General features: G+C 39.1%; 1 protein-coding gene across 1 annotated transcript; it reads right to left on the minus strand.

Moving 5' to 3' along the window:
- Window positions 1–33,136: 33,136 nt before the first annotated feature.
- On the minus strand, window positions 33,137–34,908 carry LOC140819155 (uncharacterized). Its single transcript, XM_073179165.1, has 3 exons — window positions 34,186–34,908; window positions 33,640–33,837; window positions 33,137–33,460 (listed from the first exon to the last, which is right to left on the minus strand). The coding sequence occupies exons 1-3, from the start codon at window positions 34,906–34,908 to the stop codon at window positions 33,137–33,139; spliced, it is 1,245 nt and encodes a 414-aa protein (XP_073035266.1).
- Between the last annotated feature and the right edge of the window lie 37,181 nt (window positions 34,909–72,089).

Consider the following 72,089-nt stretch of genomic DNA (forward strand, 5'->3'; position numbering starts at 1 on the left):
TGAGTTACCAAACCTAAAAAGCAATAATCGTGAAACGTATTTTCCTCTCCAAAACCACTCTAAAGCATAAATAAATGGTTTTAACAAATCTTTTAACGTGAAAACGTAATCATAATCATGAGTGCGGAAATAGTAGAAGCGCTGGTCCTCAGGTTGTGTGCACCTTCAGTCCAGTCATCTCATACGTCAAGTCCTCCCTCAAACTCACCTGCATCCATCACACCTAGTGAGTCTAAAGACTCAACACACCAAATCTTTGTAACGAGTAACAGGTATAAAATCACATGCAGCAGAGAAATTACTTGTACTTAAAATAACATTTTCGTGATATGCATGACGTGACCTGAACCTTTACCTTTTCCTTGATCATAACGTGACATGATAACATGATATAATAACATGACGTGATAACATGACGTGATTCCTTTCATGATCGTAATATTATATTTTCTTGATTGAATTCAGATCGCTAATTGTGACTTTCCTGACGTGACATGACATGACATGACGATGGTACCATCTACTTGAAACCCCAGTACTGGGCGGCGGGGACATCAGCGACAAAAGATCGTCAACTGAGCCTTGGCCTAATCTTGATCATAACCTCAAATCCTGAATTCCTCATAGTCACAATTACTTCACTTTCATCAATATTTTCATGTTTTCATCACCTTATAAAATTATGCATGAATATATTTTCTTTTGAAACCAAGCATGCACCATGTATTTTAAATGTCTATTTTAAATCATAAAATTTCATGGGCATTAAAATAAATTATAAATCAATCATGAACATTCCATAAGCATTTAACAAAGAACATAATATCATAAAGACAGCATTTAGGGCACTGCCATGACCGTTACAAATTTCTAGGTGTAAAATGACCGTTTTACCCCTGGACGTAACATTTTACGTTTCTGACTTTTTTTCTTGATTTCTTGACTCTAACATGTCCCAAATAAATATTTAAGCTTACATGAATTTTTTCGTAATTTTACTTAGCTTAAATAATAGACATTTTCAATTATCTTTTCTTGATTATTTTAACGGTGTTTTAATCTCGAAAAATACCAAACTTTAATATAAAATCCTAAATTCAAAATTTAGTCTTTTTATATTATTTTAGCCCTTATGGATCATGACCCGACCCCCGTGAGCCGTTTTCCAACTTTTCTTCATTTTAAAACTCATTTTGACACCTAAACTTCGACCCCGAGCCATCTCTTAATTTTACCGAGTTACCCCCGAACCATATTGGCCCATAACTTGCCCAACATGCCATAGTACCCTACTGGACCCTAACTTTATCAAGAAACCCCACAAAAAGGCAAAAACGAGAGCCCCTAAAGTGATAGTATGCTGGCCGAGAGTTTTCAAGTGCATGGACTATATGTTTTGATGGCTAGACCCTTACCCAACGCCCCAGCCCTTGAACCCACATGTTGCGCGCCTCCTAAGGACCCTAGTGAACCTTCCTAGCCCAGCCCGTGCCCCAAGAAACGAGCCCACTTCGCCTGAATGTGGCGCGAACCCTGCACAAATCTGTGCAGGGCTCTCGGGTGGAGTCCTAGCTGCGCTAGGACTCTTTCCCGAGCCCTTGGTTCGAGTCCTAGCGTGGCTAGGACTCACCCCCTGACTCATGACGACCCTTGACTGTGCCCTGGCCAAAGTCCAGTCCAAGTCTCATCCAAAAACGTGAAACCCGAACTGAAGTTCCATGACAGCAGCCGGTGCACTTGCGTTTCCTTGATTATGATGTATCCTGCCGTGAAAGGGTGTGTGTATGTGGCTTTATTTTCCTTGAAAACTTTCCCTAGACATCGAGTAACATCATGGCAGCCCCCTAAACCATGCAAGACATGAATCGACATAAGAAAACGTTAGTTCGTAGCATGAATACGTAAAAACAGAATTTTTCCGAAATAAGGCTTCATGTTCTTCGCACATGCATAAATTAAATCAATACTATGATGTAATGGACGACAAAAGGAAGATATTGGCGTGCCTTTGCGTCGTAAACGCACGAAATATCCATGACGACGAAGAACGGAGAGAACCGAGGCTAGCTTCCCTTAAAACTCTTGAAGGAAAAAGCTATATCCCACGGCCGAAGGTTGCTGCTGCGCCGAGGGAGAGCTTTTGTGTTTGATAAATTGTGAGCGGCGTGAGTTTTAGTGCAAGACTAGGTTTTAGTGTGTTTTTTATATGCTAATTAGTTTATTAAATAAGTTTAAGGCCTATTAAACTCTAATTAAGCCCACTAGTGCAAGTTAGGCTTTAAATAAACTCATAAAATGGTTTTCATAAAAAAATAGTTAGTGAATTAAATAGCCGGACTGCTCAAAACGTCGCATTTTAGTTGAAAATCCAACACCAATAAAAATTAGTCCCGACGCATAAAATCACCTCAAAATTCCTTGTTTTCAAAAAATATGAGAAAACCATCACCCTTATATTAAATAATTAAAAAATTAATTATTTAATAAAACATTTTTCAGCCCCCGGTCTCCGTTCCTCGATCGTCACTTGAATATCCTTTTAAAAATACAGTTTAATGCAACCATGCAGAAATTATATTTTAAACATGTCAAAATGCACCACATAAATAATTCATTCAATTAAAACATTTAATTAAAAATACAAAAGAATTTAATAATTGCATGCCCATGGTTTGCGTGGACCTTAAAATTTTCGGGGCGTTACCATATTCAGTCTGTTTATCATGAGCTATTTTCATTTTCTTCTGAATTAGCTTCATTCTTTCCAGTCATATCTCTGATCATTTCAGATCCAATCTCAAGAACTTCAGATATATCATTCAAATAAAGAGGGGATCAACACCTCTTTCCGTACAACACTTCTAAAGGAGCCATCTCAATACTCGTTTGATAGCTGTTGTTGTACGAAAATTTACAAAATGACAATGAATCCTGCCATTTAGTGTTAAAATCAAGCATTACTGCTTTCAGCATATTCTCCGAAATCTGGATAATCCACTCTGACTGTCCATCAGATAGTGAATACTATTCAGTATTCAGATATAAATCTAGTACAATACCATCTAATCACGGTCTAATATACTCAACTCTCAGTACTCCGTGTAATCTAATCATTTTCCTGACGGAATACTAATAGTATATCATATTTGTACATCTTCATGTACGGTTTAACACTCGCAGACTGGGTCCGTCTGTCATTCCTAACTCAATCAATACTCAATTCCGAGAGGAATGTAGTAACTCCATCACGATATCCCTGGAAATGTAATCTTATTTCCATTCAGGAACCGACAAGTTATATAACCCATCTCTTGGTTTCTCTCTTTATATCTTTATCTGTCTGTAGTTCAGACATTTCAGTCCAAACTCTGCCATATCTAATCTCATCTGTTTCTATCAAAACAGTTTCTGCTATCAAGATGCTTACTAAATCAAGTATTGCACCTTTCTGACAATCTCTGGCATTTCAAATTCGAAATATCATGTACCAACAAGTCAGTTATTAACATACAATACAGTATTGCTTACCTGCTTCAAAAACGGATTCAGCACAACAACAAGATTTCATCAGATTCAAAACATGCTAAAATCATTGATACTGATCTGCTAAACTCATAACCCTCAATGTCTGACACCGATGTCAACCTCGGCGGACTAATCACGGTTTAACTCTGCTAAAATCAACAAATATATCATCTTCAGATATAATACATCCTGACTGCAATCTGTCTCAATCAAGATTCAAAATTTCAACAATTTCTAATATCAGTTCAAGACTAAAATCAATTTCTCTGATTGGAATCAGATCTGAAGTCTCATCAGATAAAACATCAAGAACTTTCTTATCATTGGTAAATCAGCCAATGATAGACTCAACTTCAGTAAATCAACTGAATACATAAGGAGTCATTCTGCTCCTTTCTGTAATAATTAAGTCATAGCTAGTACGAATATCAAAGGAATTCTCAATCTAGAATCCTTATCGTACAATAATCATCCCTTGGCTATCTCTGGTCTGATTCTCACCATCTTCTGGAATTAATCTAGGGTAGCTCTGTACTTGGTCAGCATATCAATATCAGTAATGCAGTCCCCAAAATCAGAGACATTAGTACAATACCATCTACCACACGATTTAACTCGATCTCATTCTCATCCTACTGTAGTATACAAGATCTAACAGAAATCGCTGATACAAGATCTTTTCCCAAAGGAACAGAACAAATACCACAGTAAATAGGGATTCAACAGATAATGCATGCATCAATGCAAATCTTTCAGAAATAAAAGTATGTGAAGCACCGGTACTCCTCAATACATATGCAGGATAATCAAACAAATCAGTTACCTGCAACATCATCATCTGGTGCTTCCTGAGCCTGCTCCTCGGTCAAAGCAAATACTCTGGCCTGCTGTCTAGGAGGCTGGCCAACTGTTTGGCTTCCTCCTGGCCTCTGCTGTGACTGAGATGGTGCTGGCTGAAATGAAGGAACGGCAGCTGATCGTCTACTCCACTGTGCCGCTGATCCCGCGGATTCGGCTCCCTGGGATCTTTGGGAATCCCTCTGTGGACATACTCTGGCAAAATGTCCCTGTTGTTTGCAGAAGTGGCAACTACCAAGTACCCCTTGGCATTGCTCAGTGGAATGTCTCCCTCCACAATTTCCGCAGTACACACCAGTATAACTCTGCTGAGAACCACTGGAGCTAGAAGAACTGCCGCCAGACTTCTTAAACTGCTTTCCTCTAGCCTTCAGAAAATCTTTCCTTCCACCACTGCTACTACCACTCTCGAATCGGGAAGGTGGTTGTGGTGGTCTCAATACTGAAGGAACAAATTAAGCTCCTCTCTGCCTTATCAGGCCTGCTTCAGCGCCCTTTGCTCTATTCATGGCATCAGCAAAGTTATTCGGTCGCCCTGTGTTCACCAATGTAAATATATCGGGATTCAAGCCATTGATGAACTGATCGGCAACGGCTTCGTCATTTCCAGCCACATGTGGAGCAAACTTCAACAAGGTAGAGAACTTGGTCACATATTCTTCAATGTTCAGCTGACCCTGTCTCAAATTGGAAAACTCCGCCCCCTTGTCTTTTCTGTACGATATTGGGAAAAATCTCTGATAAAACTCAGTTTTAAATACATCCCAAGTAATAATCGTACCTCGCTGCTCCAAGGCCCTCTTCATTGTAACCCACCAGCTTTGTGCAACATCAAGCAACTGGTGCCCAATCAATTTAATCCGACGCTCATCACTGTACTCCAGCGAATTAAACAGCATCTCAATGCTACCTAACCAACTCTCACACTCGACTGATGTGGGGACCCGGATGCTAATCATGTTCTTAATCATCATTAGGACTAATTAATCAATTATAAAATAGGGTCTAAATTTTTTTTTTAAAATACAAAGCGGAAACGTAATGTAATTTACTCAAATTACATATTAAACATGAATATACAAATCTTGTGTTATCTACAAGAATTCAACTAGGTTCAACACATATCAGTGCTGAATCCTATGTTGCTTCGAAGCCCGGATCTCCACGCTATCTAATCTTCTCTCATCCTCTTCTTGACCCTGATCCAGCCCCACCTGTTGTCATGCACACATACAAAACAAGACAACAGCCGGATAACTTCGGTGAGATATAAATATCCCAGTATAAACAATGTAAACATGCAGTCATATAAAAACATATACGAAAGCATATAAGGATTATTCATAACATGTCTCAAATCGGAAACATAAATCCATATCAAACATTCAATAATCATGAATGGCATAAACAATGTAAATCAACATGTCATATCAGACTCAACTCAACCGACGCGTCGTCTCAGAATCAACTCAACTGACGCGTCGTCTCAGACTCGACTCAACTCTATCCTAGGGATCCCGATATCTGGATATAGGTAATTATACTGAATCTCAGTCGATAGGAATGAATCAATCCCTAAACGGCATCGATATAATTCATATATCAGTGTCTGGGCGAATCAGCCGCAGAATTGACGACTCAGTCAATAACCTGATGAATCAGCCGGTAATTAGGCGAATCATCCAATAATCAGACAACTCAGCCTGTAATTAAGCAAATCAGCTTAAGTTTAGACGAATCAGTCCATAACCAGACGAATCAGCCGGTGACTAGGCGAACCAGCCCATGACTCAACGACTCAGTAATCAATACATGCAACGGCTATGAATCAATAGCCTACAAACATCAATCTCATCGTACATTTGCTATAAATCAATAGACTACAGTCATAAGTCTCATCAATTGCAAATATCAATGCAATAAATGAAAGTATGTGATTTAGCGAGACTCGAGTCAAACCTCACTCGAGTTGTGCAATCCCAACTCAACATTAATTTATACCTTTCTTTCTGATACTCTGGCTCTGTCGAAGTCTCGAACCCCAAGCCTGTCAATACTCAGTCTGAAAATAACAATATTGAGGAGTATAATATCAATACACCACTCGAATCAAATCTGTTCTGCTCAATACTTAACTTACTTCAATATCAATGGCATAACGGTATAATATCAATATACCCGACCATACCATATCAATCAGATATTAATTCTAATATCTCCTACTCAATAACAACTCAATTCTGATATCAACTCGACTCCAAAACTACTCCGAAAATCATAAATATTTCATATTCAGTCCGTTTCTTAATCTGACTTCGATTCTATGATGTCTAATATGTCAAGAACAACATCTATGAGTTCCATTCAATTCTGACAATATCATAATTTCAAAGCATGTCAAAACGTAGCAAAAATTACGTCCAGTTGTAGCCTACGTTGCTAGGAACTCGGTACTGAAGTCAGATTCAAATTCAGACGGACGGATTTCTCGCAAAAGGCGTAAGGATTTTCCAATTCTTTTCTCCGTACCTTTCTCGATTCTCCCCTTTCTGATTCTGAAGAATTCGTGCATATATATACTCGTGCATGCAAGCTAAGAGGTGTCATCATTTTCCGCACAACACGTCGCACCGCAGGTGCGCTCCATCTTGCACCGCGGGTGCGCTCATGCTTCGGCATTCTTATCCATCTTGAAATGGCACGACCGCGGGTGCGGTACATGTCGAGACCGCGGGTGCGGTCCTGCACCGCGGGTGCGGTAACGCTTGCACCGCGGGTGCGGTCACCCTTCGACAAAACTGACCAAGTTTCTGTCCATGCACCGCGGGTGCGGTACATGCAAGGGCGCGGGTGCGGTGTTGCTTCGGCAACACACTCTGAATTCACATTAATGGCCGCAAATTATCTTAAATTGTCTCTCCGTTTACCCTTTCATAATCACGTTAAATTATACGTCAATAATCCTTGATTAACAGTGATTAATTCTCGGGCATTACATTTCTCCCCCTCTAAGATTTGAGTTCGTCCTCGAACTCGCAAGTAATCAATTTAGATATATCAGAAGAGATGTATGCAGAGTTTAAATCAAAACTCAACTCCATGAATCTGTTCTGAAATTTCAATTCTCATATCAAGTTCTATTTCTGGAAATAGCTCTGATAAAGTCAATCTCGGAATACTGGTTATACAACCTCTGTATATACCTAACCACAGCTCATAACAACTCAACATCATCAGCTATTATCGAATCTGTTTATCCCAATCAAGGATATATTCGATCTTCGGTCTCAATTACCAACAGTCATCGTCCGACGTTGGCATATTCAGTTTATCTATTCTGAGCTGTTTTTCATATTCTTCTGAATTAGCTTCATCTTTTCAGTCATATCTCTGATCATGTGAGTTCCAATCTCAGGAATCTCAGAGATATCATCTCTATAAAGAGGGAATCTGTACTTCTTAACGTACAACGTGTCTAATAGTGTCATTCCCATACTCATTTAATATCTGTTGTGGTATAAAAACTCACAACATGGCAATAAATCCTGTCAATTAGTGTTAAAATCAAGCATTACAGCTTTCAACTTATCCTCCGAAATCTGGATAATTCACTCTGACTGTCTGTCAGGTAAGGAATACTATTCAGTATTCAGATATATCTAGTATCCAACTCTTACTGTACATTCGGTCAAATGTGCAGACTCAACCAAAATCACGGTATCATATAATCCACCCTCAACACTCTGTGTAATCTCATTACTTTTCTGACAGAATTTCCATAATATATCATATTTGCACATCCTCATGTACGAGTTAGCACTCGCAGGCTAGATCAGTCTGTCATTCCTAACTCAATCCATACTCAATTTCGAGAGGAAGGCAGTAACTTTATCACGATATCCTTGGAAATCTAATCTCATTTCCATTCAGGAACCGCCAAGTTATATAATCAATCTCTTGGTTTCTTTCTCTCTATCTTTATCGGGCTGTAATTCAGACATTTCAGTCCAAATTATGCCATATCTAATCTCATCTGTTTCTATCAAAACATTTTCTGCTATCAGGATGCCTACTAAATCAAGTATTGCACCCTTCTGACAATTCTGTCATTTCACATTCAAAATATCAGGCACAAACAAATCAGTTATTAACATACAATACAGTATTACTTACCTGATATTCTGATCGACACTCAGTTCTGACTATCGATATTGAGTTCTAAACATTCTGTTAACATTTCACAATCAGCCCTGGTTCGGACGATACAATCTAATCTCCATTGTCTATAATCTGTCTCAAGCACGTATTCAGAATAACATCAATATTCATCAGATTCAAAACATCACTCATCGATACTGATCTGTTGCACTCATAAACCGCAAATGTCTGACACCGATGTCAACCTCAGCTGACTAATCACGGTTTAACTCTGCTAAAATCAACAGATACATCATTTTCAGATATAACAATCCCTGAACACCATCTGTCTCAATCAGGATTCAAAATTTCAACAATTTCTAAGATCAGTTCAAGACTAGAATCAATCTCTCTGACTGAAATTAGGTGTGAAGTCTTATCTGGGGAAAACATTAACAACTTTCTTATCATTGGTAAATCAGCCAATGATAGACTCAACTTCAGTAAATCAACTGAATACATAAGGAGTCATTCAGCTCATTTCTGTAAAAATCGAGTAATAGCTAGTACGAATATCAAAGAAATTCTCAGTCTAGAATTCTTATCGTACAATAGTCATCTTTTGGTCATCTCAGGTCTGATTCTCACCATCTTCTGAAACTAATCTAGGGTAGCTCTGTACTTAATCAGCATATCAATATCAGTAATGCAGTTCCAAAATCATGGAATACCAGTACAATACAAGCTACCACACGATCTAACTCGATCTCATTCTCCTCTTACTGTAGTATACAAAATCTAACAGAAATCACTCATACAAGATCTTTTCCCAAATGAAAAGAAACAAATACTATAGTAAATAGGGACTCAACAGATAATGCATGCATCAATGCAAATCTTTCAGAATAAAAGTATGTGAAGCACCGGTATCACTCAATACATATGCAGGATAATCAAACAAATCAGTTACTTGCAACATTATCATCTGGTGCTTCCTGAGCCTGCTCCTCGGTCAAAGCAAATACTCTGGCCTGCTGTCTAGGAGGCTGGCCAACTATCTGGCTTCCTCCTGGCCTCTGCTGTGACTGAAATGGTGCTGGCTGAAATGAAGGAACGGCAGCTGATCGTCTACCCCACTGTGCCGCTGGTCCAGATGGTTCAGCTCCCTGGGATCTTTGGGAACCCCTCTGTGGACATACTCTGGCAAAATGCCCCTGTTGCTTGAAGAAGTGGCAGCTACCAAGTACTCCTTGGCATTGCTCAGTGGAATGTCTCCCACCACAATTTCCGCAGTAAACGCCAGTATAACTCTTCTGAGAACCACTAGAGCTAGAAGAACTGCCACCAGGCTTCTTAAACTGCTTTCCTCTAGCCTTCAGAAAATCTTTACTTCCACCACTGCTACTGCCACTCTCAAATCGGGGAAGTGGTTGCGGTGGTTTCAACACTGGAGGAACAAATTCAGCTCTTCTCTGTCTTATCATGCCCGCCTCAGCGCCCTTTGCTCTATTCATGGCATCAGCAAAGTTATTGGGTCGCCCTGTGTTCACCAAGGTAAATATATCGGGATTCAAGCCATTGATGAACTGATCGGCAACGGCTTCGTCATTTTCAGACACATGAGGAGCAAACTTCAACAAGGTAGAGAACTTGGTCACATATTCTTCAATGTTCAGCTGACCCTGTCTCAAATTGGCAAACTCCGCCCCCTTGTCCTTTCTGTACGATATTGGGAAAAATCTCTGATAAAACTCAGTATTAAATACATCCCAAGTAATAATCGTACCTCGTTGCTCCAAGGCTCTCTTCATTGTAACCCACCAGCTTTGTGCAACATCAAGCAACTGGTGCCCAATCAATTTAATCTGGCGCTCATCACTGTACTCCAGTGAATTAAACAGCAACTCAATGCTACCTAACCAACTTTCACACTCGACTGATGTCTCAGTACCTTTCAGAGTGGGTGGTTTGAATGACTGAAACCTCTCCAGCAAGGTTTCCATTGGAGTCGGTGTTACATCCATTGGAGGATTCGATGTACTACCCTGTTCTGGAATTCGTCTAGGAGGCATATCTGAAACTCAAAAGGATTAGTAATCCAATCCAACACACCTGTTTCAATTCAGTCTCTCCTCCGATCATCTTACTGCTGATCGAGAATCAATTCAGATTCGTTCCCAATAATACATATTACAAAATCAAATCAGATAAATCAAGCAACATGTATTATATAAAGCAGTAAGCATGCTAGCATTCACAAGCAGGAAAGAATACCTCAATCTACCCCGCTCACTAGTCTCTTCTATCTCAATCTCAAGAATCTACAGTTCTAGTACCTACAGCTCTGATACCACCTGTTGTGGGGACCCGTACGCTAATCATGTTCTTAATCATCATTGGGACTAATTAATCAATTATAAAACAGGGTCTAAATTTTTTTTTTTAAAATACAAAGCGGAAACGTAATGTAATTTACTCAAATTACATATTAAACATGAATATACAAATCTTGTGTTATCTACAAGAATTCAACTAGGTTCAACTACATATCAGTGCTGAATCCTATGTTGCTTCGAAGCCCGGATCTCCACGCTATCTAATCTTCTCTCATCCTCTTCTTGACCCTGATCCAGCCCCACCTGTTGTCATGCACACATACAAAACAAGACAACAGCCGGATAACTCCGGTGAGATATAAATATCCCAGTATAAACAATGTAAACATGCAGTCATATAAAAACATATACGAAAGCATATAAGGATTATTCATAACATGTCTCAAATCGGAAACATAAATCCATATCAAACATTCAATAATCATGAATGGCATAAACAATGTAAATCAACATGTCATATCAGACTCAACTCAACCGACGCGTCGTCTCAGAATCAACTCAACTGACGCGTCGTCTCAGACTCGACTCAACTCTATCTTAGGGATCCCGATATCTGGATATAGGTAATTATATCGAATCTCAGTCGATAGGAATGAATCCATCCCTAAACGGCATCGATATAATTCATATATCAGTGTCTGGGCGAATCAGCCGCAGAATTGACGACTCAGTCAATAACCTGACGAATCAGTCGGTAATTAGGCGAATCAGCCAATAATCAGACAACTCAGCCTGTAATTAAGCAAATCAGCTTAAGTTTAGACGAATCAGTCCATAACCAGACGAATCAGCCGGTGACTAGGCGAATCAGCCCATGACTCAACGACTCAGTAATCAATACATGCAACGGCTATGAATCAATAGCCTACAAACATCAATCTCATCGTACATTTGCTATAAATCAATAGACTATAGTCATAAGTCTCATCAATTGCAAATATCAATGCAATAAATGAAAGTATGTGATTTAGGGAGACTCGAGTCAAACCTCACTCGAGTTGTGCAATCCCAACTCAACATTAATTTATACCTTTCTTTCTGATACTCTGGCTCTGTCGAAGTCTCGAACCCCAAGCCTGTCAATACTCAGTCTGAAAATAACAATATTGAGGAGTATAATATCAATACACCACTCGAATCAAATCTGTTCTGCTCAATACTTAACTTACTTCAATATCGATGGCATAAAGGTATAATATCAATATACCCGACCATACCATATCAATCAGATATTAATTCTAATATCTCCTACTCAATAACAACTCAATTCTGATATCAACTCGACTCCAAAACTACTCCAAAAATCATAACAATTTCATATTCAGTCCGTTTCTTAATCTGACTTCGATTCTATGATGTCTAATATGTCAAGAACAACATCTATGAGTTCCATTCAATTCTGACAATATCATAATTTCAAAGCATGTCAAAACGTAGCAAAACTTACGTCCAGTTGTAGCCTACGTTGCTAGGAACTCGGTACTGAAGTCAGATTCAAATTCAGACGGACGGATTTCTCGCAAAAGGCGTAAGGATTTTCCAATTCTTTTCTCCGTACCTTTCTCGATTCTCCCCTTTCTGATTCTGAAGAATTCGTGCATATATATACTCGTGCATGCAAGCTAAGAGGTGTCATCATTTTCCGCACAACACGTCGCACCGCGGGTGCGCTCATGCTTCGGCATTCTTATCCATCTTGAAATGGCACGACCGCGGGTGCGGTACATGTCGAGACCGCGGGTGCGGTCCTGCACCGCGGGTGCGGTAACGCTTGCACCGCGGGTGCGGTCACCCTTCGACAAAACTGACCAAGTTTCTGTCCATGCACCGCGGGTGCGGTACATGCAAGGGCGCGGGTGCGGTGTTGCTTCGGCAACACACTCTGAAATTCACATTAAATGGCCGCAAATTATCTTAAATTGTGTCTCCGTTTACTCTTTCGTAATCACGTTAAATTATACGTCAATAATCCTTGATTAACAGTGATTAATTCTCGGGCATTACAACTGATGTCTCAGTACCTTTCAGAGTGGGTGGTTTGAATGACTGAAACCTCTTCAGTAAGGTTTCCATTGGATTCGGTGTTACATCCATTGGAGGATTTGATGTACTACCCTGTTCTGGTATTCTTCTGGGAGGCATATCTGAATATCACAAGGATTAGTAACCCAATCCAACAGACCTGTTTCAATTCAGTCTCTCCTCCGATCATCTTACTGCTGATCGAGAATCGGTTCAGATTTGTTCTCAATAATACATATTACCAAATCAAATCAGATGAGTCAAGTAACACGTATTATATAAAGCAGTAAGTCATGCTAGCAATCACAAGCAAGGAAAGAAAACTCAATCTACCCCGCTCACTAGCCTCTTCTATTTCAATCTAAAGGATTAATCAGCTCTGATACCACATGTTGTGGGGACCCGGACGCTAATCATGTTCTTAATCATCATTGGGGACTAATTAATCAATTATAAAACAGGGTCTAAATTTTTTTTTTAAAATACAAAGCAGAAACGTAATGTAATTTACTCAATTACATATTAAACATGAATATACAAATCTTGTGTTATCTACAAGAATTCAACTAGGTTCAACTACATATCAGTACTGAATCCTATGTTTCTTCGAAGCCCGGATCTCCACGCTATCTAATCTTCTCTCATCCTCTTCTTGACCCTGATCCAGCCCCACCTGTTGTCATGCACACATACAAAACAAGACAACAGCCGGATAACTCCGGTGAGATATAAATATCCCAGTATAAACAATGTAAACATGCAATCATATAAAAACGTATACGAAAGCATATCATAAATATTCAGTACATGTATCAAATCAGAAACATAAATCAATATCAAGAATTCAATAATCATGAATGATATAAACACTGTAAATCAACATGTCATATCAGACTCAACTCAACCGACGCGTCGTCTCAGACTCGACTCAACTGACGCGTTGTCTCAGACTCGACTCAACTCTAACCTAGGGATCCCGGTGTCTGAATAATAATAATTATACCGAATCTCAGTCGATAGGAATGACTCAATCCCTAAACGGCATCGATATAATTCATATATCCAGTGTCTTGGCGAATCAGCCACAGAATTGACGAATCAGTCAAGAATTAGGCGAATCAGCCAATAACCAGACGAATCAGCCTGTAATTAAGCGAATCAGCTTAAGTTTAGACGAATCAGTCAATAACCAGACGAATCAGCCGGTGACTAGGCGAATCAACTTAAGTATAGACGAATCAGTCCATAACCCGACGAATCAGCCGGTGACTCAACGACTCAGTAATCAATACATGCATTCAGTATCTAAGCAAATCAATCGATGACTAGCGAATCAGCAGTCATTACATGCAGTGGCTATAAATCAATAGAATACAATCATAAGTCTCATCAATTGCAAATATCAATGCAATAAATGACAGTATGTGATTTAGGGAGACTCGAGTCAAACCTCACTCGAGTTGTGCAATCCCAACTCAACATTAATTTATACCTTTCTTTCTGATATTCTGACTCGGTCGCAGTCTCAAACCCCGAGCCTGTCAATACTCAGTCTGACAATAACGATATCAAGGGTATAATATCAATACACCATTCAATCAATACTGGATATAATCAGAATTCAATCAAATTCTGTTTCAACAACATAACGTCATAGTCTCAATATACCCAGCATTATCCTCTCAGTCAGATATCAATTCTACATCTCATAATCAATAATAACTCAATTCTGATATCAAATCAACTCCGAAATTCATAACAATTTCATATGGTATTTGTTTCTCAATCCGATTTTGATTATACGATGTCTAACATACCAAGAACATCATATATGAATCATATCAGATTCTGACAATACCATATTTTCAAGACATAATAAAACGTAGCAAAACTTACGTCCAGTCGTAGCCTACGTCGATAGGAATACCGTACTGAAGTCAGATTCAAAATCAGACGGACGGATTTCTCACAAAAGGCGTAAGGATTTTCAACCCTTTTCCAGAAACCTTTTCTCGATTGTTCTTCTCGTTTCTTTACTTCTGAAGACTATATTCGTGTGTATATATATATATATATATATATATATATATATACATCCACTTGCATGGCTAGAGAAACGTGTTTCTTTTTCATGAACTTCAGTCGGCGCTCGGGCGGTTAATCTTTACCGCTCGGGCGCCGAACACTATGCTCGGTTATTTGGCTAGTTATCCATTGGCGCTCGGGCGGTAATGTTCTACCGCTCGGGCGCCATACTTTCTGTCCGAGCATTTATCTTATCACACATTGGCGCTCGGGCGGTAATATTCTACCGCTCGGGCGCCACAGGTTCTGCCCGAAAATCACATAACTCATGTGTTTTAACCAATTGGGTCTCGGAGCGGTCCAACTATACTTACATTCATTCATAATCCATAAATCATCTCAGATTACGGTAATCAAATTCTTGGGCATTACATCATGAGTAACCTGTATCATTATGTTGGCTCGGTTAAGTATTGAATTTAATAAATTCGTGAGGAAACATATCAATTACTAAAGTACCTCCCACGATGGATCTAGTCTCGCATCCACAAATGCTTTCCAATCCGCTACTGGGATTTGATACTGACTTGGTGGAAAATCAACTTTTCAGGATTATCTTTGTTCGGCCAAATAAATCTACTAGTCAATTTGTTTTTGAAATCTCGCCACTTCTGAGATGCTGAATTCATCACAGCATACTGAATTTCTGGCGCTAGTTCAAAGACATTCTGCAACAAAAACAGATTATTTAGAGGTGCAAGTATGATTGTAAATTCAAATTGAAGCTTGTACTTACCGAAATCTTTTACCACAGTTTTTGTTTTATGGTCTGGAATTTCAGGCCATTAATTTATATTGATTGACACCATGGCTCTAGCAATAGAACCAATGTATGGTTGTAAAGCCTTCCATTTGCATTGTATGCTGGCCGCCCCATGTCATCATAATCAATCTTTGCTTTTTTCCCCCATCTGGCAGTAGCAATTAGTTTACCCATCAACGTAGGGCCTCGCTTGTTCCTCTGCACATCTAAAGGATGTTCTTCTCCATCAGTAAGTATAGGGTGCTCTGCATTAGTAACTTCATTTAGCTTATATCATCAAGTACTCTTTGTATCATCTCAACTGTAGAATTTGTGTCCTTTTTTTTACGACCCATTGAGCCTTTTTCTACATATTTACATGAATGAAACCAATGTTAAAACCTACACAATAACATTAACCATTAAAATAACATAAACAATAATTCTAATAAGACATGTATAAACATGACATAAATAATAACATAAACAATAATAACATAAATAATAAACATGACTTGTAGAAACCTGACATAAATAATAAACATGACATAAATAACAGCAATGAGGTTATGTTTATAGCATAACTAAAAACATGACATAAAAGTGAAACACATCATTTTTTCTTGTTCGTTTCCCAGCCACCCTCAATTTCTGATCTAAAGTAACTTTCATGAGCCGGAATACAATGAATATCAACATCATCAATTGGTCGAGAATCATGAATTGTGACACCTCTGACCAGTTTTAATAAAATAACAGTGGAATTTAAAATTTTCTTTAAAATGGAGGAAGGATTCAAAGTACATTTCAATGTATAAACAAAAGTATATACATGATCAATAAAATGACACACCAAAATAAAAAATATCATTTTTGTGATCATGTCCCATTGCTAGCAAAAATAGCCTTGTTCCTTCCTCTCATGCATATGACCCCGACTTCAATCAACGTCCCGGCTCGTCGCTCTTATCTGCATCACATGAAATATATGAAATGAGTATAAAACTCAGCAAGTGGAACTCTTACATAGCAATGGATACATATCATACTATGAAAATCATAACTTTGAAAACATTAAATACCATCAACTCTGAAATATAAATATCATAACATGAATAACAATAACGATAGTATTTCTCTTTTCTCTGTTGGATTGATATCTATACAGTACCTCTGTCTCTGTACCTATATCTCATCGATATAAATCGATAACTCTGAGGGATATAAGCCTATGGTCGTTGATCAACTAATTGCATGCAATCTCTGACTATGTATCTATCAATCCAATAAATCATTTAAACTCTCTCTTTGGCATTAAATCAAATACTTTGAAGACTCTTTTCTCTTGTATTCCCTTTTTCACAATTGAGACATAAAATGCCTCCATAATATACAATAAAGTGTATCAATACATAATATGAATCAAATGAAGGGAATAGCACATTAAAACCATTGAAACACCATACATATATTGTCATGTGAGCACAAGCAATGAAATTCCACTTACAACCACTTGGAACCTTGTATCTAATCTCTTGGTAGCAATCCTACAACAATAAACCATGTATTGCACCATTAATAACTTAATAATCACAAACCCATACCATTAATCCATAAAACCAACACCATCACGAACCCAATACTACTCCCAACACCAAAACCAAGAAATAATCAAAGCCACAAGCTTACCTTGGCTTCTAGAACCAACAAGAACCTTGTTCTCACCACAAATAACCAACAACAAGCTTGAATCAAAGATAGGAAATGAAAAGAATGGAACCCTAGCTCTCCCTTGAAGAGAAGAATCGAGAAGAATGAAGAAAGAATGAGAGAAATGAGCCAACTCTTCCATTTAAATCACTTAAATCGCGAAAACACGTTTCTACTGTTCACAGACCGCGGGTGCGCTGCCTTTTTCACCGCGGGTGTGCTATGCTCTCGGCAACTCCTCCAAAAATCCCAAAATGACGACCGCGGGTGCGCTATGCCTTCAGCATTCCAACCAAAAATCCAAACATGACGACCGCGGGTACGGTAACATTTACACCGCGGGTGCGGTGTGTCTTCGGCACTCTCACCAAAATCTGAATTAAAGACCGCGGGTGCGGTCTTATCTTGAGCGCGGGTGTACTGTCACCTTGTGGGGACCCGGACGCTAATCATCTTCTTAATCATCATTGGGATTTAATTATCAGTTCTGATAAACAGGGTCTAAAAATTTTTCTTTTTAAAATAACAGTGCAGAAGGTAATGGCATCTACATAATATACATATCTGTATAAAACTACACTTCAGTATAAAGATACAGCAGTCTTTCAACTAATCTAAGGTTCAATTACTAAAGTTCAAGTAATAAAACCAAATCTACAATAAGTCCGGAATCACCACGCTAACTCGTCTTCTCTCATCATCTTCTTGACCCTGATCATGTCCCACCTGTTGTCATGCACACATACAAAACAAGACAACAGCCGGATAACTCCGGTGAGAATAAATCCCAGTATAAAACATGGTAAGCATGTATAGACACAATCTAAATCGTAAAACATGCTATCATAAACATATTCAAAGATAACAGATTTCATAATCTATGAAATCAAATCAAAATAAGCATGCAATTCAATTCAGATAACATGCGATTTAAATCAAATCATATAACATGCTATCATAACTGAAAGCAATAAACATGGGTTTCATAGTCTATGAAACCACATTCATAAACACATGCAGTTCTAGTCAAATCATGTCTAGACTCGACTCCATGCTGACTCTAGGGATCCCGGTGTGAATAAGACGTCATTGTCTGTTACCTACTCTCCCAATCGGGGTAACGTACGTCTTATTCCTAGACTTCGGTCATATCTGTATCGAATAATCTACAATCGGATGGTGTCTGCTCCTATGTAACGATACACCGAACGTCTAGAGGTATGACTGTCTGTCAAGACTCTCCTATATGAAATGCAATGCATATAAATCTATAAAAAAAAGAATAATCATATCGAACATAAACATCAATCTAGTATGTGATTTTATTGGGAAACTCAAATGAGATCTGATTTGAGTTATGTCTTCCCGAATATCACATGAATTATACCTTTGTCGTCCCTGTCTGACGAAGACGATGACCTGTATTCAACTCTGTCCATATCAAATCTGAAATGACACTATCGAATACAACGTATCAGTAAATAACTCAATACCCAATTTGTTCTGATCAATACTCAATTCAGTATACAATCTGATCAATATCTGAACAAGATACCATCTGAGTCATATCAATAATATCACAATCTAATCGAAATCCTATCTGAATCTGATCAATCTAAATCAACTGATGTTTCGACGGCATAACAATACAATCTGAATAACCCCGTCAATCTTAACATCACAAATCTAATACCAGAACTCATAATCTGTGTCAATACAATTCATACTCTGAATACTATCACAATTCTGATATAGAATCTCAGTCAATATCTTTCGAAAATCATCACAATTACAGAAACAATCTGTTCTTTAATCTGATTTCAATTCTATAATATCTACGGTAGCAGAAACACCATATCTGAATCATATTCAATTCTAACAATATCATAAATCCAAATCATGTCTAAACTTAACAAAACTTACGTCCTTGTGTAGCTCGCAGCACGAGGAACAGTATACTGCGTTCGGATTCGAATTCTGATAGACGGATCTTTCCCAATCGCAATCTAAAATGCGTGAGGATTTTCTGGAGAATTTCTCGTGCCTTTTGCTGAGTTTCTCTGAAGGAATCAACGTGTCATGCTCATATATATACTGCATGCAATTTCTGGAAACGTGGCATCATTTTTCAAGCAACACGCATGACCGCGGGTGCGGTCGTGTCATGCACCGCGGGTGCGCTCATGCTTCGACATTATCTTTCATTTTCTGAAATTCACCATCGCGGGTGCGGTACATCTTAGACCGCGGGTGCGGTACTACCACCGCGGGTGCGGTCTTGTTCTTACCGCTGGTGCGGTGTCGCCTCGAATAAAATTTGCCAACTTTCTGTCCATGCACTGCGGGTGCGGTCTTGGTTGCACCGCGGGTGCGGTGTGGCTTCGACCATTCTTGCAAAAATCCACAATTGCATGACCGCGGGTGCACTCCTATTCTGGACGCGGGTGCGGTCTTGCAAAACTCAATTTCTCATATCTTTTCTTCCCTCATTGCATGTCATGCATTCTCATATCTTCCGAGTATCATATTAATGAAGATTGATAATCTTGGTTTATCAATTCTATAATTCTTAGGCCTTACATTTCTCACCCTCTTAGATCTGAGTTCGTCCTCGAACTCATAGCAATCAATTCAGAGATATCGGAAGAATTGCATAACAGAGTTAAATCAAAACTCAAATATCTGATTCCGGTCTGGAATAAGAATTCACTAAGTATAATGTCATAATAATCTCCAGTCCTTCTGACAGAATCAATCTTGCCATGTTGGTTATACGACATCCGTATAAACCAATCACAGTTCATAACAAACTAAAGCCAGTAGTTGTTACCCAGTCTGTTTATCCCAATCAAGGACATATGCAATCTTTTAGTTTCAAATACCAATCATCATCATCCGACGTTGGTTTCCTAAATCTGTCCATTCTGAACTATCTTAATAGCTATTGTCATACAGTAATTCATACAGTGACAATAAGTCATAACAACTAGTGCTAACATCCAGCACTAAAGCTGTATAGTGCTAATATCCAGCACTAAAGCTGTACCCAAAGTCTTCCAATATCTGGATAACCCATTCTGACTGTCTGTCAATCTGTGAAACAATCTAAGAGAGAGTTCATGATATATTCTGTCACGAATACAAACTCAAGCAAAATCACAATCTGACATAATTTACTGTGGCATTCTGATCTTTCTGACCACTTCTCTGACACCGATCTGTGTCATTTGGTCATGTTTGTACATCATCTTGTACAAACTAATAGATATAGATTGAACAATCTGTCAATCACAATCATATCACATTTCAATCTGGAGAAATTGGCGGTAATTTCATTACGAAAGCCATAGAAATGCACTCCCATTTCTATTCAGAAACATACACATCTGTAGTAATCTTCTGATTTCTGTCTTCATTTGTTGACAATTCGTATCATTCAGTACACTTTCTGCCAAAATTTCAGTACAAATCTGTCACAACTGACTTAATCTGTCTATATCAAAACTGTCTGTTCGAATATCATACATTCTCAGTCACAAACATGACAACTGAAGTTACTACAGCGCATTTCTGACATTATCTGTGATTTCAACTTCGAACTACTGACATAAACCAATCAGTTAATAACATAATTTAAAGAAGAAATACCTACCTGGTATTCGGCTTTGACTATCGATATCAATTCTGTTATACAATTCTGAAACATTCTGACATCACAAGATAATCAGTCCTAATACAAAACACAAAATCACATATCTGTTACTCTGATCTGATTACTGCCATCTAGTTCTGAACATTCTGATCACATTTCTGAATTACTGTATGACAATAGCTATTAAGATAGTTCAGAATGGACAGATTTAGGAAACCAACGTCAGATGATGATGATTGGTATTTGAAACTAAAAGATTGCATATGTCCTTGATTGGGATAAACAGACTGGGTAACAACTACTGGCTTTAGTTTGTTATGAACTGTGATTGGTTTATACGGATGTCGTATAACCAACATGGCAAGATTGATTCTGTCAGAAGGATTGGAGAAGTATTATGACATTATACTTAGTGAATTCTTATTCCAGACCGGAATCAGATATTTGAGTTTTGATTTAACTCTGTTATGCAATTCTTCCGATATCTCTGAATTGATTGCTATGAGTTCGAGGACGAACTCAGATCTAAGAGGGGGAGAAATGTAAGGCCCAAGAATTATAGAATTGATAAACCAAGATTATCAATCTTCATTAATATGATACTCGGAAGATGTGGGGCCCTTAGCTCCTAATCGTTATTACAACACAATTTGATTAGGGTTAAGTAATCACAGCGGAAAACGAGTTTAAAATTTTCTTTACAATGAGCCCAAAATATCTCTTCTGATATTTAAATACTAAAAATAGTATCTAAATTTAAAACATAAAACACGCCCACACATAATCAAAACCAGTCACATACAAACATCTCATATCCTCGGGACATGCCCCGGTATATAGATACATATACATATATACTGGGAACAAGACATAAACATAAACCTCAGCCCAAGCTGTGGCTCCCACCAGAAGTACCCTCTCTGGCCTCCTGATATCCTGGAGTACCTGCCATTGTCCACATACAAAGACAACAACAGCCCCCCTTGGGGGTGAGCAAAGCTCCGTATGGAACAACCAATCATATATACCACAGATATCTAAACAATGATATATGGTATGCAATGCATGTATGTCGTGGAGGTATCAGGTCAAATGCCCATCCACTGAGCACATGTCAGAATCAATCGAATCGCTATCAAATCAAATCAATGCTCGAGCTGGCACACCGGCCGATATGGGAATACACATATGATAGCGTCGACGAAGCGCCATCAATCCCACATCTCATATCCAATCATATGGGGCCACAATTGTCTATGCTTTACGGGTCATATAATACCGGCATAGCGATTGTGTTCACAAACCCCGGAATCCAATCAAATCATATCAGGGTATCCAAGAATCATAGCTCAACGTGCATGTCATGTATCGATGTATGCATAAAATGATGTGTGTTAACAAAACATTTATTTTGTACATCGATACTCAAATCTCAATGTCATGTATGCCACATCAAATCATCAAATAGGCACATAGACACGTATTCCAATCCAATCCAATCAATCCAATCATATATCATATAATACAGATACCTGTCGGATGTTACCCGGTCGCAACATACCTCAATTCTTCGTTCCAGTCGATGTAGCTTGAAGATATCAGTATAATACTTTATCTACATCAATAACATACTCATTCCAATCAATAACATAATTCAAAATCATTAATATGAGTTTCAAATATCATTTGAAACTTCAAAAATTCATATCAAATCATAATCATATCATAATTCACTTCCGACTTCGAATATACGTTTATTGTCGGTTATTCTACTACATATCAGAAATTCAACTTCAAATACATGATATTCCAGCACCTTGATATTTAAAGCTGCTGAAACCAGAAGAAAATTACCTCAGTCTGAAGCCCTTGACGCGCAGATAACAAATATATAATTTGTTTCGCGTTTAGACAGCGTTTCAAAGTCGATTCAAACGATACAAAATTGAATTCCCTCGTGTTTCTCGAAGATGTGAAATGATAAAATGAGAAAAACGATCAGCAAAACATTCTTATCCTTCCACCGCTCTCGCGCTCGGGCGGTAAAATTCTCGCGCCCGAGCGGGAGACATTCTGCCCCGAGAAATATTTATGCCGCGCTCGGGCGGTAGAAAGTTACCGCTCGGGCGCCGCAAGTTCTGTCCGAACACTAACTTTTCATACTTTGGCGCTCGGGCGGTAATTTCCTACCGCTCGGGCGCCACATGTTCTGTACAACATATTGGTTTTGTACTATTTTGGCGTCCGGCCTTTCTAATCGAGCTCTTGTAACGTCAATTCATATACAATATTCATTTCTCAATTCATTGTCACGATATATATCGAATACATAATCCATGACAATTTCATTAATTATCGATAATCATATAAGATTTACGATAATCCGATACACGGTCCTTACAGAAGATATGAGAATGCATGACATGCAATGAGGGAAGAAAAGATATGAGAAATTGAGTTTTTCAAGACCGCACCCGCGCCCAGAACAGGAGTGCACCCGCGGTCATGCAATTGTGGATTTTTGCAAGAAAGGCCGAAGCCACACCGCACCCGCGGTGCAACCAAGACCGCACCCGCGGTGCATGGACAGAAAGTTGGAAAATTTTATTCGAGGCGACACCGCACCAAGGGTAAGAACAAGACCGCACCCGCGGTGGTGGTACCGCACCCGCGGTCTAAGATGTACCGCACCCGCGGTGGTGAATTTCAGAAAATGAAAGATAATGTCGAAGCATGAGCGCATCCGCGGTGCATGACACGACCGCACCCGCGGGAAAGCCATAGAAATGCACTCCCATTTCTATTTAGAAACATACACATCTGTAGTAATCTTCTGATTTCTGTCTTCATTTGTTGACAATTCGTATCATTCAGTACACTTTCTGCCAAAATTTCAGTACAAATCTGTCACAACTGACTTAATCTGTCTATATCAAAACTGTCTGTTCGAATATCATACATTCTCAGTCACAAACATGACAACTGAAGTTACTACAGCGCATTTCTGACATTATCTGTGATTTCAACTTCGAACTACTGACATAAACCAATCAGTTAATAATATAATTTAAAGAAGAAATACCTACCTGGTATTCGGCTTTGACTATCGATATCAATTCTGTTATACAATTCTGAAACATTCTGACATCACAAGATAATCAGTCCTAATACAAAACACAAAATCACATATCTGTTACTCTGATCTGATTACTACCATCTAGTTCTGAACATTCTGATCACATTTCTGAATTACTGTAACTTTTGAATTCAACTCTGATTCGGTTGGAGCTGTATATACTCTCCGTGATTCACAATAATCTGTAGCATATACGGATTCAAACCAACAGTAATATCAAATCAGAAACGAAGTATCAATATCCTATACAGATCTAGTGAGTTCAGTGAACTCATAAAACAAGGATTTCTAGTAAATATCTTCATATCATTCTGATCAACTGTTATATCTCATCCGCAAATAAAATATGCCCCCAAAACAATATAAGATGTCTCAAATACTGATTTAGAACAATAATAATATTCAGCATATATAAAGAAACATTCGAATAAAATAATCTGTCAAATCAGACAAACTAAATTTCTGACATTTCTGAAATTTCTGAACTTTCTGGTCTTTCTGATATCGGTATTTTATCAATCACTGATCGAAATCTCAACTGTGTCAAATTCACTCGGTATACTAATTTCAGATATCGCATACTCTGAATACAATCTGTTTCAAGCGGAATTCTTATCTGAATAGTTTCTGTATACAATAATTCTAATTCTCAGAATATTCAGTACAATCTTCCAATATTCGATTCAATCAATCAAATGCTTCAATTATATCAAAATCTCATAGATACAATGAGCATAGAGTCATCAGAACATCTCTGAATATACTGACACATGCCAAAGAGAAACACTAAATCAAATGTAACTCATGGTCGGTACTCTTTTACTAATCTTCCAATTCTTTCTGTATTATTCTGTATTTAATTCTAAAACAACAATCATTATCTGATCTGACTCCAATTCTGAAATCTATCTTTCTGATATAAAGCAAATCTGTAATCTTATCTAGGCAAACATCAGCCAACTCATACATCATTGGCAAATCTGCCAATGCTAGGCTCGATTTCAGTAAATCTACTGAATACATAAGGATACCATCTGTTCCTTTCTGTAATAATCGAGTCATAAACAACACAGATATCAAAGGAATTCTAAATCTAGAATCCTTATCGTGGTATCTTCACTGATCAGCCATTTCTGGTCTGACTCTTACCATTTCTAGAAAAATTCTACAATATGTCTGTACTTGTTCAGCATATATATATCAATAATGCGTTCAAATCAGAAACCACAAGTACATCATAATCTATTTCTATCTCATTCTCATCTTACTGTAGTATACAATCTATAAAGAAGTCTCTGATATCAACATTTCCTCAATAAGCAAGGACATCAATACTACAGTACATACAAACCCAACAGATACAGCATAATTCCATGCAACTCAGTCAAAGATATTCTTAACAAATGCAAATACATATGCAATAGAATCATAAAGAGTAGTACCTGTTGTGAATTCTGGATCTGTGTTTTCAATTGAACTCTATTCCCTACAGTCTTCGGGAACGCCTCTGGGGACAAACTTTAGCAAAATGTCCCGGCTGTCCACAAATATTACATCTACCAGTCACTCCCTGGCATTTCTCGGTGGGATGTCTCCCTCCGCAACTCCTGCAATACACTCCAGTATGTCTTGGACTGGAACCGCTGGAGCTAGATGAACCACTTCCTAGTTTCTTGAATGGTTTCTTCCGAGCCTTCATCAAATCTTGCTTTCCACTCGTACTGCCTCGATCAAATCGGAGAGGGGATTGCTGTGTCTGGGGTTGTTTCACACACAACCTCCCTAGCTGTCTAATCAGACTCGCCTCAGCTCTCTTCGCTCTACTCAGGATGTCAGCAAAATGGTAAGCTCGCTGCAGATTCATAAATGCAACTACCTCCGAATTCAACCCTCTTATGAACTGATTTACTATAGCTTCATCATTTCCAGCTATCTGAGGAGCAAAATACAGTAGAGTAGAGAATTTGGCGGTATATTCATCAATATTCAACTGACCTTGGCTCAAATTCTCAAACTCTGCTTTCTTGTCCTCTCGGTACGAGACTGAGAAAAATCGTCGATAAAATTCAGTTCTGAATATTTCCCACGAAATCACTGTACCTCTCTGTTCCCACATTCTTCTATTGGTAATCCACCAACTCCTGGCGGCTTCTCGTAACTGATAAGGTACCATTTTAAGTTTCTGTTCATCTGTACAATCAAGTAAATCGCACAGTATTTCTATGTCATCAAACCAGTTCTGACAATCTTCGGAGGTCTCGGAACCACTCAGAATCGGCGGCTGTAATAACTGAAATTCTTTCATCTTTTCTTCTAGCTGAATTTCTGATGCATCTATCTGTTCAGACGAAGTACTGCCCTTTTCTGAAATTCTTCGAGGCGGTATATCTGATAATCAAACAGATTAGTACATAATCTATACAATCTGTCTCAGCCCTCCTCTGATCATATACCTCTGATCCAGACTCGGTTCTGATTCATGCTTAACAATTACATGCTGCAATCAACTCAGATAACAAACAACATGTAATAGGGAAAGCAATAAATCATGCTAGCACACACAATGTAAGTCAACATTAACATAATTCTCATGCTAGCAATCACATGCAAGGAAGACAATTCAATCTACCCCGCTCATTCTCTTCTATCTCAATCTAAAGGATCTATCGCTCTGATACCACCTGTTGTGGGGACCCGGACGCTAATCATCTTCTTAATCATCATTGGGATTTAATTATCAGTTCTGATAAACAGGGTCTAAAAATTTTTCTTTTTAAAATAACAGTGCGGAAGGTAATGGCATCTACATAATATACATATCTGTATAAAACTAAACTTCAGTATAAAGATACAGCAGTCTTTCAACTAATCTAAGGTTCAATTACTAAAAATCAAGTAATAAAACCAAATCTACAATAAGTCCGGAATCACCACGCTTACTCGTCTTCTCTCATCATCTTCTTGACCCTGATCCTGTCCCACCTGTTGTCATGCACACATACAAAACAAGACAACAGCCGGATAACTCCGGTGAGAATAAATCCCAGTATAAAACATGGTAAGCATGTATAGACACAATCTAAATCGTAAAACATGCTATCATAAACATATTCAAAGATAACAGATTTCATAATCTATGAAATCAAATCAAAATAAGCATGCAATTCAATTCAGATAACATGCGATTTAAATCAAATCATATAACATGCTATCATAACTGAAAGCAATAAAAATGGGTTTCATAGTCTATGAAACCACATTCATAAACACATGCAGTTCTAGTCAAATCATGTCTAGACTCGACTCCATGCTGACTCTAGGGATCCCGGTGTGAATAAGACGTCACTGTCTGTTACCTACTCTCCCAATCGGGGTAATGTACGTCTTATTCTTAGACTTCGGTCATATCTGTATCGAATAATCTACAATCGGAGGGTGTCTGCTCCTATGTAACGATACACCGAACGTCTAGAGGTATGACTGTCTGTCAAGACTCTCCTATATGAAATGCAATTCATATAAATCTATAAAAAAAAGCATAATCATATCGAACATAAACATCAATCTAGTATGTGATTTTATTGAGAAACTCAAATGAGATCTGATTTGAGTTATGTCTTCCCGAATATCACATGAATTATACCTTTGTCGTCCCTGTGTGACGAAGACGATGACCTGTATTCAACTCTGTCCATATCAAATCTGAAATGACAATATCGAATACAACGTATCAGTAAATAACTCAATACCCAATTTGTTCGGATCAATACTCAATTCAGTATACAATCTGATCAATATCTGAACAAGATACCATCTGAGTCATATCAATAATATCACAACCTAATCGAAATCCTATCTGAATCTGATCAATCTAAATCAACTGATGTTTCGACGGCATAACAATACAATCTGAATAACCCCGTCAATCTGAACATCACAAATCTAATACCAGAACTCATAATCTGTGTCAATACAATTCATACTCTGAATACTATCACAATTATGATATAGAATCTCAGTCAATATCTTTCGAAAATCATCACAATTACAGAAACTATCTGTTCTTTAATCTGATTTCAATTCTATAATATCTACGGTAGAAGAAACACCATATCTGAATCATATTCAATTCTAACAATATCATAAATCCAAATCATGTCTAAACGTAACAAAACTTACGTCCTTGTGTAGCTCGCAGCACGAGGAACAGTATACTGCGTTCGGATTCGAATTCTGATAGACAGATCTTTCCCAATCGCAATCTAAAATGCGTGAGGATTTTCTGGAGAATTTCTCGTGCCTTTTGCTGAGTTTCTCTGAAGGAATCAACGTGTCATGCTCATATATATACTGCATGCAATTTCTGGAAATGTGGCATCATTTTTCAAGAAACACGCATGACCGCGGGTGCGGTCGTGTCATGCACCGCGGGTGCGCTCATGCTTCGACATTATCTTTCATTTTCTGAAATTCACCACCGCGGGTGCGGTACATCTTAGACCGCGGGTGCGGTACCACCACCGCGGGTGCGGTCTTGTTCTTACCGCTGGTGCGGTGTCGCCTCGAATAAAATTTGCCAACTTCCTGTCCATGCACCGCGGGTGCGGTGTGGCTTCGGCCTTTCTTGCAAAAATCCACAATTGCATAACCGCGGGTGCACTCCTGTTCTGGGCGCGGGTGCGGTCTTGCAAAACTCAATTTCTCATATCTTTTCTTCCCTCATTGCATGTCATGCATTCTCATATCTTCCGAGTATCATATTAATGAAGATTGATAATCTTGGTTTATTAATTCTATAATTCTTGGGCCTCACACACCTGGAGTAAACAACAAACTCTATGCAACAAAAATCGAATCACAACGTCACTTCTCTTCATATTTTGTCAACACTCCCAACAAGAAAGTTGCACCTCTATAACATATCTAACCACTCCAATTGGCCTCATACCAATCGGCTCAACATACAAATTACCATGAATTAAATAGCAACGACGCTACAATAATCGCCACACAACAACTATAAACAACATTACTATAAACCATAAATCAAGATTCTTTACATCCAAACCATACTAAACTCGACCAAATAGTCAATAATCATATGAAATCTTAGACCGTACCGTTCACCAGGCTTGGCTATTACAATACTAGTCCAAACATCATCATCTCCCTCGTAACATCGATTTGGCACAGGGAGTACAATTGACCACCCTTTTTGTAATGGGTCATCAATATAAAAGACTTGATTGACTTGACTTGCAAGGACAAATGAGTCATTCGTGTGCCCTATTTTGTTCATATTGACCAAGGTGAATCCACATTCATCATTGTTGATTACTCCTTTGTCATTTGCAACCCACGCACACTTGAAAAGAGGAACTTGAAATTGATGATAGTCCAACTCCCATATTTCTTCAATCACTCCATAGAAAGTCACAACAGTCATCAAGAGATTGTTATCTTTGGCACTACAGACAAGCATGGTGCTAGCAACTAGAGAAACCCCACTGTTTTGGCAAACTCTCTCATCATCCCGTGCCTTTGTTTGGTATAAATTGCCATTTATCACGTAACTACTATACTTAATGACTTGCCCACGTGGACCATGAGCCAGCCATGTCAATGTTGATGTTGTTCCACCATTGCAGCTATCTATTTCAGCATCCACCTGAAAATTATACAATTTGAATAAGGTGATTAAAATACTAGCTCCAAACTATTCACCGCAAAATACATAAAGCAGATTTATCCACCTAACCTTTGCACGAAACCAGTCAATGTACTTCTTATTGTGAGCATCTTGTATCCACCTTTCATCTTTCTCTTTTCTCGGAATCATTGACTTCAGGAAATATTTATGTTCACTGTTGAAATATTTATATAGAAATTTGTGTTAGATATTAAATATTGACAATCACATGGGTGCAGAATTATAGAATAATGAAATACACTTACATAATGTAGGGAGATACTTCTTCTGTATTTTCCAGCACAGTCAAATGTTCTTGTTGAAGGACAACTTGTGGCACTATAATTGGTGTTTTGCATGCTAAGAATAAGAAGCCAACAATGTTTGATTAGGGATCACGATTTCATTGAGGGACCGCAATAGGATCAAGGTCATTTAGGTATTCCGAACAAAACTCAATTGCTTCTTCGGCTGAATATCTCTGAACAATGCAACCTTCAGGATGTTTTCGACTTCCTACATAACTCTCAAGCACCTTCATGGATCTTTCGAACGGGTACATCCACCGGAAGTACACTGGTCCACATAATCGAACTTCTCGAACAAGATGAACTTGTGGGGACCCGGACGCTAATCATCTTCTTAATCATCATTGGGATTTAATTATCAGTTCTGATAAAACAGGGTCTAAAAATTTTTCTTTTTAAAATGTAAATGCGGAAGGTAATGAAATCTAAATAATATACATCTCTGTATAACAACTACAATTCAGTAGAAAAGTACAATACTGTACAACCTAAGTCTAAAGTTTAGTTACTAAGTTCAAGTAATAAAACAAGTCTACAGTAAGTCCGGAATCACCACGCTAACTCGTCTTCTCTTATCGTCTTCTTGACCCTGATCCAGCCCCACCTGTTGTCATGCACACATACAAAACAAGACAACAGCCGGATAACTCCGGTGAGAATAAATCCCAGTATAAAACATGGTAAGCATGTATATAAATAATCTAAATCATAAAACATGCTCTCATGAACATATTCAAAGCAATAGATTTCATAATCTATGAAATCAAATCAAAATAAGCATGCAACTAGAATCAGATAAATATGCAAGTTAAATCAAATCATATAAACATGCTGTCATAACTGAAAGCAATAAACATGGGTTTCATAGTCTATGAAACCACATCTATAAACACATGCAGTTCTAGTCAAATCATGTCTAGACTCGACTCAACTATAACTCTAGGGATCCCGGTGTGAATAAGACGTCAATGGCTGTCACCTACCCTCCCACTCGGGGTGACTGTACGTCTTATTCCTAGACTTCGGTCTGAGCTGTATCGAATAATCTACAATAGGACAATGTCTGCTCCTATGTAACGATACACCGAACGTCTAGAAGTCTGATTGTTTCTGTCAAACTTTCCTATCTCAAATGCAATGAATAACAATATGTAAACAAAGCATAATCATATCATAAAATGAACAACAATAATTCTAGTATGTGATTTTATTGGGAAACTCAAATAGGATCTTATTTGAGTTAGGACTTCCCGAATATCACATGAATTATACCTTTGTCTTCCCTATCTGACGAAGACGATGACCTGTATTCAAATCTGTCCATATCCAATCTGAAAAGACAATATCGAATACATAGTATCAATGAATAACTCAATTCACAATCTGTTCTGATCAATACTCAACTCAGTACATAATCTGATCAATATCTGAACAAAATACAATCTGATTTATATCAACAATATTGTAATACAATCGAAATCAAATCTGAATCGGAACAATCTAATTTAACTGATGTTTCAACGGCATAACGATATTGTCTTGATAACTCCGTCAGTCTAAACATCACAGATATAATATCAGACTTCGTAATCAATAACAATACCAGTCATAATCTCAATACCAATACAATTCTGATATGAAATCTCAGTCAAATCGACTCCAAAAATCATAACAAATACATAAACAATCTGTTCTTCAGTCTGACTTCAATTATACGATATCTACGGTAGTAGAAACATCATATCTGAATCATATTCAATTCTGACAATATCATAAATTCAAATCTTGTCTAAACGTAACAAAACTTACGTCCAGTTGTAGCCTGCGTTGATAGGAACACAGTACTGTCGTCGGATTCAAATTCTGACGGACGGAATTCACGTAACAATCAATTTCTCCTTCAAAAGAACCGTAAGCTTTCTTCTTCCAATTCTTTACCTTTAGTCTGAAGAAATAATCGGCTGATTACATTTATATATATACACCATGCATGTACAAAACGTGGCACACTCCTTTGTGCAGCACGTCTCTCGCATATGCGCGACCGCTATCGGCGCATATGCGCGAGACAAAAATCTTGGCGCGTGTGTCTCGGCACCTCTCGTGCATATGCGCTCCACTCGTCCGCGCATGTGCGCCAAACCTTCTGCCATGCCCGCGCATATGCGCACCACTCCGTCGCGCATGTGCGCCACTTCTTCTGGATTTCTACTTTGGCTACTGGACACCTCGCGCATATGCACGCCCACTCACCGCGCATATGCGCCAAATGTTCTACCTCCTCCGCGCATGTGCACCTATACATATGGCGCATGTGCGCGAGGACTTGTCTTGGCACCTTTTTGTCAATTCTTTTCTTGACTTTCCCGGCCTAATCTGTTCCGTCTATAATCGTCTCGATTAATCTATAAATCATTTCAGATTAATCTCAGATTACGGTAATAAAATCTCGGGCATTACAGAACTGTTAAGTGAAGCATGACATCGAAGAAAGAAGGGAGGAAATACTGCTCCAATAAGCAGAGTTTAACAACCAAGTCAGATTGCAGCTTATCTAACTTGGCTACATCTATCACCTTGCAAGAAATATCTTTGGAGAAGAAGCATCATCTTATGATGGAATATCTAACATGTTTTGGTAACGCATCACGTATGAGTATTGGCAGGAAATGCTGCATTAGAACATGACAATCATGAGATTTCAAGCCAATCAATTTCAACTCAGACAAGGACACAAGATTTTTCAGGTTCGATGAGAAACCTTCTGGGAATTTTATATCCATTATCGACTGACAAACTTGTAACTTTTCTTTTTTTGTGAATGGGCATGCAGCAGGAGGAAGATATGTTCTTTTTTCACCAAATTTAGGTGCCAATTAAGGCCTAACTCCCATTTGAACCATGTCCAACCTAGCTGCCACATTGTCCTTGGTTTTTCCTTTAACATTCATCAAAGTATTAATGAGAGATTCGAAGACATTTTTCTCTATGTGCATCACGTCGAGACAATGCCTAACATGCAGGTGTTTCCAATAAGGAAGATTGAAAAAAATTGATTTCTTCTTCAAACATTTTCTGAAATCTGTTGATCCAAAATCTTTTTCTTCTTTACTATCTTCCAAATTATTGTCCTTTGCATTCTTTCTCTTTTTACCTTTCACAATAGTCTTCTTTCCGAAAACACACCTTATGTCAGAAAGCTTGTCAAACAAACCAACCCCAGATAATGGTGTAGATGATTCTCAATGTTCTTCCATACCATCGAACTCTTTCATTTGCCTCTGATATGGATGAAACCGTGGTAGGAATCGTCTATGACCAACAAATGACATTTTTTTCCATTTTCCAAATGCTTTGCACAAGTATCTTCTTTGCATACTGGGCATGCATAATAACCATGTGTAGTACATCCACTAAGGTTACCATAGGCTAGAAAGTCATTGATAGTCCATAGTAAGACTGCTTTAAGAGGGAAAAATTGTCTTCGATAAGCATCATAGACACCATCAACTACATCCCACAATCGTTGCAAATCTTCAACTAACACATCAAGATAGACATCTATATCGTTTCCTGGCTATTTAGGCCCTGAAATGAGCATAGTTAGCATGATGAATTTTCTCTTCATACACATGTTTGGAGGAAGATTATAGGTGACCAACATAATTGGCCAGCAACTGTACCGACTACTAAGGTTGCTATAAGGATTAATGCCATCAGCTGCAAGTGCAAGGCGAAGATTTCTTGGTTCACTTTCAAAGTCGGGCCACATATGATCCACCAACTTCTAAGATGGCGAATCAGCTGGATGACGTAACTGACCGGGAACTCCTGTGGTTTCTGCATTCCATGTTAAATTTTCCGAGGTATGTAGAGATTTAAACATGCGCTTAAATCTTGGTATGGGAGGGAAATACCACAACACCTTTGCAGGAACACCTTTCTTCTCAACGTTCTTCTTGGTTAGCTTCCACCGTGACAAGCCACATTTAGGGCAGTTTACGCAGTCTTTATATTGCTTCCTATAAAGAATGAAATCATTGGAACAAGCATTAATCTTTTCATGACTCAACGTCAAACAACCCAATGTTTTTTTTACATCATACATTTTGGTTGGCAGGTTGTGATTATCTGGTATCATATCCCCAAAATCCATTAGTAGATCGGAAAATAGAGCATCACTCATCCCATGCTTTGCTTTGGTGTTGTATAGTTTCACAATTGCACTCAACTTTGTGTAACGCTTACATCCATTATACAAAGGTTTCTCTGCTTCCTCCAAAAATTCCGTAAACAATTCTGGATTTTCTGTATAGTTATCATATGCTGCCTCACACATATTAGTGGCTTCAAAGTGTCCGTGATAATTACCAATTGGCTCCTTGTTCGTGCTCCAATTTACTTTGTCACTTTCAGCAGACTCACCGTGCCAAATCCAATTCACATAATTTTGAATAAAACCATGGAAATAAAGATGCTCTCGAATGGACTTAGCTGGTATTTTTTTAAGATTTTTACATTTGCAACAAGGACAATGAATTAAATTGGGGTCAATATGGGGATTCTCTAAACAACTTCTGATAAACAGTTCCACACCCTCCTCGTACTGTTTTGACCTTCTATCCGAGGGAATCCAAGATTTATCCATTTCAACACAGCAAAATACCAGAAATATATAACAATAAATTTGATCTAAACCTGAAAATATTACATTTAATAATTTCATTTTCAATTTAATTTGTTGAGCGCAAAAAAAAACACGAAAGAAGACTACCTATTGACTAACAAACGAAAGAAGACTACACAGATGCATATAAATTAGAAAAACAAAAAAATTCGACGGAGACAATGACTAACAAACACCGTCATGTCCAGTCCTCAACACACGGTGCAGATAAGTTCGAAAAACCGAAAATTAGATAATGCCTAACAAGAAGGGGACAACAAATATTTTAGACAATGCCGAACATTAAGAACCCAGAGACGTACAACCAAGGCCTTAGAAAACAACACGCACCTCCAAAGAAATTGTGTGTATCTCAACCACCAACCTCATCAGAAACTATTGAGTCATACAGAAATGGACTTCTCAACTAGTAGCTCTTGATAATACAAGACAATAGACTACTGAGTCTTTGAACACAACAATATATCAATTACAGTACCGAAAGACCTACCAATCGCTTGCATTAATTCTGTCAACACGTGAGCCGCATAGAAAACATGCAACCCACTATTCAGAGGAAAAAAAACACCGAAAAAAACAAACCATTTTCCGTCAAGCCAGTAAATCTGCAAGATTCTTGAAAATTTGTAGCATATTTTGGACTAAGATCATAATGCATCAAATCGAGAAAACAAAAGATCAATGCAGGAGAACGTATACGTACCTGTTTCTTGCTAGAGAAAACAATTCTCAGATACGTTTAGAAAATTAGAAATCAACGTGGAAAATGCAAAATGGAAGGGAAAATATTTTACTCCATCTAATGGTCCATTAGAATACACTTGACTTATAAAGTCTTAACACCATGTATTTCAAACTTCTGATAAGGTTGGTGGTGGCCATTTTCAATAAATAACTCAACAGAGGTACGACAACAAGAAATTAACCAATTATCGTTCCAATCAATACCATACCTGTAATGCCCGAATTTTGATATAATATGGCAGTAGTTGTGATGGTTCTTGGCTTTACGATATGGTATGAATGGTAATGAATGTTATAGAATTGAATATATAATGGATGGGTGGAATCAAAGGTTGAAGTTGAGCTAAATAGGTAATTGACGTACAGAAACGGTATAAAAAATGTGACAGTAGTTGTGGTTTTTAGCATAATGTTTTGTATATTGATCCAATTGATGTGAGGCCTTTTTCATTAGAAAGATAAGACATAGGGCTATAACTTTGTTATTTTGAGTTTCGGTCAAATCATTAGGGAAGATGAGCCAAAAGCGCCCCGAAGTGTGTCGTGCGTATCGTCGTTCCTACAATGACATATTTTGGGAGAATGGGCATAACGTTTTACTCAGACCTCCAAATGACCTGAAATTTGGGGAGCTGCAAGAAACGACATAGAGCTACAACTTTGTAGTTTACCACTTTCGCAAATTCTGAAGTTAAAAATGAGTTTTGGGCAGACTACCGGGCGCCATCGCGCAGGATCTGGCGCCCTAGCGCGCGGGTTGCTGAAATTTTGTGTAATGGGCAGTATGGTGCGCGCCCCTGCACCAAATATCGCGCTATGGCGCCCAGAAGCGTACTCAAAAACGTGTTTTGGGGTTTGGATGCTATATATTTGATTGGGGAATGATTTTTGTATCATTTTCTCTTCCCTTTTTCCAACTCCATCGGTTTAGAGCTAGGGTTCTTCATTTTTCCTTTCATCTTCTAATTTCTTCTTCAATATATGGGAGATTTGTTCAAGGAAATTATGAAATGAAGTTAGATTTGTGATCCTCTCTCCAAGATCTTCAAGATGGTGTAAGTATGTTATATTTTTATTCAAGTTTGGAAATGGGATGAAGTTTAGAATTGATGTTTGTGTTGATATTTGAGATATTGGAGATGTTGAAATTGTGTTGGTTTGAATTTAAAATGGAATTGAAGCCAAGGGAAAAGTAAATGAGCAAACTCTTTAGCATTGTGGGGACCCGGACGCTGATCTTTCTTCTTAATCATCTTTGGGATTTGATTATCAATTAAGATAAAACAGGGTCTAAAATTTTTTTTTATTAAAATAAAGTGCGGAAGGTAATGACATCTACATAATATACATATCTGTATAAAACTACATTTCAGTATAAATGTACAATAATGTACAACAGTCTTTTCAACTAATCTAAGGTTCAACTACTAAAGTTCAAGTAATAAAACCAAATCTATCCAAGTCCGGAATCACCACGCTAAACTCTTCTTCTCTCATCATCTTCTCGACCCCGATCTTGCCCCACCTGTTGTCATGCACACATACAAAACAAGACAACAGCCGGATACTCCGGTGAGAATAAATCCCAGTATAAAACATGGTAAGCATGTATAGAAACAATCTAAATCCTAAAACATGCTATCATGATCATATTCAAAAGTAATAGATTTCATAATCTATGAAATCAAATCAAAATAAGCATGTAACTCAATTCAGATAAACATGCAATTTAAATCAAATCATATAAACATGCTATCATACTGAAAGCAATAAACATGGGATTCATAGTCTATGAAACCATATCTATAAACACATGCATTTCTAGTCAAATCATGTCTAGACTCGACTCAATTATAACTCTAGGGATCCCGTTGTGAATAAGACGATCTATCACCTACTCTCCAATCGGGGTGACGGTACGTCTTATTCCTAGACTTCGGTCTGATCTGTATCCACATCTACAATAGGAGAGTGAATCTTCCCCTAAGCTGTGATATCACCGAACGTCTAGAAGTTTGACGGATCTGTCAAGACTCCCTATCTTAAATGCAATGCATATAAATCTATAAACAAAGCAGTAGCATATCAGCATATAAACAAGAATATTCATATCAGAATATAACAATAATCTAGTATGTGATTTTGTTGGGAAACTCAAATGAGATCTGATTTGAGTTATGTCTTCCCAGATATCACATGAATTATACCTTTGTCGTCCCTGTCTGACGAAGACGATGACCTGTATTTAACTGTAAGGCCCAAGAATCTAATTACCGTAATCTGAAATGATTTGGGTATAATTACCGTAATTTAAGATTAATCTGGAATGATTTATTGATCAATTGACATGATTGAGGTTATACGAACTTGAATGAAGAAGTCGGGCATCGTTACATTATAATCCAAGATGTTCAACTGAACATCTCGAGATGTTCGGCCGAACATCGCAAAAGAGATGACCGACGCACATGCGCGAAGAAACACGCGCATATGCGCGAGGGGTCCAGAAGCCCTCGCGCATATGCGCGAAATAAAGCGCGCATATGCGCGACACATCCAGAATCTTTGGCGCATATGCGCGAGATGAAGCGCGCATATGCGCGAGACGTGGTTTACAAAGGATGCGCCACTTGCCGTGCATGCACGAAACGGGATGTATATATATATAAGCATGCGAATTCCCTTCAGAATAAGGGAGAAAAAGGAAACCGAAGGGAAACGCTGGGAGAATTGATATTGCTTTCACGATTATGCAAAATCCGTCCGTCTGATTTTGAATCTGACTGCGGTACTGAGTTCCTATCGACGTAGGCTACAACTGGACGTAAGTTTTGCTACGTTTTGATATGATTTGAAATTATGGTATTGTCAGAATCTGATATGATTCATTTATGATGTTCTCGTCATGTTAGACATCGTATAATCGCAACCGGATTGAGAAACAGATACCATATGAAATTGTTATGAATTTCGGAGTTGATTTGATATCAGAATTGAGTTGTTATTGATTATAAGATGTTAGAATTGATATCTGACTGATATGATATGGCTGGATATATTGAGATTATGCCGTTATGATGTTGAAACAGAATTTGACTGAATTCTGATTATATCCAGTATAGATTGAATGGTGTATTGATACCGTACCCTCAATATTGTTATTATCAGATTGAGTATTGACAGGCTTGAGTTCGAGACTTCGATAGAATCAGAATATCAGAAAGAAAGGTATAAATTAATGTTGAGTTGGGATTGCACAACTCGAGTAAGGTATGACTCGAGTCTCCCTAAATCACATACTTAGTTCTTACATTGATATTTGTAATTGTTGAGATTGATGTTTGTAGTCTATTGATTTATAGCAACTGCATGTATGGACTGCTGAATTGTTTAGTCATTGGCTAAGTCGCCTAGTCACCGACTGATTCGTCTAGCTATCGGCTGTTTCGCCTAGCTATTGGCTGATTCGCTTATTTATTGACTGATTCGTCTATATATTGACTGATTCGTCTATCTATTGACTGATTCGTCTAGCTATCGGCTGTTTCGCCTAGCTATTGGCTGATTCGCTTAAATCTTGACTGAGTCGTCAATTCTGTGGCTGTTTCGCCCAGACATGGGATCCCTAGGTTAGAGTTGAGTCGAGTCTGAGACGACGCGTTGTTTGAGTTTGAGTGTGATTCATTACTTGTTATTGATTTATGTTTCTGATTTGATACATGTTATGAATGTTAATTATATGCTTTTATATATGTTTTTATATGATTGCATGTATACATTGTTTATACTGGGATATTCATATCTCACCGGAGTTATCCGGCTGTTGTCTTGTTTGTATGTGTGCATGACAACAGGTGGGGCAGGTTCAGGGTCACAGAGGTGAAGAAAGATCGAGATTAGCGTGGTGATTCCGGACTTGGACATAGATAGGTTTTATTACTTGATTGTAGTAGTTGAACCTAGTTGAATACTTGTAGATCATACAGGATGTGTATGTTTATGTTTAATATGTAATTTGAATTGAATTACATTACGTTTCCGCTTTTTATATTAAAAGAAAAATTTTTAGACCCTGTTTATAATTGATTAACTAGTCCCAATGATGATTAAGAACTTGATTAGCGTCCGGGTCCCCACAACAGGTGGTATCAGAGCTGTAGGTACTAGAACTGTAGATTTTTGAGATTGAGATAGAAGAGGCTAGTGAGCGGGGTAGATTGAGATTTTCTTTCTTTGCTTGTGAATGCTAGCATGCTTACTGCTTTATATAATACATGTTACTTGATTTATCTGATTTGATTTTGTAATATGTATTATTGGGAACGAATCTGAATTGATTCTCGATCAGCAGTAAGATGATCGGGAGGGAGATTGAATTGAAACAGATGTGTTGGATTGGGTCACTAATCCTTTTGAGTTTCAGATATGCCTCCTAGAAGAATTCCAGAACAGGGTAGTACATCAAATCCTCCGATGGATGTAACACCGACTCCAATGGAAACCTTGCTGAAGAGGTTTCAGTCATTCAAACCACCCACTCTGAAAGGTACTGAGACATCAGTCGAGTGTGAGAGTTGGTTAGGAAGCATTGAGATGCTGTTTAATTCACTGGAGTACAGTGATGAGCGCCAGATTAAATTTATTGGGCACCAGTTGCTTGATGTTGCACAAAGCTGGTGGGTTACAATGAAGAGGGCCTTGGAGCAACGAGGTACGATTATTACTTGGGATGTATTTAAAACTGAGTTTTATCAGAGATTTTTCCCAATATCGTACAGAAAAGACAAGGGGGCGGAGTTTGCCAATTTGAGACAGGGCAGCTGAACATTGAAGAATATGTGACCAAGTTCTCTACCTTGTTGAAGTTTGCTCCTCATGTGTCTGAAAATAACGAAGCCGTTGCTGATCAATTCATCAATGGCTTGAATCCCGATATATTTACATTGGTGAACACAGGGCGACCGAATAACTTTGCTGATGCTATGAATAGAGCAAAGGGCGCTGAGGCGGGCCTGATAAGGCAGAGAGGAGCTGAATTTGTTCCTCCAGTGTTGAGACCACCGCAACCCCCTCCCCGATTCGAGAGTGGCAGTAGCAGTGGTGGAAGAAAATATTTTCTGAAGGCTAGAGGAAAGCAGTTTAAGAAGCCTGGCGGCAGTTCTTCTAGCTCTAGTGGTTCTCAGCAGAGTTATACTGGCGTGTACTGCGGAAATTGTGGAGGGAGACATTCCACTGAGCAATGCCAAGGAGTACTTGGTAGTTGCCATTTCTGCAAGCAACGGGGACATTTTGCCAGAGTATGTCCACAGAGGGGTTCCCAAAGATTCCAGGGAGCTGAACCATCTGGATCAGCGGCACAGTGGAGTAGACGATCAGCTGCTGTTCATTCATTTCAGCCAGCACCATCTCAGTCACAGCAGAGGCCAGGAGGAAGTCAGACAGTCGGCCAGCCTCCTAGACAGCAGGCCAGAGTATTTTCTTTGACCGAGGAGCAGGCTCAGGAAGCACCAGATGATGATGTTGCAGGTAACTGATTTGTTTGACTATCCTGCATATATATTGAGGGATACCGGTGCTTCACATATTTTTATTTCTGAGAGATTCGCATTGATGCATGCATTATCTGTTGAATCCCTATGTACAGTAGTATTTGTTTCTTTTCCTTTGAGGAAAAGATCTTGTATCAGTGATTTCTGTTAGATCTTGTATACTACAGTAGGATAAGAATGAGATCGAGCTAGATCATGTAGTAGCTTGTATTGTACTGGTGTTCTATGATTTTAGAACTGCATTACTGATATTGATATGCTGATCAAGTACAGAGCTACCATAGATTAATTCCAGAAGATGGTAAGAATCAGACCTGAGATGATCAAAAGATGAATATTGTACGATAAGAATTCTAGACTGAGAATTCCGTTGATATTCATACTAGCTATGACTCGATTATTACAGAAAGGAGCAGAATGACTCCTTATGTATTCAGTTGATTTACTGAAATTGAGTCTATCATTGGCTGATTTACCAATGATATAAAATTTCTTGATGTTTTCTCTGATAAGACTTCAGATCTGATTCCAATCAGAGAGATTGATTTTAGTCTTGAACTGATCTTAGAAATTGTTGAAATTTTGAATCCTGATTGAGACAGATAGTAGACAATAAAGATTCTATTGTACAGTCCGAACCAGAGCTGATGTCGAATCGATAGCAGTTTAAAAAGCTGATTAGAATATTTAGAATTCAATATCGATAGTCAGAACAGAGTGTCGATCAGAGTAACAGATATGTGATTTTGTATTTTGTATGAGATTGATTATTCTGTAATATCAGATGTGTCAGAATTGTACAGTACATCTTGATATTGATAGTCAGAGCCGAATACCAGGTAGGTATTTCCTCTTTAATTTATGTTATTAACTGATTGTGTATATCAAATAGTTCGAATCAGAAAGAACAGATATTATCAGAAGCCTACAGTCATGGATTCAGTGTTCAGTCTGATGATTGAAACTGTATTGTATTCGAACAGATAGTTGTGATATAGACAGATGAGATCAGTTATAACAGAAATGTATTGAAATTTTGGCAGAAATTGTACTGATATGTCTAAATCGCTAACAGAAAAGATAGAAAGATAGAAATCAGAAGATTTATTACAGAATTGTAAAATTCTAAATAGAAATGGGAGTACATTTCTATAGCCTGTGTAATAAAATTACCGTCATTTTTACAGATTGTGTAATATGATATGATACTTAGTGAATTTTTTCTCATTCCAGATTGGAATCAGAAATCTGAGTTTTGAATTTAACTCTGTTATAGATTTCTTCTGATATATCTGAATTGATTGCTTGTGAGTTCGAGGACGAACTCAGATCTAAGAGGGGGAGAAATGTAAGGCCCAAGAATCTAATTACCGTAATCTGAAATGATTTGGGTATAATTACCGTAATTTAAGATTAATCTGGAATGATTTATTGATCAATTGACATGATTGAGGTTATACGAACTTGAATGAAGAAGTCGGGCATCGTTACATTATAATCCAAGATGTTCAACCGAACATCTCGAGATGTTCGGCCGAACATCGCAAAAGAGACGACCGGCGCACATGCGCGAAGAAACATGCGCATATGCGCGAGGGGTCCAGAAGCTGTGACACCCCGATCCTCTTTTAAAATAAATACGCAGCGGAAATAAAATTTTTCTTTAAAATATACGGAAGGAGTTTCAAAATACATTTCTTCAAATATCTTTACAAAATAAATACATGATCATTTAAATGACATAACAAAAACAAAACATCATTCCTATGATCATGCCAAAATCCTCCTTCCACGGTGTATGCATATGACCCCCAATCCACAGTCAACGTCTCGGGGCACCACTCTGATCTGCATCACATGAAAATAACTGAAATGAGAATAAATCTCAGCAAGTGGAACTCTTACATAATAATAAACAAGAATCTCTGTAAAACATCTCTTTGAAATCATAAATACCGTCAACTCTGAACTGTAAACTCTGATATCTCAATAATATAGCAATAGCATAAAAATATGATGGTATTTCTCTTTTCTCTGGGGATTGATATCAATAGTATCTCTGCTCTGGGGTGCTCGTATCCCAAATCGATATAAACCGATAACTCTGGGGGATATAAGCCTATAGGCGATGATCATCTAATATTGCATGCAATCTCTGACTATGTATTTATCAATCCGAAAACATTTAAACTCTTCTCTGGTTTTAACAATCACTTTGAACTCTATATATATCTCTTTGTATTCCCTTTAATCAATAATGAGACATACAATGCCTCCAATACATATAACAATACATACTATAGATCAAATGGAAGGGAATAACACAATAAACTCTTTGAAACACATACATATATAATCATGTGAGCAAAAAGGAATGAAATTCCACTTACAAACCACAACAAACACCTCAACTTAGCTCTTGATCACCACCTACAACAAATAATCCACAAATAACACCAATATCAACTAAATATCCAAGATTACAAGCTAAATAATCCATAAATCCACATAAACAACCAACCTAAACAACTCTTAATTTTCAACCTTAACAGAATCGCACCAAAAGCTTACCCAAGCTTCCTAGCACCAAGGAGAACGTCGAACTCAAGTCGAAATTCCAAACAAACGCCTGAATCGAAGATAGGAAAGGAAAGAAATGACCAAAAACCCTTGAAATGGAGAGAAAAGTCGAGAATGGAGGAGAAAAGAAAGGGTAAGTATGGCCAACCACTCCAAAAAGTAGCTTAAAAACTCGCCCATACCTTCACCGCGGGTGCGCTCCTCTAAGCACCGCGGGTGCGCAATGGTTACGGCATCCACAAAAATTCTGGAACACGAACAGCGCGGGTGCGGCGACGCAAGCAGCGCGGGTGCGGTCTCTACCGCGGGGGCGGTCTCTACATCACCGCGGGTGCGGTGTGCTCACGGCATTCCAACTCCAAAATAGCACAGTACACCGCGGGGGCACTCCAGTTAAGAGCGTGGGTGCACTCAAGTCACGGCCAAGCACTATTCCCATGCAACTAAAATCGAACCGAAACGCTGAAACGAACAACCAACATCAACTAACACCTCAAGACAATAAAACTAACAATACTATAGCCCAAAAATACAACTCTGAACATCTAATCAAATATCCCAAATAACAAACGAAACTTAAATCGTACCGTACACCGGGCTCGGCTATTACAATCTCCCCCCCTTAAGGGAATTTCGTCCGCGAAATTGACGTCACGGAACGAACAACTCAGGATACTTCTCTCTCATCTCATCCTCTGGTTCCCACGTAGCCTCCTCTATCAAATGGTTCCTCCAAAGAACTTTGACAATGCCGATCTCTTTGTTCCTCAGAACTCTAACTGTGCGATCCAAAATCTGAATCGGAATCTCCTGATACGTCAAATTCGGCGTCAAGTCCAATGGCTCGTGGCGAAGAACATGGGAAGGATCTGCAACATACTTCCTGAGCATCGAAACGTGAAACACATTATGAACTCTGTCAAGATCTGGAGGTAGGGCTAATCTGTAGGCTCGATCGCCAACTCTGTCCAATATCTCGAATGGACCAATGAATCTCGGACTCAACTTGCCCTTCTTACCAAATCTCATCACACCTTTGAGAGGTGCTATCTTCAGAAACACATGGTCGCCAACCTCGAACTGCAAAGGTCTACGACGAACATCTGCACTGTCTGGACTGCGCAGTCTTCATTCTCTCTCTGATAACAGCAACAACATCAGCAGTCTGCTGGACCAACTCTGGTCCCAACATCTTCCTCTCACCAACCTCGTCCCAAAACAAAGGCGATCTGCACTTCCTGCCATAAAGTGCCTCATACGGTGCCATGCCAATCGTCGCCTGGTAGCTATTGTTGTAAGTGAACTCAACCAAAGGCAACAAAGAATCCCATCTACCTGGATAGTCGATAGCACAAGCTCTGAGCATATCCTCAACAATCTGAATGACTCTCTCTGACTGACCATCACTCTGGGGATGATAGGCTGTACTGAACGCTAACCGCGAACCCATAGCTCTGTGAAGACTCTTCCAAAACTCGGAGGTAAACCTGGGGTCACGATCAGACACAATCGACATAGGGACACCATGAAGTCTAACAATCTCTGCAATATAATCCTCGGCATACTGGTTCATCGAATACGTCGTCTTGACTGGAAGAAAGTGCGCTGACTTAGTCAATCTATCAACGATAACCCAAATAGAATTGAAACCTCTCTGCACTCTGGGAAGACCAGTCACGAAATCCATCGTAATATGCTCCCACTTCCACTGAGGAATCGGCAACGACAACAATGTCCCAGCAGGTCTCTGGTGCTCAATCTTCACCTGCTGACAAGTAAGACACTGAGAAATGAACACGGCAACATCCTTCTTCATACCTGGCCACCAGTAGAGTCGACGAAGATCCTGATACATCTTCGTACTGCCTGGATGAATCGAATACGGCGCGGTATGAGCCTCTGTCAGAATATCTCTACGAATATCATCGCCAACAGGAACACAAATACGACCTCTGAAAGTCACCACACCATCACCATTCAAGGCGAACTCTGAATTACCTCTAATCTCTGCTCTATCTCTCAACTCTGTCAACTGAACATCAGTTGACTGCTCTCTACGAATCCTGTCCGTCAAAGAAGATCGAATAACCAACGCTGAAAGATGAGCAATGGTGCCTGGAATCACCAGATCAATCTCCTCTCTCTGCAAATCCATCAGCAATGGTCTCTGAATCAAAGAACTCAATGAAGCACTCGACTTGCGGCTTAAAGCATCAGCCACAACATTCGCCTTCCCTGGGTGATAACTGATAGTCACATCGTAATCTTTGACCAGCTCTAACCACCTCCTCTGCCGCATATTGAGCTCTCTCTGAGAAAACAGATACTTCAAACTCTTGTGGTCTGTGAAGATCTCACACTTTTCGCCATACAAGTAGTGTCTCCAAATCTTCAAGGCGAAAACCACAGCTGCCAACTCTAAATCATGCGTCGGATAATTCTTCTCATAATCCTTCAACTGGCGAGAAGCATAGGCAATGACCTTACCTCTCTGCATCAACACTGCACTGAGACCCTTCTTCGACGCATCGGTATAGACAACAAAGTCCTCTGAACCACAAGGCAAAGAAAGAACAGGAGCCGTCGTCAATTTATCCTTCAACTCCTGAAATGCACTCTGGCAATCGATAGACCACTCGAACTTCACAGTCTTCCTTGTCAGATTGGACAATGGCAGGGCAATCTTGGAAAAATCCGAAATGAAACGACGATAATAACCCGCCAAACCAAGGAAACTGCGTACCTCTGAAACAGTCGTAGGAATAGGCCACTTCTGAATCGCCTCTATCTTCATCGGATCAACAGCAATGCCATCACTCGAAACGACATGGCCTAGGAAAGAAATCTGATCCAGCCAAAACTCACACTTCTTCAACTTGGCAAACAACCTCTTCTCTCGCAACAACTGAAGAACAAATCTGAGATGCTCGGCATGAAGCTCTCTGGTCTTGGAATAGACCAGGATATCGTCGATAAAGACAATGACGAAGCTATCCAAATACGGCTTGAACACACGGTTCATCAGGTCCATGAAAACAGAAGGGGCATTGGTCAAACCAAAAGACATCACGAGAAACTCATAGTGACCATACCTGGTCCTGAAAGCCGTCTTAGGGATATCAGACTCCCTAACCTTCAACTGATAGTAGCCAGACCGAAGATCAATCTTCGAGAAAACAGTGGCACCCTGGAGTTGGTAAAATAGATCGTCAATCCGTGGCAACGGATACTTGTTCTTGATCGTCACTTTGTTGAGCTCTCTGTAATCGATACACAGACGCAAAGACCCGTCCTTCTTCTTAACAAACAGAACCGGAGCTCCCCAAGGCGAAGAACTCGGACGAATAAAACCCTTATCTAGAAGATCCTGCAACTGCGTCTTCAACTCTTTCATCTCGGTAGGAGCCATCCTATACGGAGCCTTAGAAATATGAACCATACCTGGAGCAAGATCAATGACAAACTCTACATCCCTATCCGGCGGCAAACCCGGAACATCATCCTCAAACACATCCGCAAACTCCCTCACCACATCAATATCATCAATATTCAACTTAATCAGTCTATCCATATCCACAACAGATGCCAGAAAAACATCACAACCTCTACACAATAGCCTCTCAGCAACAAGACACGAAATAAAAGGAAGGACCAGCGAAGTACCTGAGCTGGCGAGAACTCCTCCCTGGCTATCATCTGCAAAAGTCACCGTCTTAGCAACACAATCGATAACAGCACGATAGGTCGACAGCCAATCCATGCCAAGAATAACATCAAAGGCAACCATCGGGATCACAATCAAATCAGCAAAGACTTCACGATCGACAAAACGAACGGGGCACGCATACACTATGGAAGTCGGGCACAAAACATCTCCCGAAGGCAAAACAACACTAAGCTGGAGGGGAATAACAGAAGGAACTATACCCAAAGATCTCAAAAACAATTCAGACATAAAAGAATGAGTAGCACCAGTATCAATCAAAGTAGTAGCTACTCTGCCTGAAATTAAAATGGAACTAGAGATTACAGAAGAATTACGATTAATACCTTCCTTAGTCATCGAAAAGATACGACCCTGCACCTTCTCCTGGCTAGCTCCCTTAGGACAATCTCTGGAAATGTGGCCTGGCATGCCACAACGATAACAAGAACGAGTGCCAAATCTGCACTCTCCACGATGAGGTCTGCCACACTTGGGACACACAGATCTCTCAGAATCAGACGGAGCAACTGGAACTGATGGTGGCCTAGGACTCTGATCCACCTTGCCCTTCCCTCTGAATCGATCTCTGCCACGCTGACCTGAACTCTGGCCTCTCTGCACACTAGCCTGGTGCCTCGCCTGCCTCTCCCTAGCGATATCCTTCTCGTCCTGCTCTGCTAGCAACGCCTTGGACACAATCTCCTTGAAAGTCACAGCCTTAGACATATTGATATCACGCCTGATCTCCGCTCTAAGGCCTCGAATGAAGTGAGCGCCTTTATCTTTATCACTGGTAGTAATGTACGGAGCAAATAGGCAACCCTCCTCGAACTTGAGAATATACTCGTCCACATTCAAGCTCCCCTGTCGAAGCTCCAAGAACTCTGTAACCTTCCTCGCTCGCAGTGCATCAGGAAAGTACTTGTCGTAGAACAGCTCAGTAAACTCAGACCACTTCAAAGTAGAAACATCAATGCCAACCTTGGTCGCATTCCACCACAAACGTGCAGCTTTAACCAGCATGAAAACAGCACAACTGATACGGTCTCTGTCCTCATAGTGGAGATGATCAAAAATCGCCTCCAAAGCCTTGACCCACTCTACTGCAGCTAAAAGATCGGAGCTGCCTGGAAACTAGGGTGGATCCATCCTCTTAAACGCAGAAAAGATGGCATCAGAACCAACTGCTACTGGAGCAACCTGCCCTCTACCTTGGCCTCTGCCCTGGCCTGCTCCTTGCAGTCTAAGCAACTGCTGGATCTGCTCACTGTGAACCTTAGCCTGCTCCTTCAGTAACTTGCCGAACTCGTCGACAACTCTCGAGGACGAACTATCCTCCCCCTCTGACGCCTTACGCTTAGGAGGCATCCTATACTCTACAATGCTCACAAGACACCAATCAATACATAACAATAGATAGATGCAAAGAAAACATACCCGGACAGTTGAAAGTAGACGAAGTCATATGCATTGGTCCGAAGAACCTGGCTCTGATACCACTAAATGTGACACCCCGATCCTCTTTTAAAATAAATACGCAGCGGAAATAAAATTTTTCTTTAAAATATACGGAAGGAGTTTCAAAATACATTTCTTCAAATATCTTTACAAAATAAATACATGATCATTTAAATGACATAACAAAAACAAAACATCATTCCTATGATCATGCCAAAATCCTCCTTCCACGGTGTATGCATATGACCCCCAATCCACAGTCAACGTCCCGGGGCACCACTCTGATCTGCATCACATGAAAATAACTGAAATGAGAATAAATCTCAGCAAGTGGAACTCTTACATAATAATAAACAAGAATCTCTGTAAAACATCTCTTTGAAATCATAAATACCATCAACTCTGAACTGTAAACTCTGATATATCAATAATATAGCAATAGCATAAAAATATGATGGTATTTCTCTTTTCTCTGGGGATTGATATCAATAGTATCTCTGCTCTGGGGTGCTCGTATCCCAAATCGATATAAACCGATAACTCTGGGGGATATAAGCCTATAGGCGATTATCATCTAATATTGCATGCAATCTCTGACTATGTATTTATCAATCCGAAAACATTTAAACTCTTCTCTGGTTTTAACAATCACTTTGAACTCTATATATATCTCTTTGTATTCCCTTTAATCAATAATGAGACATACAATGCCTCCAATACATATAACAATACATACTATAGATCAAATGGAAGGGAATAACACAATAAACTCTTTGAAACACATACATATATAATCATGTGAGCAAAAAGGAATGAAATTCCACTTACAAACCACAACAAACACCTCAACTTAGCTCTTGATCACCACCTACAACAAATAATCCACAAATAACACCAATATCAACTAAATATCCAAGATTACAAGCTAAATAATCCATAAATCCACATAAACAACCAACCTAAACAACTCTTAATTTTCAACCTTAACAGAATCGCACCAAAAGCTTACCCAAGCTTCCTAGCACCAAGGAGAACGTCGAACTCAAGTCGAAATTCCAAACAAACGCCTGAATCGAAGATAGGAAAGGAAAGAAATGACCAAAAACCCTTGAAATGGAGAGAAAAGTCGAGAATGGAGGAGAAAAGAAAGGGTAAGTATGGCCAACCACTCCAAAAAGTAGCTTAAAAACTCGCCCATACCTTCACCGCGGGTGCGCTCCTCTAAGCACCGCGGGTGCGCAATGGTTACGGCATCCACAAAAATTCTGGAACACGAACAGCGCGGGTGCGGCGACGCAAGCAGCGCGGGTGCGGTCTCTACCGCGGGGGCGGTCTCTACATCACCGCGGGTGCGGTGTGCTCACGGCATTCCAACTCCAAAATAGCACAGTACACCGCGGGGGCACTCCAGTTAAGAGCGGGGGTGCACTCAAGTCACGGCCAAGCACTATTCCCATGCAACTAAAATCGAACCGAAACGCTGAAACGAACAACCAACATCAACTAACACCTCAAGACAATAAAACTAACAATACTATAGCCCAAAAATACAACTCTGAACATCTAATCAAATATCCCAAATAACAAACGAAACTTAAATCGTACCGTACACCGGGCTCGGCTATTACAGAAGCCCTCGCGCATAAGCGCGAGATAAAGCGCGCATATGCGCGACACATCCAGAATCTTTGGCGCATATGCGCGAGATGAAGCGCGCATATGCGCGAGACGTGGTTTACAAAGGATGCACCACTTGCCGTGCATGCACGAAATGGGATGTATATATATATATATATATATATATATATATATATATATATATATAAGCATGCGAATTCCCTTCAGAATAAGGGAGAAAAAGGAAACCGAAGGGAAATGCTGGGAGAATTGATATTGCTTTCACGATTATGCAAAATCCGTCCGTCTGATTTTGAATCTGACTGCGGTACTGAGTTACTATCGACGTAGGCTACAACTGGACGTAAGTTTTGCTACGTTTTGATATGATTTGAAATTATGGTATTTTCAGAATCTGATATGATTCATATATGATGTTCTCGTCATGTTAGACATCGTATAATCGCAACCGGATTGAGAAACAGATACCATATGAAATTGTTATGAATTTCGGAGTTGATTTGATATCAGAATTGAGTTCTTATTGATTATAAGATGTTAGAATTGATATCTGACTGATATGATATGGCTGGATATATTGAGATTATGTCGTTATGATGTTGAAACAGAATTTGACTGAATTCTGATTATATCCAGTATAGATTGAATGGTGTATTGATACCGTACCCTCAATATTGTTATTATCAGATTGAGTATTGACAGGCTTGAGTTCGAGACTTCGACAGAATCAGAATATCAGAAAGAAAGGTATAAATTAAAGTTGAGTTGGGATTGCACAACTCGAGTAAGGTTTGACTCGAGTCTCCCTAAATCACATACTTAGTTCTTACATTGATATTTGTAATTGTTGAGATTGATGTTTGTAGTCTATTGATTTATAGCAACTGCATGTATGGACTGCTGAATTGTTTAGTCATTGGCTGAGTCGCCTAGTCACCAACTGATTCGTCTAGCTATCGGCTGTTTCGCCTAGCTATTGGCTGATTCGCTTATTTATTGACTGATTCGTCTATATATTGACTGATTCGTCTATCTATTGACTGATTCGTCTAGATATCGGCTATTTCGCCTAGCTATTGGCTGATTCGCTTAAATCTTGACTGAGTCGTCAATTCTGTGGCTGTTTCGCCCAGACATCGGGATCCCTAGGTTAGAGTTGAGTCGAGTCTGAGACGACGCGTTGTTTGAGTCTGAGTGTGATTCATTACTTGTTATTGATTTATGTTTCTGATTTGATACATGTTATGAATGTTAATTATATGCTTTTATATATGTTTTTATATGATTGCATGTATACATTGTTTATACTGGGATATTCATATCTCACCGGATTTATCCGGCTGTTGTCTTGTTTGTATGTGTGCATGAAAACAGGTGGGGCAGGTTCAGGGTCACAGAGGTGAAGAAAGATCGAGATTAGCGTGGTGATTCCGGACTTGGACATAGATAGGTTTTATTACTTGATTGTAGTAGTTGAACCTAGTTGAATACTTGTAGATCATACAGGATGTGTATGTTTATGTTTAATATGTAATTTGAATTGAATTACATTACGTTTCCGCTTTGTATATTAAAAGAAAAATTTTTAGACCCTGTTTATAATTGATTAACTAGTCCCAATGATGATTAAGAACTTTTATTAGCGTCCGGGTCCCCACATTAACTCTGTCCATATCCAATCTGAAAAGACAATATCGAATACATAGTATCAATGAATAACTCAATTCACAATCTGTTCTGATCAATACTCAATTCAGTATACAATCTGATCAATATCTGAACAAGATACAATCTGAGTCATATCAATAATATCCCAATCTAATCGAAATCATATCTGAATCTGATCAATCTAACTCAACTGATGTTTCGACGGCATAACAATACAATCTGAATAACCCCGTCAATCTGAACATCACAAATATAATACTGGAACGTATAATCAATACTGCTATAACTCATAATCTCAATGATAACATAAATCTGATATCGAATCTCAGTCAATAGCTTTCAAAAATCATAACAATTACATGAACAATCTGTTCTTCAGTCTGACTTCAATTCTATACTGTCTACTGTAGCAGAAACATCATATCTGAATCACATGCAATTCTAGCAACATCATATTTTCAAAACATGTCTAAACGTAACAAAACTTACGTCCAGTTGTAGCCGGCGCTGATAGGAACACAGTACTGAAGTCGGATTTTAATTTGGACGGACGAATCTTTCCTAATTCAAAATCTAAAGGAAAAAGACTTAATGATATTGAAGCTTCTTCCCTCGATTCTTTTTCCTTAATTCTGAAGCAGGGCTCGGTTATATACATATATATATATATATATATATTGCATGTAAAATCGTACGTGGCTTCTCCAAAATTCGCCACAAAACCACTCGCGCATATGCGCGCTTCATCTCGCGCATATGCGCCAAAGATTCTGGAGCTGTCGCGCATATGCGCGCATTATCTCGCGCATATGCGCGTGTTTCTTCGCGCATGTGCGCCGGTCATTTCTTTTGAGATGTTCGGCCGAACATCTCGAGATGTTCGGTTGAACATCTTGACTTATATTATAACGATGCCCGACTTCTTCATTCAAGTTCGTATAACCTCAATCATGAAATTAATCAACGTATGATTACAGTAATTAAGTCTCAGGCATTACAAGCATGCACGCCACGTGTTTGACAAAATGATTCAATGAATGTTTTATGGCATATTACGGTTAAGAAATGATACGGATTACTTCTTTACACAATTGTTGGAATTTGAGTTTTCTTGAATATCTAATTTGAGGATATTGATTTGAAGCCATATTGAATTGATTATGAATTTTGTACAGAAATTGCTCTGTTTTGATAAATGATCCGAGTTCTTGAGTTATAGTAGAATTCAAAGGTTCAAGACTTCTCACCTACACATTTCGATCTTCCTTTGGTAATCTTTGAAAGGTATGTTACGGTCGGTAACATACGAGGTAAAAGTATCATTTTTATTTTAAATTGAAAATTCGATGGCTTGATGAATTATTTGTGATTTGTTGATGATTGATCTTTTGAGATGAGCTTATCATGATATTGACTTGATGAGATTGAAATGCATCATTGCATTGCATATTGAGCCACTTTTTGATTCAGATTTGATATGGCGGAGGTCGTCTTGATATACTGATTTGTTGGACGTATGGGGCTATAGTTGAGTTGGCATAGTGTATGCGGAGGTCGCTGCTATGGCCTGAACACTCTCTGTAGGCGCACCATAGTCCTGGGATTGTAGAACACAGCACTCTACCTCGAGCGGTTGAGTCGGTGGATGTTGCTGGGTGATTCTATTCCCTTGGGTACCCTATGACCAGATGATTCACTTGATCTTGAGATTTATTGATAGCCCACAGCTTCTGATCATGCATTGCATTATATTGCATCTTTATGAATTTATATGAACTATGTGAAATTTTAATTCTCATATGTTATTGATTGTATCATACTGGGTTTATACTCACCGGCATGTCGGCTACCTCTTGTTTTCATGTGCTTGACGGTAGGTGAGGCGAGGCTTGGGATGCCAGAGTCCAGTTCCAGGCGAGGAGATACGAGTTAGAGTGGGATTATTCTGGTTCACTACTTTGGTTTGACATGTTGAAAATTATATTTCAAACATTTGTGACCTTTAAATTATTTTGACGTTGTTTATGTGGATTGTGAACCAGAAATTATGCATTTACTAAATCGTTTGGTTTGATACATTTAAAATTATTAATATTAGATATCGGACTCGGGGCCCCACAATACCTCGGGAAACTGCTGCCGGACTAACACAGGTAAAGAAATATCGTTCCACTCAAAATGGAGAAGAAACAAAGGCGCAGGGGACGGCGGTTGTGTATCTAAGTCGCTTCTTCCGTCTCAGTGCTTTGAACGGTGGTGGTGGTGGTGGTGTTTTGCTTCCCTCTCAGTGAGTGGAACAACGGTGGTGGTGGTGGTTCGAAGAGAACGGCGGTAAGTGGAACGGCGTGGTGTTAGGGTTAATTTTGAAGGAAAATGTGGAACCATCTAATGAGCTCGTCTCTGAAGGATATATGATATAATCGATATTAATCAGCGACGGTTTCTAAAAAGCCGTCGCTATAGCGACGGCTTTTTAGAAACCGTCGCTGATTAAATCAGCGACGGTTGTTAACCGTCGCTAAATGTTCAGTATAGTTTAGTTTCCTTTGTTAATTTGCGCGGTTAATCTTATTACTTCAGCATGAACTTATTTTTATTATTTTTTACTTCATCAACATTGATATGCCGAAGTAAAATTTAATAAAAAAATATAGTGAAGCCCGTGTTTTTAAACATCCGTCGCTGATTTAACCGTCGCTAAATGTTCAGTATAGTTTAGTTTCTTTTGTTAATCTGCGCGATTAATCTTATTACTTCAGCATGAACTTATTTTTCTTATTTTTTACTTCATCAACATTGATATGCCGAAGTAAAATATAATAAAAAAATATAGTGAAGCCCGTGTTTTTAAACATCCGAAGTAAAATATATTATTTTACTTCGCTTGTGTTATTACTGAAGTTATTGGTAATGTATTACTTCGTAATTTATTATTGCCGAAGTAAAGCCTACCGAAGTAAAATCCGATTTTTCTACTAGTGCTCTATGTCAGAATTATATTTTTGATATTATGATAATAAAATATCATGAAAATATTCTTGCAGATTTTTTAACAAGAGATGGACAGCGGTGATATCGATGCCATCATCAAGATGCAGAGGTGTAAGGCTCGAGATTTATTAATATTCATTGACGTGAGACTCGGAATATATGAGAATGCATGACGTGCAATGAGGGGAGAAAGACATGAGAAATTAGAGTGTTGATAGACCGCACCTGCGCTTAGAACAGGAGTGCACCCGCGGTCATAAAATTCTGATTTTTGAAAGGCAGTCCGAAGCCACACCGCACCCGCGCTATTTTCTGAAAAATGAAAATGATGCCGAGAGCATGGCGCACCCGCGCTGTAGGAATGACCGCACCCGCGGTGCTGTATGCGAGAAATACACCTTTGCTCCTTGAGTTGACACATGGCAGGGTATATATATAGATGCATTGCTGATTCATTCTCTCCCATTTTCAGCAATTGGGAACCGAGAACAAGGGTGGAATTCCTTTAAGTTTTCTTGTGCTAGACTTGAAATTGTGCAAGAGATATTCATCCAAACTTCAATATAAGCATAGATTTGTATTCCTCTCCTCAAGAGCTTCAAAAGGATGTGAGTATTCCTCACTTTCAGCTTGTTTTGAAATATACATGTTGGGGAAAATTTGATATGATGATTAATATGTGTTATTGATATGTTGAGCATAGTATATTCGCAACCGGATCGAAAAACGGATATGTTATCCGATTGTTATGAATTTTTAGCATGGTATATTGTGTTCTTGAGGAGTATGAATTGTTGAGATGCGATTATGATAAGAATTATGAGTTGTGAGATGGATTTTGTAGTGTTGATATGACCGGTATCGAGGATTACGCTGTTATGCCGTCAAATTGTATCAAGACTGATTATAGATTGTATATATGTCTTGGTTGAATGAGAGATTAATAAAATGTGTATCAACATTGCCATTTCAGATTGAGATTGAAAGACTTGACATCGAAACTTCGACTACGACAGAGTGTGCGACGAAAGGTATAATTCATGTGATTGTAGGGAAGATATGACTCGAATCAGATTTGATTAGAGTTTCCCAACCAAATCACATACTAGATTCATTGTTTATGTTTTTGATATGTTTTGAATTGTTTATAGATTATATGGAAATCTCCTGATATGATAATGCTGTGTTTATAGATTTATATTCAAGCATTGAGATAGGAGAGTCATTGACAGAGTTGTCAAAACTAGACGTTCGGTGTATCGACGCATAGGAGCAGACTTCCTCCGATTGTAGACATTCGATACAGACACGACCGAAGTCTAAGAATAAGACGTACAGTTACCCCGATTGGGAGGGTAGGTAACAGACAGTGACGTCTTATTCACCCCGGGATCCCTAGAGTAGAGTCAAGACATGAGTTGATTTGCATTGCATGCTTATATATGTTGGTTTCATAGACTATGGAACCTATGATTTAGATCACATGCATGATATTGTGTTTTATGATTTTATTATGCATATGCATGTATACATGTTTTATACTGGGATGTGTTCTCACCGGAGTTTCTGGCTGTTGTTATGTCTGTATGTGTGCATAACAATAGGTGGGGCAGGATCGGGGTCACGACAGAGATGAGATCGAGTTAGAGTGGTGACTTCGGGCGCAGAGGATTGCTAGTGGTGTTTATCAGACTTGTACTACTTGTGGACTGTAGTTTGTATTAAATACTAGTTTATTTAAATGTACTAGAACAAAACATGTATTTATGTTTGTTTTACTTAAATAAAGAAAGATCTTATGCTTGTTTATATACATTTGATTTAATGTTAAAAAGCGAAAATTTGACCCACATTTTCTCACAGATCCATTTAATCCCAGATAGAATTTGATTTAGAGCCCGGGTCCCCACAACAGGTGGTATCAGAGCAGTAGGTTCTGTAGACTGAGATAGAATAGAATGAGCGGGGTAGATCGAGTCATCGTCCTTGCTTTTGATGTGCTAGCATGATTTATTTCTTTCCCTATTATGTGTTGTATTATATCTGAGTTGATTTACAGCATATAATTTTCAAGCCTGAATCAGAACTGATACTCGATCAGAGGTATATGATCAGAGGAGGGCTGAGACAGATGGTATAGAATGTATACTAATCTGTTTGATTATCAGATATGCCTCCTAGAAGAGTACCACAGCCAGCTGCCGGACAAGTGCCAGAGCATGGGAGTACGTCATACACTCATATGGACGTGACCACTACACCAATGGAGACTCTGTTGAAGCGGTTTCAGTCGTTCCGACCCCCAACCTTGAAAGGCACTGAGAATGCAGCTGATTGCGAGAGCTGGCTGGATGACATAGAGATGCTCTTTGAATCACTTGCCTATTCGGATGAACGTAGAGTGAAACTGATCGGACATCAATTGCAAGAAGTGGCCAAGAGTTGGTGGCTTACTGCGAAACAAGCCCTAGAACATCGAGGTATTGATATTACTTGGAAAGTTTTTAAAGATGAATTTTATCAACGCTTCTTTCCAGTATCATACCGAAAAGACAAAGGGGCGGAGTTCGCTAATTTAAGACAGGGGCAATGGAACATCGAGGAGTATGTTGCCAAATTCTCTTCCTTGCTTCGATTTGCACCACATGTAGCAGGGAATGACGAGGCAGTTGCTGATCAATTCATAAACGGTTTGAATTCGGACATCTTTACTCTAGTGAATACGGGGCTACCTAATACCTTTTCTGAGGCGCTGAACCGAGCAAAGGGAGCAGAGGCTGGTTTGATCAGACAGCGAGGAGCTTCCTATAGTTTTTTGGGTCAGAGACCGACGCCACCGCCCGTCGTACAGTTTCCACCACCTCCTCCTCGATATGATAGTGGAAGCGGTAGTGGCAAGAAAGAGTTTTTGAAGGCTAAGGGGAAGCAGTTTAAGAGAGCAGGGAGCGGTTCGTCGAGCTCCAGTGGATCCCGACAGAGAGGTCAGGGTCAGGGTACCGATTATACAGGTGTTTATTGCAGTTCTTGTGGTGGTAGGCATGTCACTGAGTAGTGCCAGGGAGTGATGGGCAGATGTAACTATTGCAGGCAGCCGGGACACTTCGCCAGAGTTTGTTCCCAAAAAGGTGCCCAGAGATTTCAGAGTTCAGGGTCATCAGCTTCAGTAGCTCAGCCCGAGAGGCAAGCTTCGTCTGTCCATTCCTTCCAGCCCACGCCTACACAGTCCCAGCCTAGAGCCAGAGGTGACCAGACAGTGAGCCAACCTCCCAGAAAACAGGCTCAGGTGTTTGCCTTGACAGAGGAGCAAGCCCAAGAGGCGCCAGATGACGTGATTGCAGGTAACTGTTTTCTTTACGGTTATCCTGCATATGTGTTGATAGATACAAGTGCATCACATACATTCATATCAGAACGTTTTGCATTGACACATGCTTTGCCTGTCGAGTCAATGTCTACTGTAGTATTATTTCTTCTCCGTTGGGAAGTGGTCTTATATCTGTGACTTCAGTTAGACACTGTATACTACAGTTTGAGGGGCATGAAATTGATTTGGAGTGTGTTGTACTTGGTTTATTTGATTTTGATTGCATTGTCGGAATTGACATGTTGACTAAGTACAGAGCTACCGTAGACTGTTTCCACAAGATTGTCAGATTCAGACCTGGAATGACAGAAGAGTGGAAATTCAATGGTAAGGGTTCCAGATCTCGGATTCCCTTAATATCTGCTCTGACTATGAATAGATTGTTGCAGAAAGGAGCATAAGGGTTCCTTGTTTATTCGGTAGACCTACAGAAATCGAGCCCGGCATTGGCAGATTTGCCAGTAGCACGAGAGTTTGTAGATGTATTTCCTGATGAGATTCCAGGGTTACCTCCATCCCGAGAGGTAGATTTTAGTATTGATCTGATTCCAGGTACCGTTCCTATTTTGAGAGCTCCGTATAGGATGGCACCGATAGATCTGAAAGAATTGAAAGCACAGTTAGAAGATCTTCTTGCCAAGGGATATATCAGACCTAGTGTATCTCCTTGGGGCGCTCCAGTGCTATTTGTGCGAAAGAAAGACGGTTCTATGAGATTGTGTATAGATTACAGGCAACTGAATAAGGCAACGATAAAGAACAAGTATCCTTTGCCTCGTATCGACGACTTATTTGATCAGTTGCAGGGATCTTCTATCTATTCTAAGATTGATTTGCAATCGGGGTATCACCAACTCAGAGTTCGAGATGTTGATATACCGAAAACAGCATTCCGGACCAGGTATGGACACTACGAGTTTGTTGTCATGCCTTTTGGTTCAACGAATGCTCCAGCGGTGTTTATGAGTTTGATGAACCGCATCTTTCAGAGGTACTTGGATGAGTTTGTAATTGTTTTTATTGATGATATTTTGGTATATTCAAAGAATTTGAATGAGCATGCCAATCATTTGAGAATTGTATTGAAAACACTGAGAAATGAAAGATTATATGCTAAGCTATCCAAATGTGAGTTTTGGCTGAGACAGGTTGTCTTCTTAGGTCATATCATATCTGGAGATGGTATATCTATGGATCCAAGTAAAGTTGAAGTTGTGATCAGTTGGCCAAGACCGACTTCTGTGCCAGAGATACGCAGTTTCATGGGTCTAGCAGGGTACTATAGACGATTCATCAGAGATTTCTCCACTATTGCGAAGCCTATTACCCAGTTGACACAGAAGAATATGCCATTTGTGTGGTCCGAAGACTGTGAGTCTAACTTTCTAGAGTTGAAGAAGAGGCTGACCAGTGCACCTGTCTTGATGATTCCTTCAGGTACGGGTGAGTTCGTTGTATATTGTGATGCGTCTCACAGAGGGCTGGGGTGTGTTCTTATGCAGCGAGGTCATGTGATCGCATATGCCTCAAGACAATTGAAGCCACACGAGACTCGATATCCAATTCATGATTTTGAATTGGCAGCTATCGTATTTGCATTGAAGATTTGGCGTCATTATCTGTATGGAGAGAAGTTTGAAATCTACTCCGATCACAAGAGCTTGAAATACATGTTCTCTCAATCAGAATTGAACTTGAGACAGCGTAGATGGCTCGATTTGTTGAAAGACTTTGATTGCGAAATCAAATACTATCCAGGGAAGTCAAATGCAGCAGCAGACGCCTTGAGTCGAAAGGTTTGCGCTTTATCCTTGTCGACGATAGGTGTTTCGAATTTAGTGGAAGATTGATGTTTGTCTGGATTAGCATTTGATACAGGTAGTAGACCATTGCTGCTTTCTTCGATTCAAGTTGAGCCAGATTTGATTATGAGAATCAAAGAAGCACAAAGAATTGATTCAAATGTGCAGAAATCGATTGATATGGTCAGATCAGGGCATACATCCGAATATCAGGTACGTGATCATGTGCTATACGTTAATAACCGTCTTGTAGTGCCAGATGTTTCAGATTTGAAACAACAGATCATGTCAGAAGCGCACTGTAGTCGGTTTAGCATTCATCCTGGAGGCCGTAAAATGTACAACGATCTGAAGACACAATTCTGGTGGAAACAGATGAAGTCAGATATCGCCGAATTTGTGTCTAAGTGCTTAAATTGTCAACAGGTGAAGGCTGAAAGAAAGAAGCCCGGAGGTTTACTTCAAAGTTTGTCTATTCCAGAATGGAAATGGGATCACATTTCCATGGATTTCGTGACGAAGTTACCTCGATCTTCCAGAGGCTGTGACGCGATTTGGGTCATTATTGACAGATTAACCAAATCAGCGTGTTTTATTCCATACAGAATGACCTACCGACATGATCAAATGGAAGATTTGTATGTCAGAGAGGTCGTCAGATTGCATGGTGTGCCGAAGTCTATCGTATCAGATCGTGATTCACGATTCACTTCGCACTTTTGGCACAGTTTGCAGCAGGCTCTAGGTACGACTTTACACCTGAGTACTGCTTATCATCCTCAGACAGACGGACAGTCAGAGCGGACTATCCAGACTTTAGAGGACATGTTGAGAGCTGTAGTGCTAGATTTTGGCACTAGTTGGCAAGATTCCCTACCTCTTTGCGAATTCTCTTACAATAACAACTATCAGACGAGCATCGAGATGGCACCGTTCGAAGCTTTGTATGGCAAGAAGTGTAGATCTCCGTTGTACTGGGATGATGTATCTGAGGTACCAGAACTTGGGCCTGATATGATACGTGAGATGATTGCGAAGGTGAATATCATTCAGAAAAGAATGAAGACGGCACAAGATAGGCAAGCCAAATACGCCAATATCAGACGTAGGCCGTTAGTATTCGAGACAGGAGACAGAGTGTTTCTAAAGATTTCTCCTTTCAGAGGCGTTGTCAGATTTGGCAAGCGTGGAAAGTTGTCTCCGAGATACATCGGTCCTTACGAGATTCTGGAGAAGATTGGCGATCGAGCATATTGACTTGCTCTTCCTCCTTCTTTATCCGGGATACATGACGTCTTTCATGTATCGATGTTGCGTAGATATATGCCGGATATTTCCCATGTCATTCACCCTGACGAAGCGGAGCTTGATCAGACCTTGAGCTATGTTGAACAACCGATACAGATTCTTGATCGGAAAGAAAAACAGCTCAGGACGAAGACTATTCCGCTAGTGAAAGTACAATGGAGTCGACATGGCATCGAAGAAGCGACTTGGGAGACGGAGGCAGATATGAGACAGAGACATCCCGAATTATTTACATGATATAAGTAATTTTTCAGTCGTGATTATATTACTTTTCATGTATGCTTTGATAGATTGCCTGCGATTTCGAGGACGAAATCATTTCTTAGAGGGGGAGAAATGTAAGGCTCGAGATTTATTAATCTTCATTGACGTGAGACTCGGAATATATGAGAATGCATGACGTTCAATGAGGGGAGAAAGAAATGAGAAATTAGAGTGTTGATAGACCGCACCCGCGCTTAGAACAGGAGTGCACCCGCGGTCATAAAATTCTGATTTTTGAAAGGCAGGCCGAAGCCACACCGCACCCGCGGTGTTAGGAGAGACCGCACCCGCGGTCGATGTCCAGTAGGGTAGGAAATTTTATTCGAAGCAAGACTGCATCCGCGGTGCGAGAAGGACCTCACCCGCGGTGGTGTGACCGCACCCACGGTCTGATATGTACTGCACCCGCGGTCGCTATTTTCTGAAAATTGAAAATGGTGTCGAGAGCATGGCCCACCCACGCTGTAGGAATGACCGCACCCGCGGTGCTGCATGCGAGAAATACACCTTTGCTCCTTGAGTTGACACATGGCAGGGTATATATATAGATGCATTGCTGATTCATTCTCTCCCATTTTCAGCAATTGGGAACCGAGAACAAGGGTGGAATTCCTTTAAGTTTTCTTGTGCTAGACTTGAAATTGTGCAAGAGATATTCATCCAAACTTCAATATAAGCATAGATTTGTATTCCTCTCCTCAAGAGCTTCAAAAGGATGTGAGTATTCCTCACTTTCAGATTGTTTTGAAATATACATGTTGGGGAAAATTTGATAGGATGATTAATATGTGTTATTGATATGTTGAGCATAGTATATTCGCAACCGGATCGAAAAACGGATATGTTATCCGATTGTTATGAATTTTTAGCATGGTATATTGTGTTCTAGAGGAGTATGAATTGTTGAGATGCGATTATGATAAGAATTATGAGTTGTGAGATGGATTTTGTAGTGTTGATATGACCGGTATCGAGGATTACGCTGTTATGCCGTCAAAATGTATCAAGACTTTATAGATTGTATATATGTCTTGGTTGAATGAGAGATTAATAAAATGTGTATCAACATTGTCATTTCAGATTGAGATTGACAGACTTGACATCGAAACTTCGACTACGACAGAGTGTGCGACGAAAGGTATAATTCATGTGATTGTAGGGAAGATACGACTCGAATCAGATTTGATTAAAGTTTCCCAACCAAATCACATACTAGATTCATTGTTTATGTTTTTGATATGTTTTGAATTGTTTATAGATTATATGGAAATCTCCTGATATGATAATGCTGTGTTTATAGATTTATATTCAAGCATTGAGATATGAGAGTCATTGACAGAGTTGTCAAAACTAGACGTTCGGTGTATCGACGCATAGGAGCAGACTTCCTCCGATTGTAGACATTCGATACAGACACGACCGAAGTCTAGGAATAAGACGTACAGTTACCCAGATTGGGAGGGTAGGTAACAGACAGTGACGTCTTATTCATCCTGGGATCCCTAGAGTAGAGTCAAGACATGAGTTGATTTGCATTGCATGCTTATATATGTTGGTTTCATAGACTATGGAACCTATGATTTAGATCACATGCATGATATTGTGTTTTATGATTTTATTATGCATATGCATGTATACATGTTTTATACTGGGATGTGTTCTCACCGGAGTTTCCGGCTGTTGTTATGTCTATATGTGTGCATAACAACAGGTGGGGCAGGATCGGGGTCACGACAGAGATGAGATCGAGTTAGAGTGGTGACTTCGGGCGCAGAGGATTTCTAGTGGTGTTTATCAGACTTGTACTACTTATGGACTGTAGTTTGTATTAAACACTAGTTTATTTAAATGTACTAGAACAAAACATGTATTTATGTTTGTTGTACTTAAATAAAGAAAGATCTTATGCTTGTTTATATACATTTGATTTAATGTTAAAAAGCGAAAATTTGACCCACATTTTCTCACAGATCCATTTAATCCCAGATAGAATTTGATTTAGAGCCGGGGTCCCCACAAGAGGCATTTGAGGGAACACCTTGAAATTATTCAAAACGAGTTTAACAAGCAGGTCTTAAACACAGAAGTTGCGGGAAGACTACAACAAGCCGATAAGAGAGTTGTCTCTGATCGAATTACAGGATGTTTACAGGCTTATACTCAGTTATGGTCTGTAACACATAGGCATATCCTCCAAGGCATTGAGAAGCCTATGGTTTCCCAAATGGAGAGTTTTTGAATACAAGACTCTATACCTGAAGCAGGGGATTCAAGAACCCTAGCACAAGTGTTAAGACGGGATCATCTTCTGATTAGTCGTCCAAAACAAAAATTGAACTCCAGATTTTAATCTCGAGTCTTCAAGTCAACCCTTCACCTCGGGGATTGAAGAGGGAGAGATCATCCTTAGACCCAATATTGACAGGGGCAAAACTAAGGTTGGTACTAATGAAGTTACGATTTCTCCATTCAGGTTTACCAACAGAATTGGGAGAAATTAAAAACAAGAATTGGCATTAACCCAGCTCCAACAGGTTGATGTTTCAGGGAAATATCCTAGGGTATAGATGAAAACTAATTCATATCCCAAGGAGTTCAAATCGTGGTATGAATTTGGTGCTCTTGACTCATTTTATACCACATCACCCAGCTTTCCGGAAATTTCAGGACTACCAAAATGGATCCAGGATGTTGTTCACAAAACTTGGGCAAATAACGTTTATTTGTCCAGGGGAGATATTCTTGAGCTATACTTCTTCCGTACAGCACCAGAACAAGCAGGAAAAGGCTCTCACGAAGCCTTTCATTTTATCAAGTTAAGGAGGGCAGATTCAAATGTACAAAAATATATAAAGGATCCTCCATCAGAAGAAACACCCCTTGTTGCTTCAATAACTGAACACGACATTTCTAGCCCTTAGCCATGGTTCACACAATACCTCATGATTTCTAGATCAGGCCATGGTTGATCATATGGCCATTGGAATGATATAAGACAGCAAATAAAGCAACACACCCCACAACTCACAGCATGGTTCTCGTGTGGGAGCTTAGTGGGGTCCTAGGTGTTTGCTTGAATTGTTGTTGGCCAAGTGCCCTTAGCCATGGTTCAGCCACCCTTAGGATGTTGGTAAGAGACTCTGGCCGGTGGTTCAAGCCCCAATGGCCATTAGTTTCTTAAACAAGGAAAAGCAAGCGCAGCTGCTGTCACGCACTTTGACAGCAACATCGCTTCGGTTCAGGAGGCTTGTTTGAGTTATTGGTTGGGTTTTAGCCTATGGCCTTGGACTAGATAGTTCCTCAATGAGTTAGGAAGGTCTTTTTTTGTCCGTTTGTGATTTAGTTAAGTTTAGAGGTCGTATGAGAATTTACGGTGCAATGTGCCAAAGTGACTCTCGAAAGAGCGTTTTACAATTTTGGCCTCCATTCATTATTTTCGTGTATTACAGTCCTTATGAATAATATTTGATCGTGTTAGGTGTATTTTAATCATGACTAAATGATGGTTCGATGTTGGTTCTGGGTGGTACAGAGTCATGGTTGGAAAATTAGTTTGTAAGTCGCGTTTGTCTCGTTTTTTTTGGTTCGGATATGAAGTTTTTGCCAAGTTGAGATTATTTGCATGTTTTCTCATGTTATAATTAGGTCGCATCAAGTCTGGGAACGATCCAACTCATTCGGTAAAATAGGGTTATAATTATATTACGTGGATAAAATATAAAATATTTATTTTGAGATATATGTTATATGTCTTGTGGCCACCTCAAGCTTATGGGATCTCTCTACCCGGTGACTTATGACCGGTTTATGTTTATGTATGGGTACGGACATCCAATCCAAGGGCTGTGGTGATCTCTATCGCCCAGTATACTGTGTTTTAGTCTGATCAGACGTTCATGTTATGTTACGGGCCACTTGCGGTGAAACATTATCTCTACCAGAAAAATTTCATTATGATATTTTATGACAGGGCTCTATCGAGCAAATCTTTTACAGACTTTTTTTTAGATATGCACGTATTTATGATTACTCATGACATGATTTTCACCTTATGCTTTACGGTACGATATTTTTACGTTGCATGCGATCTTATGATATATTTACTTGCTATTCACGATATATGCATGCTGAGTCTTTAGACTAACTAGACTTGATTGTTGTAGTTACTGATGAGGTCGAGACTGAGGGCGGGGACCAGTGAGTTAGCTTGAGTCAGCAGTAGTAGGAACCCGAGGACCTCGTGCTTCAGTTTATTCACTATTTTATGATCAAACTCAGTTTTAATATGTTGAATGAATTTTAAGTTGTTGTTTTGAAACACAATATTTACTTTGGCTGTTATTTTAAAGTTAAATCCATTTATTAGTTTATTTTATGTATGATGCATATTATTTATTTAGAGAGAAAATTTTAAATAATTCCGTAAAATTACGAATACGAAATACGGGCCTTTACAGCTATTGTATGTGCTTTGAAGATTTGGCGACACTACCTTTACCGTGAGAAGTTTGAAATTTATTCTGATCATAAGAGTTTGAAATATCTATTTTAACAGTCAGAATTGAATATGAGACAACGAAGATGACTTGATTTACTGAAAGATTTTGATTATGAAATCAAGTACTATCCAAGAAAATCGAATGCAACAGCTGATTCACTGAGTCGAAAATTATTTTTTTTATCCTTATCGACGATTGGTGTTTCGAATTTGATTGAAGATTGTTGTCTTTCTGGATTGTTATTTGAGACAGATTGTAAATCGTTGAGACTCTATACCATTCAAATTGAACCAGAGCTGATTTTGAGAAAAAGCTCAGAAAATTGATCGGAATGTTCAAAACTCGATTTTGATGGTCAGAGCAGGGCATCAATCCGAGTATCAGGTTTGTGACAGTGTCTTATATGTGAATAATCGTCTTGTTGTGCCATATGTTTTAGACTTGAAACGACAGATTTTGTCAGAAGCGCACAATAGTCGATTCAGTATTCATCCTGGTGGCAGAAAGATGTACAATGATTTGAGACGACAGTTCTGGTGGAAACAGATGAAAGCAGAAATTGCCGAATTTGTATCCAAGTGTTTGAATTTCCAAGAGGTGAAAGCAGAAAGAAAAAAAACCAGGAGGTCTATTACAGAGTTTGTCCATTCCATAGTGGAAATGGGATCACATTTCTATGGACTTTGTGATGAAGTTACCACATTCCTCTAGAGTTTGTGATGCGATTTGGGTCGTGATTGACGGATTGACCAAATCAGCATGTTTTATTCCGTACAAGATGAAGTATAGATATGACCAGATGGCAGAGATTTATGTTAGAGAAGTGGTCAGATTGCACGAAGTGCCGAAGTCGATTGTATCAGACCATGATCCTCGGTTTATTTCGCAATTTTGGCACAGTTTGCAGCAGGCTCTAGGTACGAAGTTGCATCTGAGTACCGCATATCATCCACAGACAGACGGACAGTCAGAGCGGACTATCCAGACAATGGAGGATATGCTTAGAGCTGTAGTTCTAGATTTTGGCACTAGTTGGCAAGATTCTTTGCCACTTTGTGAATTTTCGTGCAACAACAGCTATCAAACGAGTATAGAGATGGCACCATTTGAAGCGTTGTATGGCAAAAAGTGCAGATCTCATTTGTATTAGGATGATATATCCGAGGTACCTGAGATTGGGCCTGACATGATTAGAGATATGACAGAGAAAATGAAGCTGATTCAGAAAAGAATGAAAACAGCTCAAGACAGACAGGCCAAGTATGCCAATGTTCGTCGTCGACCTCTAGTATTTGAAGCAAGAGACAGATTATTTCTGAAGATTTATCTTTTCAGAGGCGTTGTCAGATTTGGCAAGAAAGGGAAGTTGTCTCCACGTTACATTGGGCCATATGAGATTCTGGAGAAGATAGGAAATTGTGCCTATCGACTCGCATTACCTCCGTCTTTATCTGGAATACATGATGTCTTTCACGTATCCTTATTGAGGAAATATCTTCCTGATGCTTCTCATATTATTCAGCCAGACGACACCGAACTGGATGAGACTCCGAGATTATTCTGAAAAGCCGATCCAGATTCTTGATCGTAAAAAAAACAACTCCTAACGAAGACTATTCCACTTGTGAAATTTCAATAGAGTCGTCATGGCATTGAAGAAGCTGATAGGATCGGTTAGGGGGATAATCGTTGAGCTACAATAGCTCGGTTCTTGAAATATTGAACACCGATGAATTAAATCGAGTTTGGTTAAAAACCAAGCGGAAAACACTCGAAATAACCCTTCGTAGAAACCGAATAAATATTTTTTAAACCATTTAAAATATATGCAAGTTGAATGAGTAAAAATATTTCAGTTGAAGCATTTTATCAAACACTTGGTATGCAATATTTTGGTATTTGAAGAAGACATAAAATGCTTCAACAATGCATCTATAAAAACAGTGAAAATGATAAATAAATGCAATAAACAAATAGACACGAATTTGTTTATGGATGTTCGGAGATTTCAAACACTCCTACGTTACCCCTTCTTCTCCTTGGGAAGGATCCACTAGAAGACTTTGATTTATACAACACCTTGTACAAATCCATTCAGCTAGGACTTACACCACTGCCTAAACTGAACTCCTAGCACTCAAGATTGTAGGCAGCACCTCACAATCAGCATATTGTTTAATGTCTCATATGCAAAAACTACATACACAAGTTTTACGTCTTTGTGCAAGACTCACTCAACTAAACTTTGAAGTTCAACTCTCTTGTATAAGTGTGAGTGATTGTGTGTGAGGAATTTATCCTTTACAGTGTACATCTCAAATGTATCCTCACACAAGGGCTTATGCTCTCAACTAGCTGATTTCTTCATGCTAACTGCCCATGCTTTGAATCCTCTTCCAAAGCTCTTGTTTGATCTTCAAGATGTTGTATTTATAGGCTCCAACACTGATATATACGTTAGACACAAGAATATGACCGTTGGAAAGTTTCTGTAATGTTTCTGGAATTGCAACGGTCAAATTCGTCTTGCTGGACATTTTCCCGACTGGTCAACTGGTCAACTCTGGTCAACTCAACTAGTCATTCAGTCGGACTGGTTCAGTTGGTCTGGTTCAGTTCAACTGGTGCAGTTGTACTGGTTCAACTGGTCTTCAGCTGGTTCAGTTTCAGCTGGTGTGCTGAAATCAGCCTAGCTGATTTCAGTTTGTGCAGAACCAGTAACTTCATCGTCATTTATCAGCATCGTAAGCTTCGATTCAGACTTGGACTTATAAAAATGATTCGTAGATCTTTGTCTTATCTTTCCAACGCATACTGAATCGCTTCGTTTCGATAACCGAGCTGAGAGATATGACCAAAATACGGCAGCTGCTCAAACACAACTGATTGCTGTTTTCGTGCAATCGGTTCGTCACTTCAGCGATCAGTTAGCCCTTGATAACATCCGATTTTTCCCAACTGACGTGAAGTACGATTTGTTCCAAATTGAGTTTTCTAATCAGTCCAATTCACGGATTGTCATTTGGATCATCCAATTGAGAGATATCTTCGAAACACCAAAGCTTGCCAGAAATTCAGTTTGTGCAGAATTCAGTTTCAGCTTGCTTCTTGTGTTTGCAACTTCACACTTGAGTAAATATGTTAGAAACACAATAACAAGTTTTTTTAACATCAAAATCAAGATTGAGAACATGAAATGTTCCAACAATCTCCCCCTTTTTGATGATCACAAAACTTGGATAAACAATCAATTCAACTAACATATTTCTCCCCCTTTTTGTGTGAATCAAAAAGTCATATTTCAAAACATTTTAAGCAAAATTTTCTCCCCCTCAATATCTAAAAATAATCTACTCATTAAAGCTATAATGAGTTATCCCCCTATATTTTTGAAATATTGAAAAATGTAAAAGATGAGGGATAACTAACCAATTTTCTCCATGGCTCATTTTCTGCCGCAGCACATATGATCTGCCTTCAACGAATAAACTGTATTTTCTGGAGCATAACTAGGCTGCAAATTTTATACTACTGTAAACCTCTACGAGTCTAGTTTGCAACGCAAAAAGCGATTTGTCATTTGGACATTCGCGCAAGGAGATATGCCATTTCTCCCACGGTCACTGCAAGCTGTGCGAAAATTCAGTTTTGCATATATATATGTAAAAAATCTGAAATTTCGAATTTTAAACATCAAAATCAGTTTCAATGTTCTTTCAAGAACACCCGCTCTGATACCACTTGATAGGATCGGTTAGGGGGATAATCGTTGAGCTACAATAGCTCGGTTCTTGAAATATTGAACACCGATGAATTAAATCGAGTTTGGTTAAAAACCAAGCGGAAAACACTCAAAATAACCCTTCGTAGAAACCGAATAAATATTTTGTAAACCATTTAAAATATATGCAATTTGAATGAGTAAAAATATTTCAGTTGAAGCATTTTATCAAACACTTGGTATGCAATATTTTGGTATTTGAAGAAGACATAAAATGCTTCAACAGTGCATCTATAAAAACAGTGAAAATGATAAATAAATGCAATAAACAAATAGACACGAATTTGTTTATGGATGTTCAGAGATTTCAAACACTCCTACGTCACCCCTTCTTCCCCTTGGGAAGGATCCACTAGAAGACTTTGATTTATACAACACCTTGTACAAACCCATTCAGCTAGGACTTACACCACTGCCTAAACTGAACTCCTAGCACTCAAGATTGTAGGCAGCACCTCACAATCAGCATATTGTTTAATGTCTCATATTCAAATACTACATACACAAGTTTTACGTCTTTGTGCAAGACTCACTCAACTAAACTTTGAAGTTCAACTCTCTTGTATAAGTGTGAGTGATTGTGTGAGAGGAATTTATCCTTTACAGTGTACATCTCAAATGTATCCTCACACAAGAGCTTATGCTCTCAACTAGCTGATTTCTTCATGCTAACTGCCCATGCTTTGAATCCTCTTCCAAAGCTCTTGTTTGATCTTCAAGATGTTGTATTTATAGGCTCCAACACTGATATATACGTTAGACACAAGAATATGACCGTTGGAAAGTTTCTGTAATGTTTCTGGAATTGCAACGGTCAAATTCGTCTTGCTGGACATTTTCCCGACTGGTCAACTCTGGTCAACTGGTCAACTCTGGTCAACTGGTCAACTCAACTGGTCATTCAGTTGGTCTGGTTCAGTTCAACTGGTTCAGTTGGACTGGTTCAACTGGTCTTCAGCTGGTTCAGTTTCAGCTGGTGTGCTGAAATCAGCCTAGCTGATTTCAGTTTGTGCAGAACCAGTAATTTCATCGTCATTTATCAGCATTGTAAGCTTCGATTCAGACTTGGACTTATAAGAATGATTCGTATATCTTTGTCTTATCTTTCTAACTCATATTGAATCGCTTCGTTTCGATAAACGAGCTGAGAGATATGACAAAAATACGGCAGCTGCTCAAACACAACTGATTGCTGTTTTCGTGCAATCAGTTCGTCACTTCAGCGATCAGTTAGCCCTTGATAACATCCGATTTTTCCCAACTGACGTGATATACGATTTGTTCCAAATTGAGTTTTCTAATCAGTCCAATTCGCGGATTGTCATTTTGATCATCCAATTGAGAGATATCTTTGAAACACCAAAGCTTGCCAGAAATTCAGTTTGTGCAGAATTCAGTTTCAGCTTGCTTCTTGTGTTTGCAACTTCACACTTGAGTAAATATGTTAGAAACACAATAACAAGTTTTGTTAACATCAAAATCAAGATTGCGAACATGAAATGTTCCAACAGAAGCTACTTGGGAGATTGAATCGGATATGAGACAGAAATTCTCAGAGTTATTTCATTGATGTAAGTTTCCTATTTAGCTTTTGTTCTACATTTCTTATTTGATATGATTTGATTACCTGTGATTTCGGGGACGAAATCGTATCTTAGGGGGGGATAAATGTAATGCCCGAGATTTTTATCCTTTTAATTTGAGATGATTAATTTATGAAATGTTGCAATTAGAAGGACCGCGTCGAGACAAGATTTGAGTTAGCATGTGTATTTTGATGTGCGAGGACA

This window comes from Primulina eburnea, chromosome 18, assembly GCF_022965805.1.
Source record: "Primulina eburnea isolate SZY01 chromosome 18, ASM2296580v1, whole genome shotgun sequence".
NCBI lineage: Eukaryota > Viridiplantae > Streptophyta > Magnoliopsida > Lamiales > Gesneriaceae > Primulina > Primulina eburnea.

Coding starts and splice junctions, on each gene's coding strand:
- LOC140819155 (XM_073179165.1), bottom strand. CDS start 34,908: ATGGATAAATCTTGGATTCCCTCGGATAGAAGGTCAAAACAGTACGAG. Junction 33,838..34,185: donor AGAAAGGTGTTCCTGCAAAG/GTGTTGTGGTAT, acceptor GGGCCTAAATAG/CCAGGAAACGATATAGATGT. Junction 33,461..33,639: donor ATGGTTATTATGCATGCCCA/GTATGCAAAGAA, acceptor TTGTTTGACAAG/CTTTCTGACATAAGGTGTGT.